Source organism: Plectropomus leopardus, chromosome 22 (assembly GCF_026936395.1).
Source record: "Plectropomus leopardus strain MGB_pleo_1.0 chromosome 22, ASM2693639v1, whole genome shotgun sequence".
Taxonomy (NCBI): Eukaryota; Metazoa; Chordata; class Actinopteri; order Perciformes; family Serranidae; genus Plectropomus; species Plectropomus leopardus.
Window position 1 is genome coordinate 24,247,286 of NC_142197.1, and position 72,089 is coordinate 24,319,374.

General features: G+C 39.0%; 3 protein-coding genes across 7 annotated transcripts in view; 1 reads left to right on the forward strand and 2 right to left on the reverse strand.

Moving 5' to 3' along the window:
• Positions 1–7,840: 7,840 nt before the first annotated feature.
• Positions 7,841–38,597, reverse strand: braf (B-Raf proto-oncogene, serine/threonine kinase). 4 transcript variants are annotated; one of them, XM_042511092.2, is made up of 21 exons: positions 38,421–38,597; positions 31,615–31,716; positions 31,214–31,501; positions 31,024–31,127; positions 30,258–30,338; positions 29,823–29,925; positions 29,565–29,713; positions 27,641–27,760; positions 27,309–27,468; positions 25,961–26,000; positions 23,862–23,981; positions 21,452–21,588; positions 21,252–21,369; positions 19,723–19,807; positions 19,439–19,615; positions 19,303–19,349; positions 18,526–18,644; positions 18,305–18,436; positions 17,477–17,611; positions 15,337–15,490; positions 7,841–14,041 (listed from the first exon to the last, which is right to left on the reverse strand). In XM_042511092.2, exons 1-21 carry the CDS (start codon positions 38,574–38,576, stop codon positions 14,019–14,021), a joined length of 2,550 nt encoding a protein of 849 aa, XP_042367026.2. In that variant the 5' UTR covers positions 38,577–38,597; the 3' UTR covers positions 7,841–14,018. The 4 variants fall into 4 exon arrangements, with proteins under 4 accessions (XP_042367026.2, XP_042367027.1, XP_042367028.2 ...); XM_042511093.2 differs by lacking the exon at positions 30,258–30,338 and having other exon boundaries at positions 38,421–38,596; XM_042511094.2 differs by lacking the exon at positions 23,862–23,981 and having other exon boundaries at positions 38,421–38,596.
• Positions 38,598–41,100: 2,503 nt separating this feature from the next.
• Positions 41,101–45,322, reverse strand: mrps33 (mitochondrial ribosomal protein S33). The gene is made up of 3 exons (XM_042511652.2): positions 45,163–45,322; positions 43,761–43,977; positions 41,101–41,531 (listed from the first exon to the last, which is right to left on the reverse strand). The coding sequence occupies exons 2-3, from the start codon at positions 43,973–43,975 to the stop codon at positions 41,426–41,428; spliced, it is 321 nt and encodes a 106-aa protein (XP_042367586.2). The 5' UTR covers positions 43,976–43,977; positions 45,163–45,322; the 3' UTR covers positions 41,101–41,425.
• Positions 45,323–45,534: 212 nt separating this feature from the next.
• tmem178bb (transmembrane protein 178Bb) overlaps positions 45,535–72,089 on the forward strand; it is a 153,926-nt gene continuing 127,371 nt past the window's right edge. Inside the window, exons 1-3 of one of the 2 annotated variants that reach the window (XM_088072543.1) lie at positions 45,535–45,655; positions 53,000–53,148; positions 53,321–53,988. In XM_088072543.1, coding sequence (XP_087928669.1) covers positions 53,604–53,988 — 385 coding nt within the window. In that variant the 5' untranslated portion in view covers positions 45,535–45,655; positions 53,000–53,148; positions 53,321–53,603. Of the gene's footprint in view, positions 45,656–52,775; positions 53,149–53,320; positions 53,989–72,089 lie in introns of those variants that run through there. The other variant, XM_042511304.2, reaches the window with a different exon arrangement.

The following is a 72,089-nucleotide window of genomic DNA, read 5'->3' on the forward strand; positions in this document are numbered from 1 at the left end:
AAAAATCTTCTTTTTGTGATACAAATTGTACGCATGATTATGCCAAACTCAGTCACCACTGAATTGTGCGTACATGAACAACTTTGATTTCCTTTTCCACAGTGATATAAAGTAAGTGGATTGGGAAACGTCCTTAAAGGATAGGTTCACAATTTTTGAGTCTGTCTTAAAGCACTACTCCTAATGGACCATTTATACGCCCCTTCCTAATGCAAATTAATCTTCCAAAGTTACAAGTACAGTCATTACAAAATTCCATTTTTGTGTGACTATCCTTCCACTGCAGGAATTATTGTCCAGGGAAACACAAGGAGATAATTTTAAATTAACTCTGGAATACATATTTGGAAGGTGACTTTGGATTTTGTCTTTTATCCCTTCCATTAAAAGTACATAAAAAAGGATAATTCAATATGTATGAACAGAAAGAATAATTAATATGAGCAAAATATATTAAACATTGTGAATCTATATCCTTTAATCACTTGTTTGCATATCAGTACAACATAGATTCACTGGTGGTGCCACATTAGCAAGGTTCTACAACAATGCCATGATACACAAGCATTATGCATAGATATGGCCATAGCAGTGGTATTGTTAATTTCTCACAAGTACCAGTCATATATTAATTACCACCATAAAATGTCAGAAATGTAATCAGTCATTGATATACTATAGCACTTACTGAAACAGACTTTAGATAGTGTTTCACTTGAACGATAAAATGAAAACTTCAGAGACAAAAGTTATGACATAGCACACGTCCTCCACACCGGAGCACCCCAGGGCAGTGTTTTAGGTCCCCTGCTGTACTCCGTGTAAACACACAGCTTTGCTCACACTCCAACACCAGCATCAAGTTTGCTGAGGACGCAGATAAGAATGAAAAGGCAAATCTGAAAGAAGTAGACATCCTGACCCGCTGGTTTCAGGACGACTAAGGAGATGATAGTGGACTTTGGGGAGAAGCAGCCGCAGGAACTATGCTCCAGCCCCTTCACACTCAGAACTTGTGAAATGGTGCAGCTCTGTCAGTGCTTTCAGTGTATGAGCGTGATGCCAAAAGCTACTTTCTCTGTCCAACCAGAACACAGCTGGATGGCATCAGATGAGAACAGACAGAACCTGGACAGAACCAGCGGCATTGTTATTATACACTGGTTGACGGCTGGAGGGCACCTGGCATGCCCACATACAATGCACAAGGGTGGCATCACTTTACAAAGCAGCCGGACGGAACTGGACCGCTTACCTGATGCTGTCCTTCAGCATTTCACATACCGGCATCCAACCGGTTTCGTACTCATTGCATGTGGACACAGACGCTGCCTTCCAGCCATCTGCCAGCGTACAATAACAATGCCACCAGCTCTGTTCGACCACATTATCATCTGACGTTGTCCATGCGCATTGCATGCGAACACTGAAGGTGGCTTTTAGCGTCACACTTGTACGCCAAAAGCACTAACAGAGCGGCGCTTTTTGATGTCCAACATTACACCCCCTCCATCAGTCCAACATTACACCACCTCCATCGGTCCAACATTACACCACCTCCATCGGTCCAACATTACACCCCCTCCATCAGTCCAACATTACACCACCTCCATCGGTCCAACATTACACCACCTCCATCACCCACCTCTTCCAGCATCATAGCCTCTCTGCCCCCCCTTCCAGACCAGCTGAGAGGAAGACAGAAGAAATCCTTCGTCGCCTTGATGACACGCTGGGCGGCAGGAGCAGGGAGCTGCTCGGCTTGATGATGAGGACATGAGATATGGACAGACTGTAGCTGATGCAATTAGAAAGTTTCCCAGAGCGGAAAAAATCTGCGGCCAGATTTAAAATCCACCAAGTCATGTTTGAGACTGAGCTGAGTGAAAAGCAGAGGGCGCCAGAAGGAAAGATGACTGCTGTGTCTGCTACAGAGTGGTTTCACACACGTACACACACACACACACACACACACACACACACACACACATACACACACGCACACGCACGGTCTGTGTATAAACATGTATGTTGTTCTCATGTGAAATAAATTATATATACACTTTTTTTAAGGTATGTGATCAGTTCTGCATCAGTTTTGCATGGACAGTTTTTAAATGAAATATTTAATACATTGATTTTATTGTTGTTTTGTCTCTGGGGCGGCAATTCATGTGATATCTAGTTATTTTTAGCAAAATTTATTTTTCATACTTTATTCATAGGTTTTTCATTAAATATACACTCAAACATTCAAGCAGACATACCCCAGTGTACCTGGTGGGTATTCCAGAAAGCCAGTTATGTGAAAACTCTGAGTATGTTAACCCTGAGATGAGGGAAACTCTGTGTTATCTGTTCCAGAAAGAGAGTTAAATCAAACTCTGAGTCAATCACCATGGTAACTGACTCTGTGAACATAACCTGCTCGCTGGCAGGTTTTTTATAAGAAACACTGAGTTTCTACCTGTCTCCTCCCACCTGAAGCAAGCTGTCAGACACAGATTGTCCATATTTTTGCAATCTGAAAAATATTGAATTAAAAACAATAAAATTAAACAAAATTCCAATAATACAGTAAATTCAATAATCAAATATCAGTTAACTAAATAAAAGTACCCAAATTTGTATGCATCATAATCTAATACACAATCATCATAGTAATTCTCAGTCCCATAAAGAAGGTTAATATTGTGTTCGTGGTGTGAGCTTTATATCAATATCAAATGTTAATTCACTCAGCAGGATATTAGGCGAGAGGAAATATAAGTGTTAAAACAGCATTCTGTTTGGGGTTTAAATGACTACATGTTTAAATAGCCACTGAATGAATATTTACTTTGTTTAACTTCAAATATGAATGAAACCAAAGTGAGGTCGGCCTACAGTCATGCCTGAGCGAAATATGCCTTACCTTTATGAATGATGCATTTATATTTCATTTTCTTCCAAGTGCATTTTTCCCTGTGGGATTGCACCTCAATGATAATCAAAATCTATTTAATTCATCACTTTTTCAGATGTATGCTACGATTCTTATAAAGTGCAGTTAATGTTTAGTTAATGGACACTTGCATTCAAACTTACGCACTGACACAAATGACACGGGCAGCGATTTTCTCCCATGATGCTTTTCTCTCCTTAGCTGCTGTAACGGGTTTCTTCCTAAATATAGGCTCATATTCGCCGCAGGCTGCATGAGGACCTCTAGGTCCAATGAGGTAAAGTAGCTTGGTTTCTGTTTCTCAGCGGTTGCCATGGTGAATTGAGGTATCGTGGCTCCACTGATGATGGCTTTTTATTGAGGTCGTGCACGTGCTGAACTCAGGGTGAAAATACTCAGAGTTGATTAATCTAATTCAGATCAGCTGTTCTGGAACAGAATACTCAGAGTTTCCCATGTCGGAGTACATCAACTCAGAGTTCAGGGTTAGACTCAGAGTTTGTTGAACCTCCTTTCTGGAATACCCCCCTGGACCTCCAAAAAGTACATAAATTGTGGGAAAATAAAATGAAAAATAGGTTAAAAAATATTAAATATAATAATGCTAAATAGCAAATTAAAAGATTAAAAGAATGCAAATACAAAAATGTGATAATGTTAACAACAGTGATAACAGTTTAAAAAAAAGAAAAGAAAAGAAAAGTAAATAAAAACAAAGGGTCATTGAATGAGTTGTACTGCATATACACATAGATATGCATATATATGTACACACAAAAACAGGCATAACACTTGTGAAAATATGTATATATCCACACTTACTATTTGAATACCAATGATTAGATGTGTTTATCATCTTTTAAGAAGATAAACACATCTTAGGAAACAACAGGCTCCTCGACACCTCACTTATTCCAGTCAAAATACCCTAAGTTACCTACTCAGCAAAATATTTGTTACTTAAAATATACTTCATGTTGCTAAAGAGAAAAAAAGCAGAATACACACAGATTAGCTTTAAAACTTTGGGCTGCTGTTAAGGTTGTTTAGATTTGGTTTCAATTGAGTTTTCCGACACTCTGTTGAGAAGCAGCTGAGGCGCGGACCGTGAAGCGTGACAGCTAACCTTTCTGCAACGCCAGCTTCAGCTCTGGGTGAGTCAGGAAAGGATGCAAACGATGCAACAAATCAACAAACCGGCTAACAGACATCCTGAAATACCTGGAGTGCATTTTCTCATTTGTTGTTCTCATTTGATGCACAAGAAGGCTGCACTCTCCCTCTGGTCTACTTGTTTTAAGATGCCACAATAACCACCGCCTCATTTAGTTCCCCTTTTTCTTCTTATCAAAGGAAAACTTCTCAGTTAAAATGACTATTTGTCTATCAGTTACTCATTTTATGTTACTTTGAATTTGTGAAGAAAACGTTTTCCTCGCATGCTTCCCAGTGAATGAAGAGTTTTTCATGGTAAATTGCCTTGAAAAAAAAGAGAAGAATGAGCAACAAAAGAAGAAATGACCCAAAAATTAGCAAGAACTTTGTAAAATGTACAAAAAAAGAACTTGAAAATGTGTAAAAACAAAAAACATAAATAAATACATAAAAATAAAAATAAAAATAAATAAAATAAAATCATTATAATAAATAAATAAATACAATTTAAAAAATACCTGGAAAAGTACTTAAAATTATTATTAAAATTATTCTAAAACATAATTTTTAAAAATGTAATTATGAGACTTATCTTTTTTCCTTTTCCTCTAGATTTTTTTTTTTATAAATAATTTTCTAAATCCACTAATTTCTTGTGAAACATTTATTACCAAATTGCTCATTGCCTTTTCCCCATGTTTTGAAAGAAATTGCACCCGTTTTCTTGTGGTTCAAATAATTAAATACTTGTTAAAGGCCTTCAAAAGCAGCATAATAAAACTGCTGTCGCTCCAGGCTACAAAGGGTTAACAACAGCAAACCTACATCAAAACATCAGATTACACTTTAAAGTTTAAAGTTTGTACTATTTTTATACCTTTTTTAATTGATTTTGTTGATATTTTTCTTGTTTTATTGTTCATCTATGAGCTGAGACCTTAATAAAGTTTTGACTTGAAATTTGAATTACAAACTCATGATTCTGGGTTGTTGTTAATATTCTGTTGTCTTTTGGATTTTGTTTGAGATGTGTTTCATGTTTTCATCACGGTCAGTCTGATTCATGATTTATTTTGGAGGTTTTCTCCTCGTGTCATGTCTTGTTTTACTTCCTGCATTTGTCTGGTTCCTGTTGTCTCTCACAGCTGTCCTACATCAGCCTCATTAGTTCTTCCTGCTCCTCGGTTTCTCTCAGCCGATCAGCTCTCTGCCTGTTCCTCTGCTTCATCATCTTCTTCCCCTCACCTGAACTTGTCCGCCCTTTTCCTCCACCTGCACTTCATCCCCTCGTCAGTCCAGTTTGTATTTAAGTCCTGCTTTTCACTTCAGTATCTGTTTTGGTCATGTGATGTTCGGTTACTTTTTTTTTTTTTTTTTTTTTTGGATCAAGCTACGATCTTTCAGAGTTTCTGCTGTTTACAGCATTTGGGTCCACCTGCTCCGCATTACACAACTGTCTCACACAACTTGTGCGCTATAATTTATCCAGTAATATGTTCAGTACGAATCACTGAATCACAGAATCGCCGAAAGCACATGCATTTTTGCCCACCAGTGCTCACTTCTTTTAATTTTTATTTTCAGTTTCCTTTTTTTTCTTATTCTGATTTCTAGAAAGACATAATAAGGATGTTTTGGGGGGTTTTTTTGTGTGTGTATTTGCATTTTTTTTGTCTCTTCCCATGAGACCTTACACATGAATTTGACTCTATGCAGCCATTAATCTTTGTAAAAATAAATTTCGACATTGACATAGACATTTCAAAGTTGTCTAGATCAGGCACAACATGTTTTGAATTTTGAATTTGCCTTGACACACAACTATTTGAATTTTTGACACTGGTTTGAACTCTGCTCTGACATGCAGCTGCAGGGATGGTTTAAGTCATAGAGTGAGGCCGATTCATTCATTCACAGTCCTTAATACTGTAATTATTTCGACATAACCTTAAGAAAAATCTATGAATAATTTTATTCTGGTTCCATATGACGTAACGAAAATGTAAATGTAATTTGTAAAAATTTTAACAAATTCTTGATGTTATGGGGGTTTTTGTATGGGTTTTTTTTTTTTTTGGGGGTTAATTGACTTTTCTATTTTTGTATTTTTTATTTTAAATTGTTTGTTTTGTTTTTTGGCTGGACATGTTTTGTTTGTTTTGGGACTATTTAGTCACCTTTTTTTTGAGCTATTATTTATCCAGAGGAATCCAGCTGAGCTTGGTGTCCTTCCTCCCGCTCTCTCGGCCCTCCTCTGAGAACTCCCCTCGTCCTCCTCAGTCTTGTGCTGCTGGCTGCTGAGCTGCTCCACTGGAGCTTCACTACTTTGTACAAGGGCACCTCCGCTGTAGATTGGGGAGGGCCAGGAGTGATTCATTCACCTCCCCCCTCCCGTGTTTCCCTGACAGATGTTTCATTCTGCAGCTCCGTGTGGGAGGATTAGCATCTAATAGCCTTCCATAGTGTCGTATAAATAAAGGTATCCATATTGTTAGCGCGTCAGTGATAAATTGGAAATATGAGACGAGAGACAGGCAGCCTCTGTGGTTTTATGAAGGGTTGTAAATATGTTTAATGGGGTGCATTATCATATTTCAGACGTGTAGACTGTCTGGAGGATCGAGATAGTTGGGTCACGAGGTGATGCTCCACTCTGCACCTTTATATCAGACGCTTCACTTCCACCTGTCCACACACACGCATACAGTCAACTGTATGTGTGTGTGTGTGTGTGTGACGTGATCTGAGCACAGCCACTGAAGAACTCACTTACACACTCTCCTAAGTAATAACTTCTGTTTGACAACTATTTAATACAGATGAATGAATGTGACTTGACGTGAAATTAATTTCTCCTGGATCGTATCTCCAGTCCTACGCCAAGTCTCCAAGTCATCTGATCTGTATTTATGGGAGTGCGTCTTTGTGTGTGTGTGTGTAGACTTCTGTCACTGATGGTGTGCTGCAGCTCCTTGGTGACTCCTGCAGCATCAGTGGAGAAATACCTCCAGACAATCGCTGTAGAGATCTACAAACAGCACCTCATAACGATTTTGCAGAGAAAATGTTACCTGATTTTACTTGATCAAACTTTTTTTTCCGTTAGTAGAAGTCCACTTGTCCATCTGTCCATCCATCTATCCATCACCCCCTGAACTCTTCTTTTAGTGTCACTGTCAGGCCAAATATTTTTTTTGAGTGGTCAGAGTTCATTTATTTTTATTTCTTAACTTTTATTGGTTTTATTTTATTTCTGCTTATTTGTAGTTTTATTGCTTTTGGTATTTTTGTTGTATTTTATATTGAGACTTTGTGTGCTCCGTTTTGCAACTGTCTTTTACTTTTGTCCTAACTACCCTAGTTTTGTCTTGCTTGTGTTCAGCAGGAATGTTTGGCTTTCTGTTGTGGTGTTGCCTTCTATGCTTTTTATTTCTGCTTGTGCTTTGCTGGTCAAAGCACTTTGTAAACTCCGTTTTTAAATGTTCTATATAAATGCAGTTACTATTATCCTCCAAAGTCAGTGACATCATGGCAGTTATAGAGGACTTAATCCTCCTGAAACACTAATATTTGCGGATATCTGATTCCAGTTGTATTGTTTCAGTGTTTGCTGCTCATCTCCTTCCAGCAGCAGAAGTTTGTAGGCATATTGCAGTGTTACATGCTGCCACCATGTGGACACGAAACATTTCCAAGTCTGTGTCACATCACACCAAAAAAAAACCTGCACATAAACCAAACTACAGTTTTCATGCACTTCTTTAATATATCAGTTTTTCATATTCACAACAAATACATTAAGCTCTTTCTCCTTATGATACAGCCTTAAATATTTTTACACTCAACCGTTGTTTCTCAGAAGTCTGCCTATCAAAATGTCTTTTAATCTTTGTCTCTTCATTTTTCAACATTTTATAATTTGTTACATTTGTAGTCTCCATGCCTCCTAGCAAACTGACAGTATTTCCTTTGTACAACTATTTACAGGTGAAAACAAACAACAAAACACAAAACAAAGCAAATCTCCTCAAAGTTTCTCATGATAGTTCTCAGTCGAGAGGAATCGATGGGTTTAAGGTGCAGGCAAGGAGGAGAGGGAGGGAATGTTTCAGAAGAAAAATGAAAATCGAGAAGTTGTGGATGGAGAGGAGGCGGAGGGTGTGCGAAAGCAGAGCCTCGGTGTTTACTCCCACAGATTCTATGAAGATTCAGCAGATACTCATCTGTGATCATATTCTCAGAGAAAATAAAGATCCCTACGGAAAATAAATACAGTGCTCAAGGTCCCGTCAGGTAAATCGGAAAAAATGTGCAACAGCGGACCCCAGTCCAGCAGACAAGCTTCCTGAAGGACGATACCGATGCCGGTGGAAAAGGACGAAGGCCATGTGCTACTTCAAGTGAGGCTGAAAGTTTGTTTTTTTGACTTTGGAAACAGTGGTTTGCTGAGATCAAAAGCTCCAAAACAAGCAAAGAAATCTCGAGTTGATCTTGTTTCGTTACCGGCTTCTTCCAGGGTCAAGAATGCTCAATATTTAAGCCCCTAAGGACAGGAAGTTCTTAGAGTGCTTACTAACTCTAAAAGTAAATCTGCTAAAGCTGTTCTGACATCAGTCTGACCTTAGATAAAACAAGAAATCAAATCTAGCCTCGAGTCGGAATGCAAAGAAATAAAAGCCAAAACTAAGAAATTTCGTCACAATTTGAACTCCGTTCGAGTCAATGATTAAAGTCAAAACTTGAAATTTAGTTTCCCTTTAAACACCATTGCAATATTTTGTACTGATGACAGAGCGTCTTCATTATCTTCAAAACTCAAGAACTTCTCGACCATGCTATTCAAAGTCTTTGTCCCAGTCTGAACCTTAACCCTAATCTCAAATCTTACAGGCCTTTGAAAAGACTCTTTATGATCGTGTGCCCATGCCTTCGGAGCACTCTTCTAGAATGCTGTGGTTTTACCTTTACCAAACCCTAATCTCAAATCTTCAAGTTGGTTATGATCTTCTAAAGAGCTCAACATGCCAGCTCAGGTTTGCTCAGACATGAACCTCCATCGCATCAGAGATGTTTCATGACTGGACGATATGTAATATTTCATAAAAGGCCTACGCTGTCTTCATACATCAGTCTATCCTGCATATTATACTTGAGTCAAGTACAAGTAACAACAGATAATAGCCGAGGAGTACAAACCAAACTCTGTGAAGCGCTTTCTCTCCAAAACTACGACTGAAGCAGGTACTAGGGTCTGCTATCGGCTGGTATTTAAACCCAACGGATATTGTGTGGCTGGCGGAGGTTCGGTTCAAAGAAAATAGCTCCTACATGAAACTGCTCACAACAAGGTCTGTGGATTATCTTAAGTAATCGAGTCATGATTTCTGTTGAGTTTTTCAGATGTTTGATATTTTTTTGGCGCTTTGAGAACTACAAAACAAGTGTCATTTAGTTCAATAATACTGGAGAGAAGGCAGACATCTCTAACACTCTGTGGCTCACACCAAATCTATCTAGACTGATAAACAGCACTACAGGTCAAAGGAAAAATATGTAGTTTGGGGTGACTTTGATGATATGTCAGTGTTTTGGTTAGAACATGTGTCTGCTGCCCCCCAAAAAATGAGTTACTACCAGTTTCACCCTTTGAAAATGGGGCAAATTGGCTTGATGTCTTTCAAAAACATGGTAAGAAGGCAATGAGCAATGTAAGAAAAAAAGACCCAGAAATGAACAAGAAATTAGTAAAAACGGAAGAAAAATACCAGAGAATTAAGAAAAAAACAAAAACAAAAACAAAAACATGAAAGCAAAAACCAAACCAAACCAAACCAAAAAATAAATAAATAAATAAATAATGGAAATGACTGCTTAAAAAAATAATTATTCTGTAAAATGATTTTAAATAGACAATTCTAATAATTCGAAATATAATTCTCTGGATATACTTTGCTAGCTTGCTAGCAAGTTTTTTGTTGTTTTTTTTAATTCTAAATCTACTATTTTCTTGCAATTTTTGGACATTTTTGCTAATTTGCTCATTGCCTTTTGTCCCACATTGCCTTTTTGAAAATAATAATAATAATAATAATAATAAACCAACTTTCTCAGGGTTAAAAGTTCTAAATACTCATCCAGGTTTCAAAGGGTCATAGCCGCATTCATTTTTTTTGGCCACTTGGGGGCAGAACATCTCTTTAACAAGCTGAAACCACAACATTTGTCTTGACAAATCGACAAAACAACTTTAAATGACGCATTTAGTGTTAAAATTCATTTGCAGTTGTGGTTTTGGTCAACAGAAGACCGTCAAGCTAAATATTCAGCCTCCTTTTAGTTCTGTTTTGGTCTCCACCAATTCTTGAGAAAAATGTTAGATTCTTTTGAGCTTTCAAGACGAATGTTGACCAAGACTATTAAAACAAGACCAAAGTTGTAATAAGCCTTGCAAATCCCTTGCACAAGCCAATACGTGGCACACAGCCAGACCTTCAGATTAACACCGCTTGAGACCAAAGACCACCCAATAGCAGCTGGACATTTAGTACCTTGCTTTCACCTGTAGATATCAGGCTTTACACAGAGTTAGGTTTGGTTAATCTTCAAATATTAATCACAGTTTGGGACATGCTTTTGTCTGCTGTCTAACCTGGGTTATGACATTAACATACATTTAATCTTTGTGCATCCAGTTCAGAGATACTTTAGCTAGACTAATAAATGATCACTTGCAATGTCTCAAGATGTTACAGATGATCTCCTGAAACATTTCAGTCACTGAGCAGCTCATAAAATTTGCAATAAGCAAAATGTTAGAAATACAAACTCACTGGATGGACATCAATCTTCTTAGCTATTTCTGAGGTGCAAAAAAAAGGAGCCTTGTTCACAGCAAAATATGATGGCAATGTACGTTTCTACAAACCACGGATATGATAAATTTGTACGTTTTTTAAGTGACTATTAGGCACCAAATATGCGTGTGTTAATGACTTGTCACTGTATTTCCACTGGGGATAGCACCACAAAAAGTAGGTGTTTTGTACAGAGACATCGCTGTGTTTCAAGCAGGTACAGTGCCATGAAAAGTGGCTGTTATTTAACAAGACTGCTGCATTTCCAACCAGAATAGTGCCTCCAAAAGCAGTTGTTTTTTACTGAGACATCCCTGTATTTGCAGCGTGGCTAGTGCCATAAAAAGCAGTAGTTTATTTTACAAGACACCGCTGCATTTCCAGCCAAGAGTGCCACTGAAAATGGTTATTTTTTTACAAAGACATCACTGCGTTTCTAGCTGGGACAGTGGCACAAAAGTAGTTGATTTTACCAATACACTGTTGCATTTCCAGCTCGTATAAAGCCACAAAAGTAGCTGTTTTTTTTATCAAGACATCTATGGCTTCTCCAGCTGTAACTGTGCCAACACAAACATGATCTTCTACTTAACCTTGTGGTTTTTGTGCCTGAACCCAAGCACACGAACAACATTTTTAACATATCCCCTGCATAATAACACAAACGTAATGTATTTGTGGTTTGCAGAATTGCACAATGCTAACATTTTAGATAGAGCAGAACTATTGTCTTGGAAAAGACCTTTGTGTAGTTTATCCACCTCAGAAGTTGCTACGAACATTTTCTGCCAGTCTGCATTTCCAACATGCTTCTTTTAGAAGTTGCACAGTGACATATTTCAGTGCTCAGACTGTCCTGGATCAGGGCTCACACTGCTTCCAGACTTCATGCTAAGCTCGGCTAAACTCAATGCAGCCCTGTACGACAGAAAAAGAAGATGACAAATAGTGTATTTCCTAACATGCTTTGTAAAAAGGAGGCAACGAAATGTGTCATAGCATTGCCGTGGGGGTTATATAATGATAGAACGACATAAATGATCCTTGATGAATGAGAAGAAGCAGTCTGTCATTGTCTGGATAGATGCTTCAACTGTGTGCTCTACTTTCACAACATCCCTTTACCAGCCCAGCTCCCATCACTGTAGCTGTGGTGACACACTCAGCTGCTGGAGGCCTGATTGGAGACAGTCCTTGGATGACAACTGAGCCTTCCCGGCAAAAATTCACAGTTCAGCCCCTGCACATGGCTCATGCACTGGAAATTGAATTTTGGGTCATCAGCTCTGAATGTCACAATTTATTCTTCATTAAAGAAAGAAAAAAGAAAAAAAAAATAAGAAAAGGCAAGTCGCTCATTTGCTTGGATCCATCTTTACAAAGTGCAAGTACACAGTCACAGAGACCAAAACAAGCGTCAAAAAAAGAAAAGACCGATAGCTTCAAATAAAGAAATTCATAAACCAAAACATAAATAAGTAAATATCTGCAGGCCTGCCTGTACAGAAAAAGGCAAACATCGACGAAATAAAAAGAACCTGTGATAACACCTACAACCCTCAACACACGCTGGAATGAGAAAAAAGTACAGGTGCATGTGTGTAGAGAAAGTAAAAAGGTGATTGAAATGAACTCTCCGGAGGATCGCCGGTCCTTTCAGCAGGTAGTGCTGCAACGTTAGCAGCGCAACAAGTAAGGTCCCCGTTTGAAGCTGAGTGCAATATTAAAGCCACATGGTTGGGAAAAAAAAGGGATATGACACGACATGCACAAAAAAGAAAAAAAAAAAGTCTGAGGTTGTGGAAAAAAAAGAAGCAAAGGAAAAGCTCTAAAGATGCTGTGTAACAACTTACTGTACACACTCCTCAGCTCAGTGTAAATGCTGGTCACTAGCTTACACCAGGCTCTTTAAACAGTAGAAGAAAACGCTCTAGTGCAGCCAAACAAATTAGCAGTTTTCCTCCCTGTGAATAGCTCCACACCAGACTTTTCCACTGGAAATCCTTCGAAAACGTAGAGCGTCACAGAGCAAAATCAACACCTCTAAAGCTCGCCGAGGCCTTTTAAATGAAGCAATAAATCCCTCTCGTGTTGCTTTCATCAGCAAATGAGCATTTTCCCTCTAAAGAACAGCTCCTCTTGTTGGCAGACTTTTCCAATGGAAATCTATGGAAAGAACTTCTTCTCTCAAGCTTTTATTTTGAAAATTTTCAGCAAAATCCGTCTGTAGATTAAGAGCTGCTGCAGTTTCCTCACTGGTGTTGAATTTGGTGGCCACCAAAAAAAGGCAAAATACAGTATTTTGCAGGATCAGGTCAGCAACGAGCCCACAAAGGAAAAAAGCAAAGGGCCTAAGCTGCGTGACCGGAAGGAAAGCTTTCTCCTAAATTAGCTACCATCTCTTCAAAAGTAACAAAAAAAAAAAGCTCAGCATTCCTAGCTAATATCGGAAACATGAGAAATTGAAAAATAAAAATAGATCTATCTTTCAAGTCCTTCGGGGGTTTAACCCTGCTGAGTAACCTCCAGCTCCTCTCGGGATTGGCTGGCGAACGCCCGGCCTTCTGTCTCAGCCGACTGACGGGAGGCCTCTTCTCCTTCCCTGTTTCTCTGCCGGCACTCACAGAGCAGTTCAGCGGCCCAGCTGATGAACTCTATCCTCACCAAGAAATGATGGGACGCCCTAAGCCCAGACTTCCTCCTGACGTTTCCCCTTCGACTCTCCATCCTTTTTGCCTTTTCCCTCCAGCAGGCAAGTCGATCCTCGAAACCGTTTTGGTATGGATATTTGTGTCTTTTTTTCGTGTGATTCAAGTTTTTTTTTTGTTTTCTTTTTAAATTTTTTTCCTAATTCAGTTTTGTCTGTCGCGGTGGCTGTTTGCCTGCTGGACAGCGTTTTGTTGGAAGGACTCCGGTGAGGCCGCCTTCATCAGGTGGACAGAGGAAGAAAAAAGCACATTCTTTGAGACATTTTTTTCAGTTTTTTCAGTAATGGATGAATCCACCGCATGGACACGAGACTTTTGAGAAGTGACGAGGGGATGGACTGGTGGGATCTGCAGCACTTACTTAAATGCCGAAAATTCCCCTGAAAAGGACGAAAGATAAAGAGAGGATTAGTGTGGAAGCACCACTGCAGCAGCCATAACAATGTCAGCTCAGGCCAAGCTGTGGGTACACCTGTAAGGATAACTACTTTTATTGGACAATATATTATCCGAGAAATCTCTGTGAACTAGAAATCCCACTTTATGGCTGTACGCCTTGAACATTTGTCATCATTTGTGAAATAATTCTCGAGTTTTGGCCAAAAACCTTTTATGTGATTTCAAAGTGACCTTTAGCCACCAAAATCTAACTGGTTCATCCTTGAGTGAATGTTTGTGCCAAATTAATTCTGTTACGGACTTCTTGAGCTACTACGTTCACAAGAATGGCACGGATGCAAGCTTGCAGTGACTTTCACCTTTGACCATCAAAGTCTAATCAGTTCATTCTTGAGTTCAAGCGGATGTATGTGCCAAATTAGAAGAAATTCCCTGAAGGCCATCTTGAGATGTCATGTTTACAAGAATGATGTGGGGTTGCAGTAACCTTGATCTTTGACCATCAAAGTCTAATCACTTCATTCTTGAGTTCAAGTTGATGTTTGTGCCAAATTAGCAGAAATTCTCTAAAGGCTATCTTGAGATATCATGTTTACAAGAATGACTCGGATGCAAGGTCACAATAACCTTGACCTTTGACCATGCTTATCAGGTCAGTTCATCATTGATTCCAAGAGGATCTTTGTGCCAAATTTAAAGAAAATGTCTCAAGGGGTTCTTGAGATATCGCATTCGCAAGAATGAGACAAAAGTTAATACATGGTGACCTTGACCAGCAAAATCTAAGCCATTCATTCTTGAGTACAAGTGGATGTTTGTGCTAAAGTTGAAGAAATTCCCTCAAGAGGCCCCTGAGATATTGCGTTCGCTAGAGTGGGATGTAAATACGTATGGACAAACGTACCATGGACAGACGAGCCGACTACATAATCCCTCCGGTCACAGCTATCGCCAGCAGGGAGCCATACAAAACTATAAGTCATCTGGGGACCAATAGCTGCCACTCCACTGATATAATGATAATATTATAGCATAATAATGCGAGTGTACCCTCTCAAAGAGCTATGAATGTTAAATTATTAAAAATATTCAAATACTGGAACCGGAATATGAGAAAAAAACATATTTAAAAATGTAATTAACACCTTTTTATATATAAGTTATTCTTTTCTATTTGAAAGCAGTTGTGAGAACCTCTCTCTCTCTCTCTGTGTGTGTGTGTGTGTGTGTGTGTGTGTGTGTGTGTGTGTGTGTGTGTGTGTGTGTGTGAGCTCACCATAGCCCCCAGCCTGGATGGGGGTTTTGGGAGAGGCGCAGGCGTACAAGCTGAAGTCCTCCGTCTGAAAGCCGGCTCGGTTTAGCGAAGGCTCTGAGGCGCTGCGGTGGATTTTGGGTAATGAGCGAGCCAGCAGCTCAATGGACGCCAAGATCTAACAGAATACACACACAAACACACACACGCGGCCGCAGGCTCATCAGTCACAATGAGTGTGAGCACCATTCACAACTAATCCAAACACTTAAAAATATACTGTGCACAATGCTGTGTTTGGAGCTGAGAGCAATGCTTCAGTTCAGCTGCTTTCCTTCATCTCGTGAACCTCTGAGGCCATCTGCTGGCTACACAAGTAACTCACCTCTGCAGATCAGTGAGGTTTTTTGACAGAGTGAAAATTATTCACAGAAAACAGGCAAAAATTAGGGACGTGATTGGCTGAAGACAAGAAAAAAAGGTACATACAGACTACCAGACTCCCTTAAAGTTTAGTGAGTTGTTGAGTTAGTTGTCCACCTTTATAAAGTTTGAGAAACGTCCACAATAAACTCTTCATTATTTGTCTCCTTTCATAAATTCAGCAAATATATTCCTTTCTTTCTATAAAAGGGACTTTGTGTCAGTTTGCCACAATGTGCCTTCCGGATGAAGTTTCACATAAAAATCCCTCCAGGACTATGCCATTCTAGCTGCTGCCAGCTTTTAACCCTGAAAAAATAGGCTTTAATTAAAAAAAAAAAATTAAAAATCATGGAATGACAGTGACAAGCAACTTTACAAGAAATGGCCCAAAAATTTGCAAGAAATTAGTAAAAAGTTTCAACAAAATGACATAAAAATAAGCTAAAAAAAAAAGAGCAAAAAGGCAAAAACAAGCAACAATATGACCTTAAGAAATCGTTAAAAATGTACTTTTTTTTAATAGCATAATTGTAAATGTATAATTTACGAGTAATTAATGTAGTTTTCTGGACATTTTTCCTGTCATTTGGGGGGTTAATATCTCAAAATCCCTCCCATCTAACTGTCAGGTCATGTCCTTGTCATCTTTTCCTTGTTTTTTTTTAAATTTATTTATTTATTACCCAAAAGAGAATCCAAAATAAGCTGAATGCTTGAACTGACTGTTTTAAATCATAAGATTTTAGGTGAAAATGTGATGAGTTGTGATTAAATGATTAACAGAAATGGTCATTTTTGGGAGAAGTATCCCTTTGAGAATGAAGGTTTGTCTCTAATGCCAGCCTGTTTTTAACCCTTTGAAACCTGAAATTGGCTTGAAGAGCGATGAGCAACTTCAAGAGAAATGTCCCAAGAATTAGTAAGAAATCTGTAAAAAGTTACAAGAAAATTACCTAAAAATAAGCACAAAATAAAACTAAAATTTAAAAAATTAGACTAAAAAAACTTAAAAAAAGAAAAAAATATTAAATACAAACAAACCCACAAATAACCTCAAGCACCATATTTTTAATTATAGAATTAGGAGAATTATAAATAGAGTTTCTGGACATTTCCCCTTGTGTTTTGATGATATCTAATAATCCCCCCCAGCTAAATTTCAGACCAAATCCTTATCACCTTTTACTAATGTTTTGCAGTTTATCGCACTTGTCTCTCACAGTTGCTCATTTTGTTTTTATCATGTTTTTAAAAGAAATCAAACTCATTTTCTCAGGTTATAATACCCGTGACAGGTGTCTGAACACAGCACAAGAAAACTGATCTTGATCCAGGTGTTAAAGGGTTAAAGAGGTATCTATTTTTGTGCAAAACTGAGGTAAAAAAAATCTGTATTCATTCAGCATTCTATGGCATTAATGTAGCAAATCTTATGCAGCTGTCTCCATCCATCCATCCATTTTCTTCTTCTTATCCAGAGTCGGGTCGCAGGGGCAGCAGCCTAAGCAGGGAAGCCCAGACTTCCCTCTCCCCAGCCACTTCGTCCAGCTCTTCCCGGGGGATCCCGAGGCGTTCCCAGGCCAGCTGTGAGACATAGTCTCTCCAGCGTGTCCTGGGTCTTCCCCCGGGGCCTCCTACCGGTGGGACGTGCCCTGAACACCTCACCAGGGAGGCGTCTGGGAGGCATCCTAATAAGATGCCAGTAAAATGTAAAAGCATTATTGTTTATCTCTCTCACCTGAGGGAAGAGAGGTCGCTCCTCTCTCTTCTTCTTCAGGCAGTCGGCCATCAGTCTCTTCATGGCCTTTGGACAGTTGCTGCGCACCTTGCTGAGATCAGGAGACAGGTAACCTCGACCCACCATAAAGATGATCTGTGGAAAGAAAACAAACCAGTCATTAGAATATTTGTTTGCGGCTGCAGCTTCCTTTGGTTGTTGCTTTGTGCGACCCAGTGTCTTTAAGAACTAGCCTCAGAGCTAATGTTTTTAGCCTGTGTGGAGAGATTTTCTTACACTGTTGCTCAATGTTTAAACTAGAATCACCGCACTGTTGTTGTATGCTTCCGCGCTCCAGTCAAGTTTGTCTTACAGTCCTTCTTAAGATATTGAAATTATGAGAATGAGATATAATGTCACACTGACCTTGACCTTTGACCAACAAAATATATTCAGTTCATTGTTGAGTCCAAGTGAATGTTTGTGCCAAATTTAAAGAAGTTCCCACAAGGCGTTTTTTGAGATATCACATTCGCAAGAATGACATGGATGCAAGGTCAAGGTGACCTTGATCTTTGACCACCAAAATCTAATCAGTTCATCCTTGAGTCCACACGTGGATGTTTATGCCAAATTTGAAGAAATTCTCTCAAGGTGTTCTGGAGATGTCGTGTTCATGAGAATAGGCCAGATGGACGGACAACTCAAAAACCCGAAAACAGAATGGTCTACCCAGGGCTATCGCCAGCATGGAGGCCAAATAAAACATACCGTACAAACGTTTAAGATGAAGCCATGTCTTGGATTATGCAAACATCAGTGTCAGTGTGATATACTGAGTCCTCCCACCTGGTCTCTGTTGTTGATGTTGGAGTAGGGCAGCGCTCCTGACATCAGCTCGTACAGCACGATGCCAAACGCGTACACGTCTGACTGGAAGCTGTAGGGGTTCTTATCCTGCAGCCGGATTACCTCTGGAGCCTGACAGAGCACAAGTCACACTGTCAAATGACTGCCAGCACACACCTACTCATCCTGTATCTTTGCATAACAAAAAAATGAGCACTGACCATCCACAGAATAGAGCCAGACAGCTGCTCAAACTGGTGCGAGCCACTCCAGCGGGACTTGACCGTAGCCAGACCAAAGTCCCCGATCTTCACCGTCAAATCCTCGTGGAGGAAAATATCTGGAGGAGATGAAGTCAAGGGAACACTCTTCTTCTACCTCTACGCTCTTAACCGGGTAAGAGTTGTGCACTTTACAGGGTTCATACACATTTTACAGATAAATTTCAATGAGTTTTCCATGAAGCAAACTTTAAAGCAGATACATTATGTAAAACGACCATCGATACACATTACGGATTCTTAAATTTTTTTTGAGAATTTTAAAGAAAAAAAGTTTAGCAATTTGTTTATTTGGCAATTTCTTTTCTTGAAAATGGATTTTTTTCCCCTTTAAAAAAAAAATAATCAAAAATTACACTATTTATCACTGCCAGAATCTGAAAAACAGAAACAGAAATTATTCTATGATTATTATTTTCAAATTTCCAAAAGTCCTTACCTAAACTATTATCCAGGTTTGGGCATCAAAATTCCATGACTTTTCCAAAACTTATGAGTTATATTTAATTTTCCAAAACTCTTTCAGGCCTAAGAATTGCTATCAGCAAATTCCATGACTTTTCCAGGTTTTTTATGACCGTATGAACCCTGATTCTAAAGATGGGGGTGATATTTTTATCCCTACTTGTGTGTTAGCAAATTAAATCCAAGCTTCATCAACAGCTGTGAATTTCATATGGACCTCAGCCTAAAGATAAGCAGGTGTCAGAAGGATACTGTTGCTCTTCAGATCTCTGTGGATGATTGATTTGGCATGCAGGTAACTGAGGGGGAAAACAGAGTTATTAAAACAAAGTTATTAGACCAGTTACACACACGGAGCAACTGCTGCTGTGTGTGTCGGGGAACTCACTCCATGCCCTGAGCGGTCTGCCGGGCGATGTCGATCAGCTTGATCATCTCAAACTTGGTCTCGATGATGTGCAGGTGGTGGTACAGACTGGAGCCTTCACACCACTGGGTCACGATGGCCAGCTGAGGCTTGGTGGTGTAGCCCATGAACAGCAGGATGTTCACATGACGCGTTTTCCTGGTGCAAACACACACAGCAGGTTAATAAAATACACAACTCCAGCAGTTTTGTACTGCTTTGTTAAAGGACAACACTTCAGTACAATATCAGGTGTCACAAGTTACCTGAGGACTCCCACTTCATTCTTAAAGGCCTGAAGCTGTTGAGGTGTGGGAGCAGTGACGTTCAACATCTTCACTGCCACGTCCCCTGGGAGGAGAAGGAGGACATGTCAGTCCACTGAGCTGCTAGATGTGCTAATGTCAATTTAACTACCTGTTAAAACACATTTTATATATATTCATATGACAGCCAATTCCCAATAATGTGATGGAAAAAGATCCTGTTAAGTCATAGAGGCTAAAATGTAAAAACTGCATTTTATGGACTGAATTGCCCCTTTGAAAGTATTTCATCAACTGGTGGAGATATGATCTGTCACATCTAACTGTCATGAATGTAATCAAGTCATTCTGAGGCAAAAAAACCCTTTCAGCTTTAAGAGCTAAAATCACTTTTTGGCAAGCGTAAAACTGTGTTTTAATAGTTTAAAAGTCCCTTTAACGGTATTTTAACTGGTAAAAAGGACCAGGTGAACCATAATCTGTCACATCTAACTATCATGATTGAAATTAAACCATTTTAAGGCAAAAAGGAAGTGACAAGACAGGAGCTGAAATTACTTTTTGGCAGGTGTAAAACTGCATTTTAATTGTTGAATTCCCCCTTTAACCCTTTGAAACCTGGATCAGCATCAGTTTTCTTGTAGTGCGTCGAGTTGCCTTTCGCAAGCTATTTGACCCTTGGAAACCTGAGCAAACTGGCTTGATTTGGAAATCATGAGAAACACATAATATGTGTGGGAATATCTACATGAGTATGTGTGTTTTGTTGCGTACGTATATGTGGGGGTGGGAGGGTCAGGCTGTCTGTATTTTTCTTGATTTTCTTTGATGTTTTTCATTTCTGTTATTGTTTTTAATCTCTGTGAGGCACTTTGTGTTACTCTTTGTATGAAAAGTGCCATACAAATAAAGATTTGATTGATTGATTGATTGATGCAACGAGCATGAAATGTCCAACAAAGTGCAAGATACTAGCAAACGGTGACAAGGAATTACCGGCAATTTTTTTTATTATTATTTTTTTTAATTAAAAAAGGGGGGAGGTTTATTAGAAAACTGTCAACAACAAAAGTTAAAAATGTCTAGAAAACGACTTTCATAATTATTACAATTTTACATTAAAAATGTACTTTTTTGTAGGAAAAATAAGATAAATAACGTTCAGATATCATTTTATTTTCAGCGTTTTTTTTATTTATTCTTTTAGGTAATTTCTTATTTTTCTTTTTTACACTTCTAACACTTGTCAATTGTAAGAATTCTAAAAATATATATATGTTTTTAATTACTTAACTCAAAATAATGAGCTAATATCTAAAATCAGGGGAGGGAACAAAAAAAGTATCAAAAAGTACCAACATTTCGGTGCACTGTGCAACACCAATACTTGTTGAGTCAAAATAAAGCGCGTGTGTGTGTGTTCATGGTAATGAAGAATCATGTCACCTTGTGTTTTAAATAAAAAACAAAAAAACCTCAAAGAGTTATCTCTATGAAAGATAAGTTGATGAGTAGAGCACTGGTCTTACCATGCCACTTTCCCTTGAAGACGGTTCCAAAAGATCCAGAACCTATCCTCTGACCCAGAGTGATCTGACCCTCGGGGATTTCCCAGTCGTCACTGGAGTCCCTTCTCCCCAGGGTTTTCTGTTCCACAAGACACTGCATTAGCACGAGCACATAGGAAACCTACTCTAGAATAATCCCAACACCTGTTTTCATGTCTCACCATCTTATTGCGGTCCTCAGATGAGGACGAGGACTTGCGTTCCCTTTGCGGGCACGGCGACTTCTGAGGAACCTTGACGTTGGTCAGAGAGCCGGGTAAAGAGGCGGGAGGCGTGGCTGACAGCCCTGTGGTCGAGCCTGGAGGGGGGTACGGGAGGAAAAGAAGGGAAAGAATAAAAGAAGAGAGGTGAGGTGGAGAGGTAAAATAAGAAAGTGAGACAAAGCAGAAGAGTAAAGAAAGAAGAGATTTGGGCGAGGACAGGGATTGAGGCGTCTGTATCAGTTGTGTGTGTGTGTGAGTGTGTGTTTGATCACATGCAGAGAGGTGAGGGATGGCAGTCAATGGTTTAAACCGCTGGGGCCTGAGAAAATTGGTTTGATTTCTTTTGAAAAAACGGGGGAAAAGGCAATGAGCCAAGAAATATCCTGCAAATTGCAAAATAAATAAATTTTATAGGTGACAAGAAATTGACAGGAAAATTAGCTGCAGGGAGATGAAAAAAATGGAAAAATGTCAAGAACAGTATATTAATAATTTTTGTAATTATATATTTAAAACTTAAACAGAAAAAACTATTTTTTTGGCACTTTCTTGAGATAATTTTCTTGTTCATGATTTTTTAACTTTCCTTTTTGGGTTATTAATCTACTTTTCAAAAGGTCCATCACTCTTGTTAACCTCTTGTATCAGAATCACAAAGCATTTTCTGATGTGTATCAGAAAGATTTTAAACAGTAAGCTATGTAGGAATTATTTACAACCAAACCAAAAGACCAGACAAAAAATATATGCAATTAAAAATAAATATTAATGCATTAATGCTGACAGCCCTTGTTTTTTGTAAATATACACTTATTCTGGATGTGATGTCTGCAAGACGTTCTAAAAAAGTTGGGACAGGGCATGTTTACCTCTGTGTGACAAAATGTTTGTGTAAAAGTGAAATATCCTGTTCTTGCTTGATATACAGTTGATCAACAGTTTGGGGTCTTTGTTGTCACATTTTGAGCTTCATAATGTGCCACACATTTTCAGTGGGAGACAGGTCTGGACTCTAGGCAGGTCATTCTGATGCCTGCACTCTTTAACAGGAAAGCCACGCTGGTGGAACACATGTCTTGCTGGAATGAGCAGAGATGTCCCTGGAAAATATATGTCATATGGATGGCAGCATATGTTGCTCCAAAGCCTGTATGCACCTTTAAGCATTCATGGTGCCTTCACAGATGTGGAAGTTACCCATGGTGCTATGGGCACGAACACCACCCCATATCATCAAAGATGCTGGCTTTGAACTTTGAGCTTGTAACAATTTTGATGGTCCTTTTTTCTCCTTAGCCTGGAGGACAGGATGTCCATGATTTCCAAAATCAATCTGTGGACTTGTCAGACCACAGTACACTTTTCCACTTTGTGTCAGTCCATTTCAGATGAGTTCGGGTCCAGAGAAGTCTGGGGTGTCTTAACTATATTTGTAGATGCAGGGAGGATGATTCAGTCAGTTGATACCAATTAACCTGTTTATTTGTGGAGCGATCCAAACTTGTGTTTTTTGAGTATTCCACAACTTTCCTGGTGTTATGTTGCCCGTCTCACTTTTTTGGTGTGTTGCAGGCATCAAATTCAGAATGATTTTACAGAAAACAATTACATTTATCATTCTGAGCATTAAATATCTTGTCTTTATGCTGTATTCAATTGAATATAGCTTGAAACACTATTTGGAATCGGTAATGTAATACCATTTTAGACATCAATATTAATAGTAGCTAGTAATGAAGCCAATAATAAGCTAGTTAAAGTTGACTAACATTTTAATATTTTAAGGATATGGAATGTTCATTTAAGTTGAAGATGGTTATACTTAGGATATAAATATTTTCACACTTTTCAGTCATTAACACAGTAAGCCCCAGCTCACAGAGCACACCGTCACAAGTTTTCATTGAAACCGATTCTTAGGCACAAAGCAGATCCCCTGGTGAACTTACCCATTAAATACTTGATGTCACGTTGATTATGTTCTCTTTTAAATTAAGCAACCATCTAAATGAATGCAGTTATGTCTGTGCTTTCATTTTACTGCAATGTGACTAAAACCTGGGGTCTAAACAAGTGATGCTACTTAGATCGGAACAATTATTAATTATTCTATAGTTAACACTAGTTGATCAAAGGAGGATTTCAGCAATCAAGCCACCATCCACAGAGTGTGTGATTAGAGTAGTGGTGAGATCTGTGTGTGACCTGTGAGCTGTCGGGTGTGTTTGCCAGAGAGAGCATGTGAGGACATAGGGGAAAAAGAGAGAGAGGGGGACACACAGTGGATGGGACACAGGGCTGGGGGTGGTGTGTGGGGAGTGTGGGTGGAGAGGGTGAAGGACACAGGAACACACAGAGGCCTAACTACCTCGGAAAACAGGCTCGGGCTCAAAATCAAACACTATGTCATTGGGGTAGGAGTATAGGAGGGGGCTTGAGGTCCGTGTTCGGTGCTTCCTCAAGCAGCGGGCGGGGTGGGTCGGGGGGGCTGCAGGGCAAAGAGAAACAGACAGACCATCACTGCTACTCACCCTGCCCCTCTCACCTCCAACTCACTACTGTCCATGGCTACACCTGAGCTCCCGGGTGGAGTGTCCTCCTACAGCACTACATGTGTTCCTCAGAGTGCGAGCAGCGTTCACACTGCTAACTTTGATCTTTAATAAATACGTTGTAACAAATTTTATTGTAAACATTATGGGAAATACTCCTATTTTCGTTCTTTCCTGAAGTGAGATAAGAAGATGGATATTAACCCTTAGGGACTGTTTGGTGCATTTTACGCACTTTTCATTCATTTTTTGATCATTTGGCTGTTTCCATGCACACGGCATACATTTTGGCAAGATAGTGTATTTTCGTTTAATCTTTGATTTTACAATTCAGCTCCTACAATAAGTCTAAAATACACGGTGTTACTACTACTACACTACACTCATTACTACATTCAAAGAGCCGTACAATTTATTAGTTTTATTTCTATTCAATTGCTATCTTGGAAGTAGCCGGCTCGGTCAGAGGATGCCTCTAACCCTAACCTCCAACGCTTACTGACTCATTGTATCTTGTTTATCTACTCTGTACACAAACATACACTTAAAAACATTTTTTTGTATTTTTTTGTATTGCCGCCCATCAATTACAACTAAAATCACAAAAATCTTTGCAGCTAATGTGTTTACTAGTGATGTGTAATGTTGCCTGCTATTGTTTTTGTTTTTTAATAAACAGTATTTATTTAATCAATTTTTACTCAGTAAGTAAGAAACAGCCAGAATAAATTTACATTATAATATGGAAGCCCTCCCCAAGATTGTCCATCAGCATTTTCTTGAGTGAGTGGCTCAGAACTGCTGTGTGAAAGACAACTGGGTTCTCTTTTATCACCACTATGAAACAGGTTTTCCATAATTTCTGTTAGAGTTAGCAATCTCTGTGGACAACTTGCAAATGCACTTTTCCTGTGCATCCCTTTCAAAATGTTGAGAACCCCCAAATTAGATCTATGTAAAATAAACAACGTGCAATTATACCACAAGTTAGCAGCTAACACTGCAAGTTTTTTGTATACCCGGACATAACCACCCAACCTGCAGTGAGGGGTATGTATAAAAAGAAAGAATACCCATATACAGGTATTTCCCAAAATGTTTAACTCTTCCAATAAGTCTCTAGATCGAAACTAGAAAATTGTTACAATGAACTTAGTGAGAATTTGATATATTGAAATTGTTGGATTTATGACATAATATGGACTACAGACAATTGCATTTACAAACAATGGCTGTATCCAAATTTAGGAAATCGAGTGCAACAGTTCAGTGGCACTGTCAAACCTACTGTAAATATGCCATCGAAAAAAAAGCCTTTATCAAGGAAGTTTTCATACCTGTCTATTAGTTGTTTTTTTGGCAGGAACTCTGAAACTTGTGAGCAGACTTTGGCGTATTTTGACACGGATTCAGATGGAAACAATTCTGAACTCTTTTACACGACTAAATAACACATTTTAAGGATTGTGCGGCAGGACATCCACCCCAAGTCCTTAAAGTAATAGTTGATATTCTGTTTATGACTACAATTAGTTCTGTTTGTCAAAAGCATGTGACCTAATTAACTCCATTTAAGTCTTGAAAACTACAGCAGGCCCACTTTTAGTGGTTTTATTTTGTCACCAAACTTGTGTAAAGAGGTTGACTATAAGTCGTCCTACTGACTGTTCTGATGAGGAGCTGGGCCTGGCACAAAACTAGGTCTGCTGAAGTTAACCCTGACCCACAGATGTGAATTGACATGTGTGTCCTCAGCTTACTATTTTCAGTGACTGGCAGGGTGCAGGACTACACACAACTAACTCAAGCTCCTGGGTCTGAACTTCACACACACACAAAAGACCAGAGCACGCAGACGCGGGATGGTGGGAAAAAAAAGCCACGGAATGAGCCAGTCTCCTACTGTGATCCTTACCTCCATCTGACCTTGGCAAGCCCTGATCTCGAATCAGATCCTGTAAAAAAAGGGAGAAGGGAAATTAATATTATAGCCTGAACAATTTTCACACACGTAATTTACTGTTCTGCACAGTTTAAAGGACATAAATAGATTTAGTCTAAGTGGCGCAAAGTGAGGTGGCCCAACCCCATGTCCTATTTTTACCCCTACCCCTTGTTTCTAAGAGGCCCCACAGAACAGAGTTACAAGGTGTAGTGGTTTAAATGTTTATCAGGGTCTAAATGAAATTTAGGACCCTGATATGTCATCAGTAGTTGTCAATGGCGTTCCAAAAAACAAATAAGACTGCGGCAATAATGGTGTCATCACAATGACATTTGCCAATTATGTGAAGGAGATATAAGAGCATGGATGCTAAAGATCAGGCTATCAATCAATCAAACATTTCATCAAATAAAAAAGAACTGTGCTTCATTATCATGTGCAGCAACTTTACTGCTGGACTCAAGTTAAATTACGGGCATCATTTCTTATCACAGTTGGGAAATGTGACATGGAAATATGTCAAAATGCACAACTGTAACGTTAAGTAGCTAGCTAGTTAGCTAGCTAGTTAGCTACATAGCAAATAGGACATTGGCATGCTACTAGCAATGTTTTTGTTCTGCTTGTTATAAAGTAGAGGGTGGTAATACATTTGATATTTAACTAAGATGATACAGTGATTTTGTAATATTAAAGTTTTTTATTTGTTAGTTTCTTTTGATGCTCATACCAATAATTTCTCACTGAATGAGACTTCATTTTCCTCTGAAAAACCTTTTTTTGAAGGGCCATGTAGTCCTATCACTTTGCCCTGCCTTTCTATCCGACCAGGACACCCTACCCCTAGACATGAACACGCAAAACGCAGGGTTAGCGCTATGGGGGCAAGGGATGTATTAGGACGGAGCCTTAGTCTTGAACACATGCTGGTTTTAACAGGTTTCACCTGAAAGCAATATGTTGGAAATTATTATTCATTTGTTCTTTTAAGTATGTAAAACATTGTGAAAAAGAAGGTATTAGATATATACTGTCAGAAATATTTCTGACCTCTTGTTAGCATAGTTAGCATACATTTAGCTTGGAGGGTTAACTTGACTTGTGTAGTATATTCCACAACTGCTGCTGTCACTCTAAATGTCCTGCCAAACCCTGTTCAAACTCTAAAACTTTATACGGAAAATAAGGCACAAATAGCCAAATATTCATGCTGAACAGCACAATCCGATTTCACTGACATGATAGTGAGTCCTTATTCACGGTCAATGGTTGAGAGGCACACAGCTATCAGAGTCCAGCAAAGAGGGAGCAGACTCACATCAATGTTGACAGGCTCGATGGTATTGATATGGACGTTGGGGGCAGAGGATGAACGGTCCCGCTGGCCAAACTGGTTGCGGTGGTCCTCCTCGTTGGGCCGGAAACTGGGCGGGATGGGTATGGACTTGGACGGGGACACAGTGGTGTGGCATATAGACCTGGAGAGATGAAGTTTTGAAGTGAAAATTATATACTTTTTTAGGACTTCCAGGAGACATTTCTGCTCATTTTCAGAGTGATACAACAAAGATTTAAAGCACGAGCAGAACATTAAGAAGAGTTCGACTCCTGCTTGTGCTCCACTGAGGAGTGTGATAATGGAAGACTCACCCGGTGGAGTCAGATGGGGGAAGTGATGGACACGCCTCAGACACAGGGGTGGTTCCCTCTGAGGAGACCTCCTCCTGGGTAAATGGGTGATGCTCGAAGAACTTGGACACTAGCAACAAGCTGAAGAAGACAAACCATTGAGGTGACAAATTTAATATTCTGTCAGTCATTCTTCACACAACCTGGCTCTGGCCTGGAGTCTGACATACCCACAATTCAATCACGAGATACTAGATGGAAATAAATAATTAAGTAATGTGACACACAGCAGTACAGCACAGAGCTTGGTGAAGAACGTGACGAACTAGTTTCATGTTAAAGCATAGCATTGCATATGCCCTCTACTGCATCCTCCCTCTAACCAGAAATTAAGGGTAGAATCAGTCTTGTTACTAGGTTTCTCAGTCTAAGATTTAGATGGGTTATCAACCTTTATTTTGCAAGTTGGCCAAACTACAAAATGAAACTTGGCTGTTCCCTGGAAAACACCACAAGCCAGCATCTGTACACTCAGCCAAGACCGTTATTAAGGAGTGAAATATCAGAAAAGTTAGCCAGTAGACCAATAGCTCTAGACCAGACTCATCACTCAATAGCAAGATAGCAATTCAGTACACACCGGCAACCAACTCAAGCAGCCTTTTAAGAGAACTTAACTGACTATGCATCACATGGCAATAATATTTTTGGACTCCAAATGAACAGTTAAAAGACTTGAATTGCCACTGCCCAGCTGTATGCCTTTCCCCGCCAGCTCTGAAGATCTTTACAATCAGCACAGTTTCAAGGTGGACACCCAAAATTAGTTTCACCAGCTCAGTATCTGACCAAATGTCAATCACGCCAGTGACACTGAATAATGTCCAGAAATGTTTGCAGTACATTATGATGTCACAGTGAAGCTGACCTTTAAACTCTTGGATTTAAAATGTCATCCCTTTGTTTTTTAATTCAATTAAATAGTTGTGGGAAATTTTGTCACAATTAGCAAAAGAATTCTTGGCCAAAAACATGTTCTGTGTGGTCACTGTGATCTTGACTTTAACCACCAAAAACTAATTGGTTTATTCTCAGGTCCAAATGGACATTTGTGCTAAATTTGAAAAAGAATCCCTCATTGGGCTCTTAAGATGATGTGTTCAAGGGAATGAGACAGACGAGGACTCAGTGACATTGACCTGTGGCCACAAAATTCTAAACATTTCATTGTTGAGTCCAAGTGAAGGTTTGTGCCAAATTTGAAAAAAACAACTACACTTCAGTTTATAATCATAGCACACATTGTTCAACTAAATATGGTTAAAACAAGTTAAATAACTGGGGGGGACAAGTGATGCTATCAATGCATGTCAGACCAACGTGTAGCAACAGTAACAAAAACTACCACAGGTAGCCCATGCAAAAAAAAAAGAAATCTTATTTTTTTTTTTACACACATTCTTTCACCTTCTCAAATCTTTGCACCTACATTACCCACAATGCAACTTGACAGTTTAATAAGATATTCATGTGTGTCATGCTAGTAACAGCTACTGTATCTTGGAGCCATGCAGCTTCATGCAGAGAAGAAAAGCACGCTACAAAGGTCTGGTCTGCTCACTAATTTCTGACTCCTCCACCTCCAGATTTTTATCATTTTCAAACTCTTCAGCCCCAACACGCTGACTCAAGTGACATCACTTGAGGACGTTTATCACTCTTCTTCTGGATACACTAAAGGCATTTTAATACTTATTTTTACCCATGCAGTAGTGCTGCCCAGCAGCTAGAGACTCAGCTTGATGTGAAAAAACTGTAGAGTTGCCCTTTGAAAATAAAGAGCAGTTGTGGAGAAATGAGGTAGCAAGACGTCAGTGTGAAGATATGTATTTTAAGCCCAGTTTGGGCACACTGTGGACGAGACAGTCCCACAAAAGTGACTTACTCTAGCTGGTCGTAGTTGACGCACATGAGAGGAACCTCGGTGCTGCAGCGCTGGTGGAACTTGTAGCCACAGGTCTGGCAGCGGAACCCCTGGAACAGCAGCTTTCTGCAGAAGTCGCAGAAGGCCAGAGTGAAGAAGGTCTTCCTCACCTGCCAAACACAAACACACAATCAGGAACAAGTGACACTGAGCAAAATAATTATTGTAACATGTTTATTGTCGTTGGAGTTGTGTGTGATATTCTCTGATAGTTCTTACAAAGTTGTGTGTGGTGAGCGGAACATTCTCCAACACTTCTACATGTAGCTCCTCTCCTGTCAGCCAGGAGATATCTGTGTCCCAGCCGATCGGCTTCTTCTCTCTGAAACAGGAAGCGGAAAGTTAAGGGAAAGATCTACAACTCCCACTGCTACTGCTCCAACAAACACATCAAAAACTTTTCAAAAGTAACAGCAGCAGCAACAACATCCGATCCCATTTATTTATAGAGCAAAAAAAAAAACAACTGTAAGCACAAAATGCTTTAAAGTCAAAAAGAAAAAAAACCCAGAAACAACACAGAAGCTAACAGTTTAAAAGTCAAAAGGACAACAAAATAATGAAAGCAATGAGAACTATCATACTGTATTAAAAGTCAATGAATAAGAATGTGCTTTAAGATGGGATTTTAAAATAGGCAGTGTATCGGCCAACCTAATGTGTCGAGGCAGCTCATTCCAAAGTTTGGGGGATACAACTGAAGAGGCACAATCTTCCCCATGCTTAACTTTGATCCTGGCAGACACATACACACATATACACAAACTAACTATTTAATTTGAATAAATATTTATATGAAATAAAAGAAAAGAAGCTGATATATGATTTAAAAAGGTAAATGTTTCCATAATTATTAGAAGTAGTTCTACTGTGCATTATTGTAATTTTACAGTGGTGGAAGTGTGGATAAAGGACAAATACACCAAATGGTGAAAAAAATGGTGCAGGTGAAAAAGACAGTGCATGTAAAAAATAGTGAAGGTTAAAAAATGCAGCAGGTAAAAAAAATAGTGCAGGTAAAAGAAGGTGCAGGTAAGAAAAAAAAGTGGTGCAGGTAAGAAAAAAAAGTGGTGCAGGTAAGAAACCCATACAGGTAACAAAATGTTGCTGGTGAATGCTGCGAGAAAAAATGTGGAGGTGAAAAAAAAAATGGTGCATGGAAAGAATAGTGCAGGTAAAAAAAATGGTGCAGGTAAAAAATAGTAAGGGTAAATAATGGTGCATAAAAAATATAGAGCATGGAAAAAAAATGTGCATGGAAAAAATAGTGAGGTTTAAAAAAATGGTGCAGCAAAAAAGTGCAAGTAAAAAATGGTGCAGATTAAAAACAAAACCCAACTTGATGCATGTCATTTTTAAGTTGGTATATGTGCACTGGTGTATGGATGACTGCAGTACAGTACGTCTGTCAGAGGCTTACCCGTCCTGTATCCTGTAGACTGCACAGCACTCTGGAATGAGGCCTCGCATCATAAGAGCTTTCTTCAACGAGTCTCTCACAGTCATCCCACAGCGGGCTGGGACCTGAACACAACACAACAGCACTCACTCAGCTGCCATGGTGGAGCACAGTAGGTCAATGTTAAAAAAGGATCATACATAAGACGTACCACTGTTCTCTGTTTGTTGGGCAAGAAGACCCTGACAATGGGCTTCTGGGGGGATCGAGGGTTGGCCCGGCTGGCGTCGGTGGGGGTCTGCAGCACAGCCAAGGTGTTGGGCGCTGATGGAAAAGCCTGAGCCCCCCCTCCAACCCCACAGCCTCCCATCTTGACCTCCAGCAGGGCCGGCATGGGAGAAGGAGAGCAGGAGAAGTCCGTACCGTTGCCCATGGCCTCCAGCAGCTGCTGCTCCCTCTGCTGCAGGGCATCCAGTTTGCTGGTGTACTCCTCATAGGCCTGACAGAGACAACACACCACAGAGCACTGACTCAACAGCTCCCATACCGCAAGTGACACACAAAGGATTTATGTTTCTGCGAATGGATTCATTTAAGCCAAACCCATCTTACCTCTAGATATATGGACGGAGGATTGTGCTCTCCTCCAAACTTGTCCAGAAGGGCCTCTAAGTGTTCTTGTGTCAACTTTATCATCTGTTTGATATTCCAGATCTGTGGGGAAACAAAGTAAACAATGTAAACAGACTGATAGCCTTCAGTAGATGATCAACAAACAGAGTTAGAGGCCTCTAGAGTCTATCTGCCTGACTGAGGTGCGTATTTAGTGTCACAGAAGATCACAGGCGGGGTGGCCGAGCTAGCTCCACAGCTAGCGAGCTTATCTGCTGTCATATTTACCGCCAGTTTACCTCTGTCGGCTGTTTGAGTATAGTAGGTTTGACCTAAGCGGCACCCACCAGGGCCAAAAAACTGAAGCCAATGCGCAAGTGCCAAAAAACTGCAGTTCCTCTAATTGCCACTAGAGACTGGCTCCAAAAGTCAGTCTCTATAGACCCCTATATTAAAATGTCTAACTTTAGAGCAAAAAATCATATGTTTACAGCCTGGTAAAGCAATGGTTTTGGTCTCAAAACATGGCAATAAAGTTGATTTGATTGATCTGGTCTCATAATAACAAGGAGATTACTGACCAAGCAGCAATCTCTGGGGCTGAAAAATAAAGCCAACGCTGAAGTGTCAAAAACTGCAGTTCCTCTAATGGTCACTTAAGGCTGGCTCCAAAAGCAAGTCAATGTCAGAGAACCTCAAGTTAAAATGCTCAACTTTAAAGCAGAAATAAGCATGTTTACAACCTGGAACATAACAACTTTTTGTCTCAATAGCATATTAGTCCACTGACAAGTCGCTATCGTGTTTACGTCACGTAACCATAGAATAACAACCGGATTCACAAAGTTACCATAGCTGTCACGATTTCAGTGTGTTCTCAGTTCATGACAGTTAATTGTAATGTTTTAGTCCCCTACAAGAAAGTCTTGTAAGTGTTTTGTTGTACTAAAAGACCCTGTAAGGCAGCTACATCCATGTCCTCGACTTGACTTTAAAATTATTCATATATATACAAAATTAATATACATAATATTGGTTAATCAAGCAAGTTTTCCTATATTTTTATTCACCTCACGGTGGCAGAACAATCATACAGTTTGTAGACATGCACCATGTAGGAACTACATTAGTGAACATAATGTGTTTTGATAAATCGACGGTAAACAAGCTAGATGACAGAAAGGGCTAATGCTTTCAGGAGCAGTGGAAACTTGAATACTTTATCATTCAAAGATGAATCAGTTATGTTTCATTTGCATTGCTTTTTTTCATTCAATAACCCATATGACACAAATAATAATTTTAGAGTCCCCAATGATGTGTTCAAGCACCGTCAAAAATCCAATAATTATTTCTGTTTTTTTTGGGGGGGTTAAGATAAAAACAAAAGAACAGCCATTTAAAGTTGGATGCCCCTACCCTACTCTGGGCCAAAAGTGCTTAAAAATGAATTTGACATGGCTTGTAGGCATACAAAAAGGGAGGGATGGAGAGCAGGGAGAAACTCTCCTGATGAACAAATAAACAAAAACATTACCAAAGCCAATTGACCACAATTGTGCCATCTGAAAGCGGTGGTATTATACATTTCGTGGTGTCACAGGTGGCCTAACTGGTGTGTGCTTCCCCTCATAGATGGAGCCGCTTACCCTGATTGAGGGAAACCCATAAAGAGCAGGGCAGGAAGATCAGATCAGCTGGTAGTCCTGTTTTCGTTGCTTTGTTTCTGACAGGTTTAGTTTTTTTGGTGTTTTAGGTTAGAGGGTAGAGTCCAGATCCTACGACCCTTTGTGGGTTGCTCTGGGTGTCTTCACTTCTTTTTTATTTGGTTCTTTTTGACCGGCCCACCAGCCTTTTGATGGTAGCTTTTGGTGGATGTAGCTTGTATTTTTTTTTGTAAATAAACCAATGTTGATTTCATCTCCTCCTGAATCCTCTTATTATGTTTAGACCTCTTATCATGAGCCTGTCTGGGGGTCCTAACAGTACTGCAGAAGAGACAAAGACAGGGACAAAGTCTAACCACGCTCTCTGCCACTCTCTCAGATCAGAGCCAGGGTTCCTTCAGCTTCAAGCAAGTTAACAATTTTTAAATTCCACTCAATTAAATTTACAACCAATTTTACAGTTACCAAAACTGGAAAAAAAATTAACACCAATTACTTAAGAGTTATGGACAATTTTGCCCAAATGATTTATTCAATATAAAACTTTTTTCATTCACATTAAAAAGTTGGTGACTTTTCAGTATGGAGCACATAAAATATATATATATATATATATATATATATATATATATATATATATATATATATATATATATATATATATATATATATATATATGTGTGTGTGTGTGTGTGTGTGTGTGTGTGTGTTATAAAGGTATCAATTCCTTGAAAAAAGCTTCGTCATTTTTTATTTCACTGGATGTTGTAAATGTATGTGAGTGTTGCTGATATACTTGATGTTAAAATTCTGTACATTATTTAAAAAACAGATACTACCAATTATTTTGAGATGCAATGTCAGAAAAAATGGTTCATAATATCCTATTTCCCATTGTTGAGCATTTTTAAGACTTAAGATTGCAAATCTGCAAACATTTTTTTAGAAAAAGCAATAAAAACACAAAATGAATTCATGATGAGATATGAATAACTTAATGCTAAAGTAAAATTGACTGATTTATAATGTAATAATTTACATGGTATTTATACCATGTATAACTTTATAATTGAAGGTATGGACTTCTCTTTGCAGTGTCTATCAAAATCAGGGATTTGAATCACTGGATGGATGAATGAATGAATAATGTAATGAATAATGGATTTAGAACAATCATATTAGCGAGAAAAGGGTAGGGATTTGTGCAAAAGTTTTCCCAAAACGGTTTTAAGTTAATCGACAGCCAATGGAAGGCACCGTCTCCACATTTAAGAGGAGACTTAAGACTTTCCTCTTTGATAAAGCTTATAGTTAGGGCTGGCTCAGGCTAGTTAGGCTGATATAGGCCTAGTCTGCCTGAAAGAGGGATCCCTCTTCAGTTGCTCTTCGTGAGGTTTCTGCCTGAGGCAAATTATAATTTGTGATGATGGAGTCTAAATAAAATTGACTTGACAATTTTAAAATCTATCTAGATTTCCAGCATAGTAAATATTTAGTCTTGGTGACTATCAGTGATTTTCTAGCAAAGAAATTCTTCCAAGAACTTCTTTTAGGAACTCTGTAACTTAATCTGAATTTGAATTTGAGTTCCTACCCTCAAACAAGTCCCTGCTCAGGAGGTTGTACTGTCCAGCGGTGCAAGAACTGTTTGGGGTAAGTCTGTGCACAAAAATCAACAACTGACATTTTGAAAAACTCACAACAGCAACAAAGGATATACACTGCAGAAAACAAGGCCCTGAGAGGAAATTTGCAATAGTTCCTGGACTTCCGAGCTGCAATGATTAGTTGAGTAATCAGTTAGTCAATGCACAAAAAAATGAATCAGCAACCATTTTGATTGACTTATCTTCTAAATCAAAAACACCAAAAAATGTCTGTTGCTAGCTTGTCTAATATTAAAATGTAAATGTAAAATTTACAAATTTTCCCAGTTTATGTTTCAGTAAGCTGTAGCTCTTTGGGTAATGGATGCTGTTAGACAACACCTGAGGAGTCCCACTGAGTTCTAGGAAATTATACCAGGTATTTTTCACTGTTTACAACAGATTCATTGCTTGCATGAAGAAAACAACCTGCAAATCAATCAAAATGAATAGCTGTTGAGTTCAGACCTTACTGAAGTTACTGGGACTAAAGCTTTTAGGAAATAGTTGAAAGGGTTTTACATATTCAGTGTGATGGACCATCCATCTGCAGCAAGTTTCAATATTTTCATATCTATCTCCAATGAGCTGAAACCAATGGCTGTCTGGAAGGACAGAAGTCAAGTTAAAAGTGATGCTTTTGAAAATGGCCAGTGGTGAGGTATTATTATTCAAACAAGCAAACCCACTGGTTCCAATTTATGTCAAAGAACCGAGCAATGTGTATGTCAAAGAACAAAACGGTTTTCTTATGGTACAATATAACCTCCAGTAGATATTAGTTGACGGAGATGACACCATAGTTTTGGAAAAGTTTCTCCCACCATCCATCATCAACTATCGATAATAGACTGAAAACAGCTGAAGCTATGGTTTGATTTAATAACTTAAGTTTACTGATTTCTAGTCTAATCATAGGTTCTTCCTAAAAGAGAAGACATGGTGCACTGGACCCCTCTGAAAACTCAAAATTACAACATCTGTATGAGGTTACACTCTTGATGTGCAGACATGGTACCAATAGAGTGTTATAATATCTATTTTATGCATTAGTGAGTGAAAAGTAAATCAATAGGGAAGCCCAACCATTTCACACTTACACAAGTTTACTCCTTAACATTGCGTTACTGTAAAAACAGTCATCTCTCAGCTCTGTTGGGGCTTTGACAAGTCTGAGAAAATAACCCTGATTATGTCACAGTGATGTCATCAGGGTTACCTCAGGTTTAAAGGAAAAGGAAATGCCTCTTATTTTTCTTAACCTCTAACTATCCAGTTTTTGATGGGTTTATGCTCTATGTAAAGAAAAAAGAAACCTTAAAGGAAACCCCTACTGCATATGAATTCAGATCAATTAAACTTTTTTTTTAAAAAAAGCTAAATGGTCATCAAATGATAGTTGATGGGTTGTGATGGTACATCTGCCAGTGCGTAACGTCTCTACCACTCAATACTACTCAGACTTCAAACAGAAACCAGAATGCTTCCGATGCCAAAATCTTGTCCAGTTGTCTACAGACTCTACATACATATGCAAGTTAACTGAATAACAGTTGATCATTGACATCTCTAATAAACAAATATCAGTTTATAGAGATAAGCTAAAATGACTGGAGCACAAAAGAGGAAGTTTGGGCCCAGACATTGGGGGGCTACACCACCACCACTCAGGTACTGTCTGCTGCTCCCAGAAGCTTCTCATCATCAGACTGACAACTGATGGGTTCAAACTCGCCTCAAGTCGGACTTGGACACCACAAACTGTCGGCTGAAGGTAAATGTGGTGGTTGACCAGGTAAGAAGGCTCTCCAAGCAGAAGTGGCTGTTTTGCAAGAACAGTTTTTGGAGCTCGGCCCATACTTGGGATTAAAGAACACGTCAACCTCTACAACACAGACATAAACAATTTTTTTTATAGAGATCAACAGATTATTGGCCTGGACATTATTATGGTCGATAGTGGAAATCTTGCAGATTATCTGAAAAACATTCAATAAAATTGATACATTAAAAAAAATTTCAATTCATTTTTTTTTTAAATGAATACATTATTAAGTGTAAAGAAAGTGGGAGAAACTTCAGGGAGCTCTTTTTATTTTCTCATTTTTGATTTAAATTTTACTTGACTATAAAAAAGTTGCTGGGAACTTGCTGTATATGATGCTGAATGTTTCAGTTTCAGTTGAAACATTTGCTTAAGGCATTTAAATCAAGTTTTATGTCGCAGTTTGTTATACTCCAAATCCTAAATATTGACAGAAAGATTTTCTTTCTTTTATTTTAATTTAGCGATCTCATTGACTACTAATAAGCGGTATTGATATCGGCCCTGAAAAAAATATTTGGCAACCCCTAATCTGACTTTTGTCCTCCAACTCTATGGATATGCCATAAAAATCACAGTATACTAGCACGACTATATTATCCCTCTGGAGCTCTCATGCTCCCGAAAATAGACTATTAAACTATGCCACTGTCAAAGTGACATGTCCGCAAGAAAACTAATAAGGACATGAGAAATACAGGAGCCTAAAAACGAGGCCAGGGGCCACATAAGTGAAAGGGACAGGTCACAGAATGGGACATATGTCATTTTATGTTTGGAACACCATCGCCTGTGTTTGAATGATATATTTATAGTGATATTGTGGATGAAAAACTTAAAAAAATGAATGTGATGTAGCAGTGAGGCCTCTGACCTGCAGACTGGAGACAGATTTCCAGGCTCGGATACATGGTCACTGTGTATTAAATGATGAGGTCACAGCCTGACTGATGCTTCAGTGTGAGTGTGTGAGTGTGTGAGTGTGTGTGTGTGTGTGTGTGTGTGTGTGTGTGTGGACGTGGGGGCGGTGATTGTAAAGCCTGTAATCTAAATAAAAGTGTAGCTCAATCACACCTCAAAAAAAAAAGAAGAAGAAAAAAAAAACACAAGCACGACTTGAGTTAGCCTCCACCTCCATCATCACCATCATCACCACCACCACCATCCTCCTCCTCCTCATCATCATCCTCATCCCTTTGAGGTATCAGCGGATTGGTGAAAATGAAACTTTGGCCGCATTACAATCCGCTGTTGTGCGTTCGAAAAGCGCTGTAATTGCGTGTGTTTGTTGCGTCAACAGCGGTGTGTGTGTGTGCTGTGTTGGCGCACCAGGCTACAGCTGCAGTGAGCCTGGAAGACGAAGCCAGGAGCAAATGGAACAGAGCAGGCCCGAAATAAACACAGGCTCCGCCGAATAAAACCTTCCCCTCCTGCTCGCCTTCATCTGTCGCATTTTTCCCGTCCGGCGGAAGAAGCGGCTCGCGGACAGCCCGCCGTTAGCACCAAACCTCCCGCACCGTCCGCCGTCTCGCCCCCTGCACCGCATCCCCCGCGACCCGTCTCCCAGCCGGTGTTTCCTGAACATTTACATCCAATTACCTCCGCTCCGAGCCCGTGTCCCCTGCGCGAGCTCCCAGCCCGCTGCCCCCCCGCCGCCGTGCCGCTTACCTCCTCATCCTGCGGACCTCCGGGGATCCCCGACGTGCAGGAGGAGTCCAGGCCGGCTCCCAGCTCCTCCAGGCCCCGCTCCCTGCCCGGCTCCCGCTCCACGGTGTCTCCGTTAAAGACGGGCGGTGGGGACTCGGCGCTGCTCAACGCCGCCATTTTAAACTGCAAGAAACTGAGTGGAAAATAATAGAGGGAAACGCAGGCTGGTGCTGAGGACAGGAGGGGGAGACAGAGACACAGAGACACAGGACGGGGCTCGCGACCAAGCTGTGGACTGGCACACAAGCACGCTATTACTACTGTTAACACGGCACAAAAATACTTATCAGTAACAATAATAATAATAATAATAATAATAATAATAATAATAATAATAATAATAATAATAATAATAATAATGTGTTAATTGTACCAGTAACACATTATTATTATTATTATTATTATTATTATTATTATTATTACATTATCAGTGGTAGGGAGTAATTAGTTACATGCAATTGGCAAATTAATTCATTTTTTTAATCATAGGGACTGTTCGTTATTGATGAGGGGGTGGCGCGGGAGTGAAGGACAGAGACAGGACGAGGCTCCCAGCCAAGCTGTGGACTGGCATGCAGGCACACTATAACTACTGTTAAGAAGGCACACACTTATTTATAGCAGTAATTATACTGACATTATTATTATTGTCATTATTAGTTTTATCAGTGGTGGAGAGTAACCCATTAACTAGTTTTAAATAAGCAATGTCTATTCTACAGTTTCTGCCTAGAGTAAATGGTGTGAATTTGTATCTATTTAAAGTAAACGTGCCTTTTAAACATTGCAGGATTTAAAATTATTATTTACCATCTATTGCACGTCTGTCTGTCCTGGAAGAGGGATCTCTCTTCAGTCGCTCTGTCCTGAGGTTTCTTCCATTTTTCCCCCAGTTACAGTTTTTTTGGGGGGGAGTTTTTCCTTAGTTGATGTGGGGGTCAAAGGTCAGAGGGATGTCGTATGCTATAAAGCACTCTGAGGCACACTGTGATGTGTGATAATGGGCTTTACAAATACATTTGACTTGACTTGATTGACTTAAAATAAACACAAAGCACAACATTTTTAAGTTGAATGTCCCTCCCCTAAGCTAAATTAAAATCAAATGTAAAACTCTCCCTGATGCTCAAAAATAATTTGAATTGCCTTACCCATTTTGCACCATTCCCACAAATAACAAACAGTCCCTTAGCCAAAGGTTATCCAAAAATAAAAAGCTCCAGTGCGTAGGGTTTGTGGCCAATGAAGACGTAATATTCAAGACTATGATTTCATTAGTGTATAATTACCTAAAAATAAATAAATAAATTAGTTTCCGTTACCTTAGAATGAACCATTTGACTACATAGGGAGGGGGTCCTGCTTTACACAGTTTACACAGGTTTCTGCTTATTACTAAGAAAACAGTGAAGCTTATCTGTAATTAAAAAAAAAAAAACATATCTCCCTAGTACTGGCAAATATTATATTGGGTGAGGATGAAGGCAGTGAGGAGTACGCAAAGCCACACAACAAGCTTTGCAGAGATTAGGGAAGCATTGATTCCATCCTGCAGGCTGCGAGTCTCCAACCCTCCTGTAGGTGGAGATGGTGCTTTATCACTTATAATTTCATTCTGCCGATTTTATGACAATAGATATGATTGAAACTATTATTTTAACCATCAATGCATGAGACAGGACCTAGACACCAGCTGATAATGCAGGGCTCTTCTTGGTTTTTATTGTAGTGTAGTGGTGATATATATATATATATATATATGACAAATTTATGAGAAATTAATCACAAGCTGTGCTCGACAGGTAGTGTGACCTCTGAGGCCTGTCGGGGCCTAGAGCAGTTGTTCATCCAAGCTTTTATTCACACTGTAAGCTGTGAAATTGACCACCAAAAGTCTATTTTTTTACAAAGTTTGATAAAACCATATGAAATATACAAGTCATTACCAACACGTGTGCACTGTGTTTTTGTTTTACTGCAGCGTTTCTGGATAGCAGGAAGAAAAAGCAATGTGGCATTCCTCATTTTAGGTTTACTTTGAATATTCTGAATATGTCTGGCTCTCCAAATTATTTTTTCCACAATTCAGGTTAACCCTTTGAAAGCTGAGCAAAATTGGCTTGGTGTCTTTCAAAATCACAGGATGAAGCAACAAGAAATGGCCCAAACATCAGCAAGAAAAGGTTACAAAGAAATTATTTTTAAAAAAGCAAAAAATTAATAAAAAAAAAAGCAACAAAAAAAGATCTTAAGAAAGTGCCAATTAAGATACATCTCTATCAATCTCTCTATCTATCTGTCCATATGTTTTACACAAATTTAAACATGCAATTGTAGGAATTATAAATATGATTTTCTGGGAATTTTCCCTCTCTATTTTTCCTAATAATTTCTCCACAGCTAATTTAACACTTTTTCTTTTCTTTTTTTAAATTTGCCGGACATTTCTTAGCAAGTTGCTCATTGCCTTTTTCACGTTTTTAAAAGAAATTAAACCAATCTGTCTTGATTCCAGATGTTTACATGCTTGTGAAAGGTGTCTGAAAGCAGCACAGCAAAACTGATGACAATCCAGGTTTTAAAGAGTTAAACCGAAACCAGCGGACACTCGCAGAGTTGACATGAGGCGCAGTACACCTGCCATAGACCAACATTTTTTATTTAGCCATGAGTATTGAAAAGAAATTATATTACATAGTATTTGACGTGCTGTATGGTCTCTGTACAGTTTCACATTCTGTAACTTAAAAACAAGAGATTGAACAACATTCCCTCAAAAAAAAGGAATTCACATCAATACACCCAACTCAGGACGTTTCATGTGTGATGCTGATGAAGGTAATATTGCTGCCAACAAAGAAAATCCTCTGATGAAGCAGCAGGACGGTCGTGGCTAAGCCAGAACTGTCCCAGTATCAGCAGTCAGTGATGGTGCGCACAGTCCAGAAAAAGAAACACAAAGCAACTCATTTCTTCTTGGTGGCTCTCTTCCCCTCTCCTTTCTTTGGTTTCCCTTTCCCTCTCAGCCTCCTCAGCCGACTCATCTCATCCTTAAAGTCTTCATGCTCGTCTCTGAAACAGAAGGGAAAATATTTTATTCAAACTTTAATGCCGTTACTGAGTCCACACCAAAGCTCCAATTTTGTCTTTTTCACTAAAATACCACTTTTATTTAAAAATGAATTCTACATTTTTGTTTTTAATTCATCCTTAAGCCACTGCTAATGAAACCCTAGACTTCCTGCAGAGATGTTTCACATTAAAATGCTTCCAGCAGCTCAAAAGGGCAAAATACATCGTTGTAATAGATGTAAGTTTCTTTTAATTTTGCTTTTGAAAGCCTGAAACTTATTAATCTGTAAAATCTGATCTTTTTTTTTTGGGTCATCAGTTTTTTATTTCATTTTGTGCAAAGTATAATAACAAATAATAATAAATATTATGACAACATATTGTATATACACAGTCATATCTCATCCATATATATTTCCATTGACACCCCAAAAGAAAATTTAACCCTCAACAGCTGAATCTATCTGCCTCTGTCTTGTCTGTTTGGTCCCGTTTTATTTGTCTTGTTCGTCTGGTCTCGTACAGTCTGTCTTGTCCACTTGGTCTTATCTTGTCTTGTTTGTATGTCAAATGCATTTAATCATCTTGTGAAAATAGGTTATGTATTGTGTATTTACACTTCGAACCCTCCCCTCCCCACGCCAGGTGGCTTAGAATGACCTGTGATGTCGCATAATTTCAAATTAATTAATTGATTAATTTAAGAAAGAATGCAAAAAAAGAAAAAAACAACACAGAAATAAATAATGACAAAAATGAATTACTAAAAAAAACACATCTTATCTAGATAATAACAGTAATAGAAATATTACTAATAAATGCACTGCTTGTACACATATACCAGAAAAACGCAGTCATTTTATTTTTTATTGATTATTTTGTGGATTAATCAATTCATCTATTGATTATATTTTTAATTGATCTAACTATTATTTTTTTATTGCTCAATAAATATAACAACAAATTTACTGAAAATAACATTTTAAAACTCATCATACGCTGCAGGGCATTATTCCCCAACAAAAAATAGCCCAGTCTTAACTGGTATCTGTGTTACAGTCTGATATAAAGTCTCTCCAAAATAAAACCAAAGCAAGAGCTTGTTCCACTCAAGTAAAAGGAATGTAGTGCAATCTACATTTACCAATCCAACAGCAAAATAAATAAATGTAAAATTCAAGTCACTTAACAAAACAGTTACTCTTTGTTACAGTAACAAACATCAAATCTAGCAGTGCAACAAAACATCTTTACAGTAAAATTAGTGCAATTTGAATAACACTAACTTTTCTCTAACAGAAATAATTATAACTAGTACAATCTTTCTGCATCAGAATAGTCCAGCCTTAACTTCCTTCAGGCATACCGCTGCCTGCTGATATGAGTGCTGTTTTTATAAGCACATTTTCCACTAATTTATGAAGTTATACAAGCTCCTGCAGAGCTGACAACCCGGTCCTGTAAATGTTTCAAAATAAAATGCATTGTATCAGCAACTGATGGCAGTCTGTCAGACAGTAAGATAGCTTTTGTTTTGAAAGGGAAGCAAGTAAGTTAAGGCAAAACAAACATCTTTGTATTTCCTCACCTCTGTGACAGAGACAGACTTTAAACTGCAGTATAAAGTGGTATAGAGTCAAAAAACGTGAAAAAATGATGAACCCCAGTTTCTCTAGATGTGCTGCAGCTGAGACGCAGCTCAGACGCGCCTGACAAGCACTGCTCGGGCGAGCAGTGTGCACGCTCTAACTTCATACACAAGCGCCGAAACAAAAACAACACACCCGGCACTGCTCACACTCTCATTATGCGCGCTGTGTAAAACGGTGCGACAGGCCGACGCACGTTACGTGGATTGATGTATCACATAATCGATTACGTTGATTACGGCGACGCGTTGCCCCAGCCCTAGTGGAGACCATGGTGGAGACATGATGCACTGTTGCTTTAAGCACCACTAGCCATGGTGACACTGCTGACGGTGTACTCAGAGAGAGAGAGAGTTTCATAGATCGACAGACAGATAGAGAGTTTCATAGATCGACAGACAGATAGATAGATAGATAGATAGAGAGTTTCATAGACAGACAGATAGATAGATAGATAGATAGATAGATAGACAGAGAGTTTCATAGACAGACAGATAGATAGATAGATAGATAGATAGATAGACAGAGAGTTTCATAGACAGACAGATAGATAGATACAATAGTTTGGGCACATCAGTACCTGAAGAGTCCCATGAAGCGGAGCTTCTGCATCATGGCATAGTAAATCTTGTGCTGTGGGTACCAGTCATACACCTCCTTCCTCTTGGCCAGTGGAGTCTCCTTGAACAGCTGCACCACCTTCATTGACTTGGAGTCTGTCGGACGCACCACGCCCCCGAAAATCTGTGCGCTCAGTCTGGCCATGCGCATGGCGTAGCTGGACAGGCCGGCCATGACTGCAGAACAGAGCACAGAGAGGAGTGAAAAATTGAGACATAAACTCTATTTATCACATGCGTGGGACACTGACAACAACAACAATCACAATTTGGGTTTGCGATATTAACCCTTTAACACCTGGACCGTCATCAGTTTTCTTGTGCTGCATTAAGGTGCTTTTTACAAGCATTTTAACCTTTGAAACTGAGAAAATTGGGTTGATGTTTTTCAAAATACAGGATAAACATAATGAGCAACTTCGCAAGAAATATGCCGCCAACTGCAAAAAAAAATAAAATCAAATAATGATAAAAAAAAATAAATAAATAAAAGGTGACATGGAAATAATACAAATGAGAGAAACGTGTACAGAAAGCTATATTTACAATTCTCTTAATAATATATTTAAACTTATGGTTAAGAAAATAATTTAAATAAGAAAGAAGATATGTGTTGGCACTTTCTTGTGGTTATTTTATTGTTTTGTAAATGTTTGTTTTTTTACTTTACTTTTTTCTTTTTCCAGTAGTTTTCTTGTTATGTCTTTTTGCTCGCTGCCTGGTTTTTGAAAGAAACCAACCATATATATATATATATATATATATATATATATATATATATATATATATAGATAGATAGATAGATAGATATATAGATATACCGTACACATGTGTGCGCGTGTATACATATACATATATATATATTTCTTTCTTTATTTATTTATTTTTAACTGATGAAGTGCACAAGTACAAATTCTATATACATTGAAAAGCATTGTTTTTCATTCATGTCTCTATCTGCTGGTGAGCCATCACGATAAGAGTATGCACAAAATGATATTCATTTTACAACAGAAAAAACTTGATCACTAAAATTAGGTGAGGAACAAAGTGGACAATAACGACATCGGTTATTAGCTTCATGAGTTGTTATATATCGGCATACCGGATATCGGCTAAAAACAAAACAAACGAACAAAAAACAATGTTGTGCTTCCCTTGTCCCCATTTGTCAACTTTCACGCTGACGTAGTGTTCACCCTGTGAGTCGAAAATATGAACATGTGTGTTTTTAATTTTTCAGTCGTCATATTAAAGCCAGACTTTGAGGTTTTAATTCTCCTAAACCTCGATGAACCCCTCACGCGACCACATGATGTAAACCAGCCTTCATGTGTAAACAGTAACAACATGGCGTCTTACCTGAGACTGCAGGAAACACACGCCGCTGTTTACTGAAACCCTCTAAATGAGATTTAAACGCTGTTTTAGTTAAATGAATTAAACTGTAAGAACGTTTTAACTAACAGTAACCTTCACACACACCGCCATCACAAACTCTACTGCGCATGACACATTTTCCGTGAAGCTGATTGGTCAGTTGCTTTCACTTCCTGTTACACGGCGGAGTGGTATTTTATTTTTAATACTATAACTGGTTTATAAATTACACAGAAATTTAATAATTTTTGTAATTATTAATTAACCCCTGTCATTAAAAAATTGTCTAAGGTATCTTTTTTCTGTATTAATCGCTTGCCGGAAGTCTGTCGCTTTTAAGAGTTCCGGAGCGCTCGACATGTTTTCCACAAAGTTCCGGCTGTCAGCCGGCTGTTATAAGTTTATTTGTTTGTGTTTATTTGGCTGTTTATTTGATGACATCTTCCCCGCTTAACACGAGGCCACAATAAAATGGGTAAGATAGCTCAAAGCAATTTCCAATGTCACCAGATTTCAATATAGAGGTCATTTATTCATCATCACACCCTCCTGCTCTTTACGGCCAGCCCGTCTGTTGCAGATGAATCAATAAAAAAAAAAAAAAAAAAAAGTTTCTGACAAAACTAGTTTTATGAATTTTGTTCTTGGACAGTGTATTATAGTGAAATTGGTCACTCTACTTCCACTATAAGGTTTACATGTTGTTTGTTTGTTTGTAGGCTACGCTCAGAGGCCAAGTTGTGTTGGTAACATCAGTAGAGTCATGGCAGGCAGTATGGAGCTCTCTAAAAGCACACTGCAGCTTCTTTCTATCTGTACAGCCATGTCAAACATCAAAATGTTTGCTTTGTTGACCTGCACTCATCTACTATGTTGACGCCACAAAGTTTTTTGGTGAGGGTAACTTTTCAGTTTTTAAATATCAAAGGTAGAAAAGTTGTCTGTGGAAGTCAACTACCAACATTGCAAGAAATGGCCCACAAACTGCAAGTAATTACCTGATTACCTGAAATTACCCGAAAAGTACTTTTAAAAAGGGGAAGGTTTTTAAAAAATGAATGAAAAAACTTTTTCTTTTTTTTAATAGCGTATTTTCAGGCAATAATCTTGTACTTTTTTTTCTTAGTTCTTGCTAAATTTTAGGCTATGTCTTATCAAGTTGCCCTCTCGCCGTGTTTTTGAGAGAAATCATATCAATTTGCTCACGTTTCAAAGGGTTAATTAATGTATTTGATAGGAGGAACACTGAATATTTTATTATGACAAAGAAACTATATTTAATTTAGATAATAAAAATAATAATAATAATAATAATAATAATAATAATAATAGTAATAATAATAATGAGGAACTTCATTTGGAGAGCACTTTTCAAGCAAAAGCACAAAGTGCTGTCCAAGATGAGAATCCAAAACCAGAAGCAGTAATAATAAAACCTCTGCATATACATACACCTACTTACACACATAAAGACATACATACAATATATGTGTGGATACTTACATATAAATATAACTGCCAATGCATAACCACAACACACAAAATAACTCAATTAGAAGAAATAATAGCAATAATAATAAAAATGATGATGATAATAATAATAATCATAATAACGACAATAATAATAAGTATTGTTATTATTATTATTATTATAAATAAGTAAGTGAAATAGAATAGTAAAATATCACTAACTGTCTTTTCCACCATGTATTTGTTCATGTTTCAAAGGGTTACAAGCGCTTTAAAATAGATTCTAAAAGAGACAGAAGCCAGTGCAGTGAAGCCAAAGTTGATGTTATGTGCGGAGATTGTTTTGTTTTGGTTATCAGTCAACACCTGCTCTGCTTATAAACCCCTTGAAACCAGGATTTGTTTTGTGCTGCATTCAGACACCTGTCACAGGTATTTAAACCTTCGAAATGTGTGAAAATTAGTTTAATTTCTTTCAAGAACATGGAAAAAAGGCAATCAGTAACGGCATGAATTGTCCTGCAAATTGCAAAAAAATAGAATTAAAAATTGAAAAAATAGTAGAATAGTATTTAAAAAAAATAAGTAATAGTAATAGAGAGAGGAGATGGGATAATTAAAATTAACATAAATATTATGATTATATATTTAAATTTTGGTTAAAGGGAAAAATGGTAATTTTTATATGAATTATTTTTATTATATTTTGGCACATTACAGGTCATTTCCCATTTTGTTATGTTACCTCTTTGGATCATTTCTGTTCATTTTCTTGTCAATTTTTTGTTCATTTTTGGTCATTTTCTTAAGTTGCCCATTTCCCTTTCTCCCATGTTTTTGAAAGAAATCAAGTCAAATCATGCTCAGGTTTTAAATGGGTTAATCAGGCTATTTAGTGTCTTTACAATTTATTAACAGCAGAGGGAGCCAGATGAGAGGAAATAGAAAAGTGCAGCCACAGATTCTTCTGGACCCTTTTACAGCTTCAGCTGCACAGCAGATTTATATATTTATGGAATGACATAATTATTTTTTGGCCACTCGGGGGCAGCGGAACAAGAGGAGAAGACAACACTAATTTAATTTCCCCATATCCTCCTTAAACAAAGTCGCACATATGCTGAAGTTCTGTGGTTTTATAGAGTGGTGAGGTAATAAGTCCTTACATGCAGAAGTCTGTTAGCTTTTTTGCACATCCAGTTCCCCCGTCTTAAAGTCTTTGGGTTTTTTGAATGGATTTTCAGTAAAATGCCTTAAATAAGGTCTGTGGTTAACACAGGCTAAATATATTCAGACGTTTTGTTCTGCTACATAGAAAGCGTCCATACAAAAGTACATAATATCACTCAATGGAAATGCAGTCATCTCGCAATTGTGTTTTATTGAAATGTAGAAAATATTGCTTAAGTTTTGCACAAATCTGTGATTGAATCCCACCTTGTGTCTGTCTGCTGTTCAGTGTGGAGCAGGCAGTGCACAGTGGGTTAATACTCAGCTGTCGGCTGCAGCTGGAAAGCAAGTTGATGAAAACTGTGACACTGAACTGCAAAAAGTAAAGTTATGGGCTGCTGTACCAAAACAATGAGCTGAAAATACATGTTGACATTCTGAATCACGGTGATTTTGTGTCATCACTGAAAGTGCAGTGTGATTATAAAATGTGATACATTGCATTGTTGGATTGTACCTTTTTTTAAAATTCCATTTGAATTTCTGGAGCAGGAGTCAGAATAAATATTACAGGAGCAAACAGGGAGTGATTTTGTTCTTCCACAGGTAAAATCACAGCATTACCTCCAGCTTCCCAGCATCTTTATTTTCTCACCCCTAGGAGTAAAAAGCATTATTATGAGAGTGGAAAGAAGCATCTACAGTGTGATAAAAATAATTGGATGAAGTGGGAAAATACTAGAAATAACCTTAAAGGCCCTGAAAACATATTTTCTCAATCAGCTCTGCACAGTTTTCTCTCAATGTTAGAACTCGTTTGGTTAATTAACAGAACAGATTTCTGTATTTCTATTTTTCAGCGTGATTCTTGCTAATTAGAAGTGACTGAGGCTCGGTTAGAAAAAGATGATGCCCCATGATATCGTACACCAGAAAGAGAGTTTTGCAAAATTTGAATCAGAAACTGCAGACAGGTGATGGGCTGTTTAGTCACTGTCAGTCAAATGTGATCAAACTGCACTCTGTTCTGATGGATAAGCTGATTTTTTTCAAGTGTTCTGAATTCCTAATAATGATACCATAAATGATTTTTTAAATTTGCTTATTAGCCCGTTGAAACCTAAGAAAATTAGACTGATGTCTTTCAAAAACATGGGAAGAAGGCAGTGAGCAACAAAAGAATGTGAATTGCAACTGTGAATGTGAATGAAATGACCCAACACTTAGCAAGAAATTAGTAAAAAAAAATACAAGAAACTTGAAAATTAATCCTGAAAATTAAAAATAAATAAAATAAAATAAAATAAAATAAAAGGTAATAAAACAAGGCAAACAAGTCATGGTGAAAAGTCCTTATAATATTATATAACTCTGTAACATATTTTAAATGTGTAATTATGATAATTATGTTGTTTTTTTTCCTACACATTTTCATTTTCATTTTCCCCTAGCTTTTTTGTTTTTTTAATTTGTAAATCTAATAATTTCTTGCAGTTTTTGGAACATTTCTTACCAAAGTTGCTCACTGTTCTTTTCCCATGTTTTTGAAAGGAATCCCACGAATTTACTCGGGGTTCAAAGGTTTAAATATGTAACATGAGAAAGGCATCACAAGATAAGTGATATTGCTCAAGGTTTGAAAGGGTTATTGTGTGGCACATGGTGTGGTAGTCTAAAAGGTTTAGAAATGATAGTAATTATAGTAATAGTAAAGTAGAAAATTATCAAGGGTAGGTGTGTACACTATAAAATAAAACATATTAACAGTATCAGTCTTCCGCAAAGAGCCCTGAAAACTGGAGGCAGCACTCTTCCAGTGGGCCCCTACTGACCCCAACAACCAATATTTGTATATTAGGTGTATTCATAATTGAAGTCACAGAATTGAAGTCTGACTGTGCACAAGTTTATTTGGTATAATGTACCTGCACAATAAATGGCCTTCTGAAAGAAAAGACTTAAAGGGACAGTTCACCCAAAAATCTAAAAAACATATTTTTGCTCTTACCTTCAGTGATCCTAAAGGCTTCTCTAAAAGATCAGCACATGTGCTGCTTCATCATTGCAATTTCGACACTGTGATTCGGCATTGACTATAATGTTGGGATGGGATTTGGCGGTCCTCTGGCAAAAATATTTGTGCATCAAACAATTAATGTCCTGCATTCTGGTGATTTCATCTGCACCAATCTGTGTCCCTGTATAAGTTTTAGGGATGCACAATACTGGATTTTTTTCTGATATTTGATATGCTGATATTCTAACTCATTTTATTCAACTGACACATCACTAAGCCCCTTGAATGCCACGAGCCAATCACATTTCGTGCAGCTACACCATGCACTTGGACATCCTGCTCGAAGACCTCCACAGAAAAGTATTAGAAATTTTGATTTTCCTGTGGTTTTATTTAAATGTATGTAGTTATTATTTAAAAAGTGGTCAAATCATGTGCATGGGGTAAATGCAACACTGATACGAAGTATCCTGGAAGGCCAGAGAATGGAGTCTATTTTCTCCCGTTCCTTAAACCTCACATAAACAGAGCTAAGTGTCTCCTTTGGATTCAGCTATGTAGCAGACCACACAGTCAGTTCAGATGTCTACATCTGTTCTAAGGTAAGCGACACAGTGTTAGCAAATTTTGCTGCAAAGTCAAAAATAAATATAACCTTATACATTATGTTAGCATCATGTAACTTCACCTTGCAGCAAACTCTGCTAGGTAACATTAGCTCAAGTTAGCTAATAGCCGCTAACGTTATGGCCACCTTTTGTTTCATAATATTAAGCTCATCGTGTTATCTGTTCAACTTAGTATATTTGTTCTTTGATAAGCGTACATTAGTGTTAACTGTAGGAAAAGTTCGTAGTTAAAGCCCACCTAACTGAAAAATGTTAATGTTAGCTTAGCTGTAACGTTACAAAGAAAGCAAAGGCTGGCTAACGCTAACACCACAGCATAGTGAAGACACTTTTGATGGCTTCTGTGTGAAATAATGAATTTCTGTCCCCAAAACTTTTGTCTTGGACACCTACAGCTACCATTGTTAGTTCTGGCAGCGCACCGACTGAGTGCGAGAGCCCTAAGGCGGCGGGGGTTAGCGATAGGTCATTTAGCCACTTGTTAGCAACTGTCTTTTTTAACTCACATAAAAACTTCAAAGTTTGTGAGTAGGGTATTTGACATAGAACAAAATGTGAATGCCTTTTCAGCTAGTGTCAACCACGGACCTTATTTCAGGCCAAAAACCCATTGACTTTGAGACAAAGGATCTGGAAGAGCAAACATGCTAACTCAGTTCTGGGTTTTACTAATTCCTTTGGCTCTCCCAAAAGTAGCTAGATGACGTAATCAACTAATGTGCATGATAAGAAATTCTGAGAGAGGCAAAATTAATAGAAAAGGCTGACCAGGTAGTTTACAAACTTACTATTTATGTATTTACAAGTTTGTTTTTGTTGCCATATAACTATAATGTTAGCTTTTTTCTTTTCTTTTTTAGTGACCTAATGAATGTAGAGCAAAACAAAAACGTGGTCTTGTAGCTTATATTTGGCCAGAGGAACAAGGTCAAGAAGGTGACTGAGTGACACTGACTGAGACAGAGTGAACCATGTGAGGGATTTTGGGAGGTGAAACTAAAAAAGAGTGAATATTTAAACAAAAACGTAACGTCTCTGCTGCAACTATACAAAATCATCATCTGTGATTGGTCGTAAGCTGCACACGTGTGATTTATCTGCAGGGCCGACAGCTCTCAGGGTGGTCACAGAGTCCACTGCAGGTTGGGCCTGAGGCGCTGCTGGTCAGACTGACCGCATGAGTGATGAGGAGGAGGAGACAGCAGCCGACCTAGCTGTACTCGGCTCTCGTGAGCGCAGCTGTAACGTGAACAGCAGAGCAGGATATGTTAGATGCTTTTTTCAGAGCATTGTCAGCACAATCATTCCCCAAATGACCAGAAAAAGTCGCTAGATTTGCAGCTGGTCGCTTTTTACTAATTAAGTCGCCACGGGGGTCTGAAAAGTCCCAAAAAAGTTGTTACTTTTATTGTTTCTGATGATTCTATTAGCCTACTAGTACTATTACTGCTTCTGCTACTGTTAATACTATTACTGATCCTGCTAATGCGACGACTGGTCTGCTAACATTGCTATACAGGTGCATCTAAAAAAACCAGAATATTGTAAAAAAAATAATAATTTTTCTTATCAGTTATTTACAAAAGTAAAAATGTAATATATTCTAGACTCATTACATATTTGTTTCAAGTATTTCCCTAATTTGATTTTGACAATTATAGCCTACAGCCAAAAGCAAACAAACAAAAAACAAACATTCTTCAAAATTTTAGATAGAAACATGCTACCCAAAAAAATACAGACGAGCTGAAGGCTGCTTATCAAAGTAACCTGCATTAATTTGGTAGTTAAGGAGCCCAAACCATTTATTGAGTATATAAACATACTTTTCAGAAGTTGAACATTTCTGTACTGTAAATATTTTTGGAATGTTCTTAAGAAATAGCCTATTGTAATAATTTGAGATACTGGATCTCTGATTTTCATGAGCCATAAGCTGTAATCATCAAAATTAAAACAAAAAAGGCTTGAATTATTTAAATGCATGTCTACTGAATATACAGTATATGAAAGCTAACCATTTTGAATGAAATAAATCAGATAAATGAACTTTTTCATGGTATTCAAAATTTTTGAGATGTACCTGTAAAGTTTGTGAGGGGAGTATTTGACGTAATTTATGCCATAGAACAAAAAGTGAATGTCTGAGGGAACGAGACGAGGCAAATGGAGGTGCTATAAAACAGTCATTTCCGGGTTTTAGGACTTATTACTGGGGTACACTATTCTATCAAAAACAACAACAACAAAACAATCATGTGCAACTCTGGATTTTTTTAAAAACTTTTTTTTGGCTGGGGGCAAATGCACATTTTCTAAATATTGGTGGGGATGTGTCCCCCTGTGACCCCCCGGAAATCTACACCCCTGGCAGGCCTTAGGAACGCACAGGATTTGAGTGCATGCAAAAAAAATGGCAGTTGCAAAGGTCATACACAGTAGAAGTAGTAACAGAAGCGGGATTACTTTATGTTTGTTCAATCAAATCTCATGTAGCCTGCAAGCTAACACGCTGCTCCCCCCGGTCAGACAGGCTGCTGGTGATTGGTCCAGGATCAGGCCTGCTCTGTAGCAGCTGCCGTCATCCTATCAAACGTGCTGGGGATGCTGACTGTGGCTGATCCCTCCGTCCTCTGCTGCTGCTTGACTGCGGGCTGCACGGACTCTGCTCGGACACATCAGGTAAACCCATTTAAGTCGCTTTTTTGGTGCAAACAGGCTAAGTGAACTAATCTTTGCAGCTGTTTCCGCTGCCTTCTTTGTCCATGCTTTAGTGCAGCGGTGATGTACAATGTAGCATGTGCATGACTAAAGAATGCTGTGCTGATGTGCATGTTGGTGTCGCCCTGCTCAGACGGATGGATGCTGAGGATCGGCGCCTGAGATGAGATAAGCATCCTCCGCCGTACTGCTGCAACGCCGAGGAGGAAAACACTCTGGAATACAAGGATTTAACATTTTAATTTTGTGATCTGTGCAACTGGAAATCCTTCTTTTTGCGCACAACAACCACTTCTATAATAATGCTCCTGATGGTGCTCTCCAGAGGTGATGTGAGCTGAACTCGCGGAGGGGGGAAGCCGCAGAGGAGCTGTCCGTCTGTCGAGGTGCGGATGCGGCTTTGATAAGCAGCGAGCATGGCCGCCGGGAAGTTACTGCTCTACGCCGGGCTCTCTCTTTCTCTCTGCGCCCTGGGCATGCTGGCCGTGGCGATGTGCTCCGACCACTGGTACGAGACCGACGCCAGGAGGTACAGGGAGCGCTGCCGAAGCTTCTCCAGCCGCCGCAAGGACCCGGGCTTCATCTACATCCCCAACAACAGCCTGCCGCTGCGGGCCAGCCGGAGCAGCAGCGCGCCCCGCTGGGAGGAGAAGCTGCTTCTGGCCCGGAACCGGCGGCAGCTGTTCGCCATGAGCGCCGCGGATGAGTGCAGCAGGCAGTATAACTCCACCAACATGGGGCTGTGGAGGAAATGCCATCGGCTGGGCTTCGATCAAGAAATCGAGGACCTCATCCGGAAAGGTAAGAATGAAATCCACACCTAAAGGAAGCTAAAGTTGCATGCATGTGACATTTATCCAAATTCAACTTGCTTTGTGGTGATTGTGCATTTGACTAAAAGGGCGAACAAGGGCATCGAGCTATTTTTCTCGCGTTTTTGGAAGCAGATCCAACGGCCTGTGGCTACAGACTGCTTGTTGTCATGCTATTTTGCAGAACAGGGGCGCATGTTAATTATGACGCCGAACAGCAGTACGTGCGTGCTGTCCCTGCGCTGTTCTCAGGTCTGAGATGGTAGTTTGAGTGGTGCTCGGCTGACCCTGCAGCTGCAAATAATGACATAATCATTTCATGGGCTTGTCAGTACACTGTAAAATCTCACAAGTTGATTTTACTTCAGAAAAGATCTATTAAAAATGATTGCCTTGAAAAATGCAAGTAAATGTAACGATTACTCTTAGTTTATGTTTACTCTAAGTTTACTCAACATTTAGTTATATTTTATTTAATTTTGCAGAGTTGTTGCAACTTTAAAATGACAACTTTGATTAAATCAATCTTTCTAAGTTTTAGCAACTTCAATAAACCAGTGCTTATTATAGAGTGCCCCAGTGATGACGTTTTTTTGTAGGCCAACTCAAAAGCTAGCGTTGCCCTGGTTCCCTCGTCAAAAAGCCCATGGGATCTTCCCATTGGATTTTGGATTATTGCAGAAAATAAGCTTCGTGACAAACAAACGTTTATGATATAATATGCATGTTTTGCTAACACAAATTAACACACTTTAAGGATTTTTGGAGCTTAAAAGTAATCAGCAGAGAAGAAAAATATAACAAACTACACTACGGTCGCGTTGCCACCACTTCGAGGCTGTAAAGCCGCCTTCGGCACAGTTTGGTGTGATGTCGTTCTGTAGTCTCATTTGGCCACTTGTTAGCAGCAGCTCGTTTTTAAGACACACAAAAGCTTCATAGTTCACAGTGGGTTATTTACTGACATGTTTTAAGCTGTAGAAAAAAAACGTGGAATTAACTATTAAGGCCTCTAACCAAAAACCCTTTCAAACAATAGAAGTTGGAGTGGTGAATGCCTGACTGCTGCAAATTATGACATTATTTCATGGGCTTGTCAGTGCATTAGAAAATCTGACAAGTTAATTTTCTTTTACAAAAATCTAGGAAACCAGTTGCCTTGAAAATTGGAGTAAATATAACTATAAGGGATCAAGTTTTTTTGCCCCTGATCCAGTGCAAGTCATTTGATATTGAGTGTCTGCCAATGCAGAGTCCAGATACAGCTACACAATGCACACTTCAAAGGGGTTATTAAGTTATTAAAATCAATCCAGTGTATATGCTTGACAGTTTAATAGCTCTGCAATGCAATACAAGAAAAACGTCTGCATCCAAACAGTTCCTAAGGGTTTTTCGTTTTTATTTATTTATTTATTTACAAAATAACAAAGTAAACAGACTAGAAATATTTGTATATGGCCCATATCACACTGCCACGTGCAGCATTTAAAAGAAAAAAAATCAAATAACCAAGCAAACAACCTATATATGTCTTCAGAGATTGCTCTCAAATCCACTTAGTGTAACATTATAATAAAGGTACAGAACACTATAAATGAGTAATATAATCACAATTCCACTTCAGAGTAGTGTTCTGAATTAACTTTAACATTCTCACAACAAATAGAAATCGGTCACAATCAGCTCATAACAGATATGTAGTAAAATAAGATCACTCAAAATGAACAAAAATGTTTAAATTCCACTTAAAGAAGTGTAGCGGCTTCAGCTAAACATGAAAAAAAAAATCAGTTCCTACTTATTGGAGTAGCAGCATTACAGTAAAACTGTATATGTCTGCAGCAAATTGTGCTCTTGGTTTATGACACCTGTGTGATGGATGGTGGATGTAAACAAAGGATGGGGCGGGGCGCAGGCTCATTTATGTTGGCTTCATATCTATTTTTTAAGTTTACCTCAAATGTATTTATATTTACTCAATTTTGTGAAGTTTTTACAACTAAAAAACAAGACGTTTAATTAAATCAGACTTTTTACGTTTCAGCAACTTGAGTAAACATTGTTTACACGTACTTCAGTCTAACTTGTCATGATCAAGTTAAGTCAGTCTAACTTGTCATGATCAAGTTAAGTCAGACTAACTTGTCATGATTAAGTTAAGTCAGACTAACTTGTCATGATTAAGTTAGGTCAGTTAAGTCAAACTGACTTGGTTTACTGAAGTTGCTAACACTTAGACAACACAACATAATTCCACTTGTCATTTTTAACTAGCAACAACATTACAAAATTAAGTAAATGCAGCTGAATTTTTTATTGAACTTAACAATTTGATACAAAGTAAATGTAACCGGTTTCCAAGATTATTTTAAGATCAACTTGTCAGATTTTACAGTGTAAGCACTCAGCATGAGACAGGAAGAGGTAGAGGGGGGCACTCAGAGCTTTTTCTTTGAGCTCTTATATCTTCCATCTAGGGCTCATTTATTGCTTTGTTCCACAGAGGAAGCCTTTACTCACTTTCCAGGGACCCATCACTTAGGTTTGCATCTGGTATATAGGCCTAATGTGCATGGCTGGATGCACCTGCTAAAATGCAAAAATGAGCTCCTATTCTTTCCACACTCTGCGTGTATAGTCTTCATTTAAAGACATCATGAAATCAAAGAAATTATGTTTAAAGGGATGGTTCACCTCAATGTCAAAAGTGCATATTTTTCATCTTACCTGTAGTGCTGTTTTTCAGTCTAGATAGTTTTGATGTGAGTTGCAGAGAGTTGGAGATATCGATATATGTCTGCCTTTTCTCCAGTATAATGAAAGTAAATGGCACTTGGCTTGTGGTGCTCAAAGCACCATATAACCTTAACCTTTAACCTTAACAGAAATATTTCTTTTCAGAAATCATGATCTTGTTATTCAAGATAATCCACAGACCTTGTTGTGAGCAATTTTATATAGGAACTATTTTCTGTCTAGCCGCCAACTGTATCCAAGTACAGAAGGAGGCGTGCATCTACTGCTAGTTCACCTTGCCCCACTGAGTTAGCTAATGTTACAGCTCAGCAGAGGATGACACTATTAATGTACATCTCAAGCTGTCTCGAACACATGCCCTCTTGTCCATTAGTAGATGCACGCTTCCTTCTGCGCAGTTATACAGTTGGCAGGTGTAGTTTGGTTGAAAGAAAATACTTTCTACGTGAAACTGCTCACAAGAAGGTCTGTGGATTATCCAACGTACTTGGGTCTTGATTTCTGGAAAGAGACACTGCTGTTGCTCTTTTGTTGCTTTTTGGCTGACATACTGATATACATTGATACTGACATATCCTTGTAGTTTGATATTGGCAGATATATCTTCTGGCTTATATATCAGTCCGGTTTTAATGTTTTGGCTGATTGTCGAACAATATTAGCAGGATATAGACAAAACAACGTCATTGGTTTTGAACATCTTCTAGAATACAGTGAACATTTAATCAAGTTGTTGCCAACATTTCCATGAAACATGATGGAATATTATTACAACTCAAAATCAAAATGAATGATAAAATCAGCTTCGGGCATATCAAACACAAGCGTCTACTTCAGGTGACACTACACAGGGATGTTGTGTGTTAAAGAGACAGGGAGGCTGATGTTTCTGATGGAGGCCACTGGTCTGAGTCCAAGCTGGAAGAGGAGAGGGTGTGTGTACTCTCTGAATGCTGTGTGTGTGTGTGTGTGTGTGTGTGTGTGTGTGTGTGTGTGTGTATGCGTGTGTGTGTGTGTGTGTGCTGCAGCTGTGCCTTCCTTTGAGGATGCCTCAATGGCCTTGATGGCCTACCATCTGCAGTAATGGGCAGCCCACAGTCAGTGTGCTCAGTGATCAGATGAATGCCTCCATAGAGGGCTCTGATCCATTCCAGCTCTCTGCTCCATCAGCATGGAAAAGTACACCGCGGTTTGTCGCCGTGATGCATTCCACAATAACTTCACATTGATGGGTCAATAAGGACACAACTGTGCAGATTAACACAGTTTATCTCCGTGTGTTCTACACGTGCAATAATGGGATCCACTTGCTCTTAAAGCTCACTTTCAGCCACTGGATAGTGATATAGTGCGGTCCAGCAGCCAACCACCACACTCACCAACAACTACTAGTAACACTGCTGCTACTATAACTAAAGCAACCACTGCTGCTTATTCCTACTGCTACAGCTCCTCCACTACTGCTGACGCTTATGCTACTATTGGTACTAACACTGACCCTGCTACAGTTGCTACTACTACAGTTGCTAATGCTGATGTTTTTCTTCGGGCTGACACGGAAGCTTGCGTTGCCCTGGCTCCCTCATTAAAAAAAGCCCACAGGATTTTTCCAGTGGATTTTGGATTACAGCAGAAAATATACTCTGTGGCAAACAAACATTTATAATACTTGCATGTTTGGTGTTTTGGATCTGATTCATTGAGTAGAGTTTTTTGTTAGTTGTGCAGTTCTTTTACAGTAAAAAGCCAGTAGATGGCCAACTTGATGTTGAAGATAACACATTTCCATTCCCTACTGCTACTACTAGTTGTTAATACTACTTATACTGCTATTGTCACAACTAATTCTGCCATTACCACCATGGCTGCTGCTGCATTTTCTGTTGATGCTACTACTTTCCTGCTGCTGTTGCTACATTTACCGTTAACAACTCTACCAGCCTAATTTTGCTAGTTCTGCAAGTTACTTCTGATGCAACAACTGCTATTGCTACTCCTACTATGGCCTACTTCTGCCATGACTGCCACTGTTGCTTCTTCTACTGCAACTTAATAAAAAAATCTTAAAATTGAAATAATTGTAGAGATGTTGCTTTTGTGTCTGGTTGGGGGTGCACTGGGGGACCTTAGGCTGGAGACCTTAGAATTTCTAAAACCCTGGTTACAGCCCTGTAAGTTGACAGGTCATGTTTATTGTAAATCCAGTTAGTCAATGTATTCATACTATCTAAGCATTTGATAGCACATCACTACTCTGAATTTACAGTAGCCTTCACCGACAAATAATATGAGGCTCTGTGCCCTGTCTGCTGTTAACATATGCAGTAGAAAGAGCATAATTCAGATTTTTTATATTCTGCAGGGTCATATGTCAGAGCAAAGCACTATAAAACCTTCCCTCCATATGCTGTTTCACTTTTATTCTATTTTAATCTTCACAGTCAAATCACAGGTATACATCCTGAATGATTTCCATATTTTCATCTAATAACTGACCTCACGCTGTTTCATAATGACTCCACATTCTCCTGTGTATTCTTAAGTGAAATGACAGGAAACATTCATGCAATTATTAGCCCCATATAAAAGCCCCGATGAGTAATTTCCTGTCCATTTGAATGTTGTTTTTATATAAACATGCTAATTGTTGTTATATGTCAGGAGTGAATCATAAACTAAAAGCACTTATTATACCTCAGATCAATCCTGATTCAAATTTAGGTTTATATTTAACAGTTCTGAAACTTCAATCTCTCCATGCTGTGTCTGGCATGGGATGATTTATAGAAGCAGGAGTGTTTCCATTTTCAGTTATGGTATGAGAGTAATTGTGTGTGTTTGTGACTATATATGTGAGTGTAGGTTAGTGTCAACATTGTCACATTGTATCTAACAAATATTGTGCATCAAAGCTTGATGCATCTTGTTCCTCTGTGCCACAGAGCTCCATCATTGTTCAAAAACTATTAAAAACACAACAGTGAGCCATAGTGTTGCACTGGGTGACATGTTCCTTCATTACAATGAACACACACACTGTAATTCATTTTGACTCAATTATGATTCAATTATGAGGCGAGATTTATCTCCTCAGTAGGAGCCAGTGGGCTGAGAGCCTCAGACATGGTAGGGAAGAAGTATTGAGAGATGGACTAACACACAGTTGGTTTCAATCTTCTTGTGGAATTTATTGACAGTAACGGTCTTATTGGATGAAATTTACACTTCCTGTTCACTCTAAAGTCAAAGAGAAGCTATTTCACTCTGACCCCAAAGCTTCCAGCCAGAATGATAGTCTCACACATATTTGAATATTGTAGGGCAAGGGGGAAAAAAACCCCAGAAAACCATCAAAGAAAACCTGTAGTGTAAGTTATATTTTCACTGAAGACAGTTATTCTTTTTCTGTTGTAATTAACATTAAACATTCAACACTGGGCTAACTGTAGCCTTAGTATGTGTATGTGCAAGTTTCTGAGCTTTGAAGAAAGCTCAGTGTTGAAACTCGTCCATTTTTTGGCTGTTGCGTGTGAATAAACATTATTTAATGCTTATCAGTGAGTGCTGATGACTTCGTTTTACTGTTGTGATTTTTGAGTTGGCACCCAGAACACAAAAGAGTTTTTTGTCTGCATGGGAGGAACTTTTGCTTTGTTAAACGTCAGGAAGGTATTTTTATTTATTCATTTTTAATTTAAATTTGTGACTTCAAAGAAAAAATAAGTAGCTTGGAACTTGCTGTATATTTGCTGTATTTATTTGTTGAATGTTTCAGTTTTGATTAAACATTTGCGTGTTGGAGTTGGTTATATACATCTCAAATTCTAATTCTAAGTTATCAGTTTCATTAACTACTAATAATCAATAGTGGCCCTGAAAAAACAATATCGGTCAATCCCCAATACAAATGTAAGGAATTTGCGATTTGCAGAAAGGTACAATGCCAACATTTTCTTATAGCGACTGGGCTGCATGTATGTGTACAATAAGTACAGACCATGTGTAAACATATTTAATAATAATAACAATAACTATGATAATAATGATGATAATAATAAAGCTACTGCGTGAAAAAATGCAAAAGAACATCAGAATACAGAAAGGCATCAGGACATGTACTGAGTTGACCTGTAAGTGTTTTATTGTAGTCATCCTTTCTCTAACTAGGTCACTGCCACACCAGCTTTTAATTGTTACCGTTCATTCGCCATAATACTCATGTTGATAATCCCAACAGTTGGCATATGTTAGCTTGGTCTCCGATGCCGTGACAGGGCGCGATATGTGACCTCCTGCTGTGGGAGCAGCTCGCTGCCTCTCATTCTGTCTGTCACAAGGAAAACCTCCTGGAGAGAGAAAGGGAGAGATAAAACAGCAGCAGAGAGACATCAGGCTACAAAGTGGTTTGGGACAGAGGATGAGAGGAGAAGAGGGAGGAAAGCCAAGGATGGCTGCGGAGACGAGGATGTCAGAGAAGAGGATTACATAGAGAGAAGAGGGGGGTGGGGGCGGACGGGTGGGTGAGGCCTCCTCATCTCGCGCCATCTGTTGTCGCTCTGTGAGGAAAAGGCCTTTCAGGTCCTGATCAAGACATTCACAGCCCCGTCCAAGCAGAAAGAGCAGGGAGAGGCTCCGGATTGGATTACCTCGCTCCCTGGGGGCGCCGTATCATGGGGAGGGCTAAATTAGACACTACGGGAGTCTAAAGGTGCCTCATAGGTGCCCTGCCAATGAGCCTGCTGGCAAAGCTGCTCATTTAATAGACACGTGGAAGTGGTGAAGGGCAGGCGGGGCAGCTGCTTTCACTTGTACTTTGACTGGCTGGTGCTTGATTATTAGGGGAAGTAAGCCGAAAGCAGATCAGCCTTCCGTGTTTAATTATAGTGACAATGAAATGAAAGACACTTTCTGTGGTGTGTTGTGTAGAATAAATTATAGGCCATCGGGGTGTTTTTCAAAGTTGAATCCCTGCAGTTTTTTTTTAAATTAGGGCCCTGCACCAACCAGTGCAAGTGCCCTATTGTGATGCAAGGAATTATTATTATTTTTCAAATTAATCTTATTTTCGGAAGCTAAATATGCTCAAAAACTGTGAAACTGGTGAAAATTTGATGATTTATGGATTTAATTCTTGGGTGTGACAAAATAGCCCAATAGCCACACCCAGATTTTTTTTTTTTTTATCAAAGTAGCCATGGTGGTACATTTACAAAGATGTATGGAATTTGGTAAGCCCATGTAACATCCTGAGACATAAACAGAAAAGCCTCTTGGAGGTAGACCCTGAGAAAATTCGCAAATGTTTAAAGAGGGATGGGAATGGTTAGAGTAAGGGCAAGAATGTTGGGATAAGCCAATCCGATGTAGAGTATGGTAGAGCAAGGAAGGGCCAATACTTCGCCATCCTAGGAAAAGCAAATTCTCATACCCTGAACCCAACAGGAAGTAAGACATTTTGAATTTAACCTGCACTTTTAATGTATTTTTTGGCCATTTCCAGGCTCGGTTCTTTAACAAAGTCCTCTTAAGATCAACTTCAAATTTGGTCAGTAGAATATGAATAGCCCAATAGCCACACCCAGATTTTTTTTGTGGAGCAATGTTCCAAGTTTTGGCAATAGCAGTTAGACTGGTTAGGATAAGAATGTCAGGGTAAGCCAATCATTGGTAGAGTAAGGTGGGCCATTCCTTTGCTATTCTAAGTTTAGCAAATTTGCATACCGGTCATCAAATGTGGGTCTGTTGCTTGGGCAAAACCCACACATGACTGCTGGGGTGAAGATTCCCACTTTATTCATCTAACCCAGACTGCTGAAGCCTTGTATCAGCTCCTGCTGAGCTTCAGAATGAATTTTTAAGACAGAACGAGGACTGTGGATTGTGCCCTCAATCTCTTACTGTGAAGTTGCTCTCTGAAGGTATCACTTCACAGTAAGTATGTACAGTGACCCATAACTCATTCAGTATGCTTAGGGCATGTTTGTGTTGAATTGAGATATACTCTGTTCTTCAAACTGACTGACCCTGCAGCCAGGTTGTATTCAGGATAAGGCAGAGGTATCAGGGTGAGGTTATTCATGTGCGGCATGGTTTGTTGCGGCCTCAGTAGCAGACACGGGGGTTCTCTCGTCTTCCTGGAAACAGTTAAATTATTCAAACACATGTGGCAGCCCTCCTGATTAGTGCCCCTGTAGTCTGAAGCCCAGCCGAGGAGACTGACTGTGCCCGGTAGCTGCTGCTGGACTTGTTTGCACCTTGAGACATATGAAAAATAGACACATTGCATCCCAGACTTTGTTTTCAATGATGCCATCCACACAAATAGGACTGAAAACATTTGAAAGGAGTGACGCTAAGTGCACTTGAATATTTCATATCACATCATCTTAAGTCATCAGGTAGTTCGGCTTCCTGTCTCACAAGCTAATGTCCTGGTTCTTCAACACGGCTCAGACAGATCTGAAGATGACAACTGATGTACATCCTGATTAACTGGGGCAGCACATGGGACAAAAAAAAACTTACTGTAAGCTTCAGGCAACTCTTCACTACAGTATTACTCCAGTGGTTTTCAAGCCTTTTTAATACATGAGAGGTGCTTCACGATCAGAGGGTGGATCAGATTGTTCAGTGTGTACTTTCAGTGTTTGTGAGATTATCTTGATCACTACAAAGTGTTAGCATAATGTATGACAGCAAATGGCTTTATGTCTGTTGTCACTGGAGGTATTATTTTACATGTCTCAGTTTGGATTGATAATACTGATGAACACGCATGAAATTGCAGAAATTCCTGGGGAGATACAAAAAAAAAAAGAAAACGTTCTATAATCAGCTTTATAAGACCCACTTTTAGGTAGCACAGCTTGTTGCTTCAGTAATTATGAGGGGAGTAAAGAAAAGAGTGACAAAGTCCCTGCAGGGAGGAAGCCGAGGTGAATGGATCGGTCAAACAAGCACAGCACTCTCACCCAGGGGACGGGTGTTCGTGTCCCATGTGAAACCAAAAGTGGACTATGACTTATTTTAACTTAAGCATGAAAGTTAACTGACGTAAAGTACTTACATCACGTAAGTAACATGAGGTTATGTACATGTTGTTACGTAACTGAAGTAATTCTCAGGTTGTCAAATACTAACACTCATTGGCTTGTAGTATCAACACTAAAGGCACACTTTAGCAACTTTATTGGAAGCACCAAGATAACAGCTAAATGCACTGTAAATCTATCCGCAGTAAAACTTGATGCTTAGAGCAACATGACGTAGTATGAAGAACGAGAAAGTTCACGCATGGCGGGAGGGAGGGGAGGTGGCTAGGTCAACCGAAACAAGACTTTCCTCCAAGAGACCACAGCCGTGTCCCACGTGAAGCCAAAGATCAACGCTGTTTTAATGCAACATTAGCTAGCTCACATGCCTATGTCTCACGTAAAAACAAAAATGAGTTTTGTTTTAATGTAATGTTAGCTAAATGTTAGCTAACTTGCGTGCTGCCGCCTCGTGTTGAACCAGAAATCAGTGTTGTTTTAATGTAACATTAGCTAACTTGCATACCTATGTCTCATGTAAAGACAAAAACTTACTTGCCTACGTCTCATGTTAAACTAAAGTCGATGTCATTTTGATTATATGTTAGCTAATTTATGTACCTGCATCTCATGTTTAACCAAAAGCTAATGTTTCAGTGTAACAGCAGCTAACTTACATACCCACATCTCATGTAAATCCAACATTGTTTTTATGTAAAGTCAAACAATTTACGCACTGATGTCACTTAGGTGACATATTTATGTCACCATCATAGTTACGTAACAAACGTACTTATTTTAACCCAAAATGTTCTCTTTTCACAGTCTAACCTGAACCGTTTCACAAAGTTAATCACATTATAATATGATTCAGCTGTGCATCACATAGAGGCGCCAAAGGGTGCCCTGTGCGCTGCTATGAGCTATGACAAAGTATAATATTTGATGACCAGGGAATGAGAAGGGGTTGGCATGTTACCCGAAACATGATCTTTTCCAAATCCTAACCAAATAGTTTTCTTGGCCAAACCTAACCAAGGCTGTTTCACAACGTTAACACAGTCAATGGTCACGACCTATTCATAATTTAGCTAGGAGGACGTGTTGATCTTCCACCACTAGGGGCGCTAATTTTGGGAAACACTCCTGTGGGTTGGAGTTGGAGAACTTGGTGGCAGAGTATGGCGCATAACTTTCAATTTTAAAAGTTTACTACTTTCATTTAGAAATGAAATGAAAGTGCCATTTATCATCCAACTTCACATTTGTAAAACAGAAGTTGTGTTCTGGAATAATGGGGTGGGTGGTAGAATCTTTTTTTCAACAGCTTTTCTTTGCTAAATAGCTGTTACTTTCAATAGCTGCCATATTGGAAAGCTCCATGAGTTAATAATAGCTCTGAGATGGCTAAATCTTCCCTGAGAGTAGCTAAATCATCAGTATGCTGTTCACTCAGTCCAACACTTTTTCATTGTGTGATCCTTTGTTGTCTCTCAGTACATACAGTGTATTAGAGTATTAGTCTTTCAAAGGGAAATGAACAAACATGCATATGATGCGAGCAGCTTAACATGAAGTGAGTGCATTTGACTCCAGTTTAGATTTGACTGTGTGTCTGTTTGAAAAGGCCAGAGCCGGAGAGCAGCTCCGGCTGGGAGACTTACTCATCATGAAGTCAGTCTGACTCTTATAACCACGGGCAGAGTAGAGGGAGAGATGAGGAGGAAGAAGAAGCATGATGTGGTTTGTTTCCCCACAGCCATGCAGCCAACATCAATGTTTGATGACCTCATGCTCGCTCCCACAGACCGTCCATGGCGGTGCGGAGAAACACAGCTCCACACAGAGCATGTGCAGCCTCAGGACATTTGCTCCCTACAGTTAACACACATACACAATACACATGATACCCACTTTGATGGGTATACTGTACACATTGCACATGTACAAAGAACATGATTTAGCCAACATAAATAATGAATGATGTAGTCAATGCACTGTAATAAAGTCTGTGGATATGCTCTGTTCATGCATATGATGCACATACATACATGACAAAGGTGCTGCTGATTCTCTGCTCTTTCGTTTGTGTAAAGACGATGAAGCTTCAAAATACATTTTTTACGACTGGCTTGCTAGAAGGAAACGCAATATGTAAACTGAGCTTAAACTTCTATTATAGCTGTTCAGTAACTGATTTTTTTATATCAAAAGCATTGAACCCATATGTCACAAGATGTGTTTTCTGGACAAAGTTTCATGATGTTTTATCGTAGTCCTAGACATCTGAATTGCCAATAACTCCACGTTTCACTAATTAGGGTTCAAGCACTGATGGGGCAGAACCCTATTGAATTTGTGACGGTTGAATGTTTTGTCGTCTCATGCCATGGCTCAGACTGCCGTGAGCTGGAATAAGCTAGAAACAAGAAACTAGCCCAATGACTGGAAATGATTTGCAAATGCTTCCCAAGGAATGTGACCCCAATCAGCCAAAAATGATGGCGCCATAATTGGCGCTTTTAGTTAACAATTTTGTAAGGTTACGCCTCTCACAATGTAAATCAGACTGACTAAAAACGTAGCACGCATATGCAGTTCAGTGTGCTCATTTTTTGCTAAATTGCGTGATGTGAAAACAGTGATGTGACAACTACTTTTTAAATTTTGACACTGACATGGCATACGACCTTGTGGGACTGAGATACACAATTCTACGATAAATTAGTCAGTAAAAATGCGTGGTTGCTATAAGTCAAAAAGTAAATTGGTGGGAAATTATGTAGAATTTATCCACTCCTCATGAATTTTGGTTGGTATTGTTTTTACCTGGTGGGGAAAAAGCCTGTTAAAGCATTCCAATACTGACCCATAGGGGGCGCCACAAATGCCAAAATCCAGTATCTCAATAACTGTTGGAAAGAATTTGGTAGGCGTGCTCTCAGGGCAAGTGTTAACCATTATTTGAAGCATCATGAATCTTATATTATTCCTTTGCTCAGTTTGCAGTGTACTGGAACAAGCCAGAGAAATAAAACCTAAATTGAAATGATGTCCTAATACTTCACAGCAAATATGACCCCAATCAACCTGATGGTGGTGCTATAATTATCAACAGAAAAAGTAAAAAATATTGGCCTTAACTCTGAGACTCCCATGATTTCTCAGTCCAACTGTACTTTATGGACGTTTTTGCCAACCCTGATATGTCAAGACAAAAACCAGACAGAGCAAAAGTCCAGATTGGTCAGTTGAAAACTATACAGGAAAAGCGTAATTACTTTGTGAACTGTTCAAAGATAAATACTCTCATAGAACAGCTCATATGATATCCTACTAAAATGCTCACACAACAGTGTGTATGATATCAAATGAGTTAGTGCCTCAGGAAAGACAAATTATCCCTAACACAGTTACATAATTAATGTACAGTTACGTAATCAATGTGCAATTATGGAGGTTAGGTTTAGGCAAGTTAGACAAGTTACAAAAAAACATAGGTAGTTGTGTGTCTTTAGGCAAGTTAAGTAACTGTGGTTAGGTTTAGGGAAAAGAAACAAGGATGTGTCTTAAAGTAACTCAAAGTTTACATGGTTCCTACACCTTTCCCAGGGTAGAGTTCAGATTTTTGTTTTAAGTTACTCGGTCAGGTTCAGTAAAAGAAACATGATTGGATGTCTTTAGGTTTAGGCAAATAAAGTCATTATGGTCAGTAACTTGGTAAGTACATACCTTCAGATGACTCAAGTTCACATGGTTTCGACGTGCTCTCCGGGGGAAAGTTCAGACTTTTGTAACCCATCCAAACCAGTTCCCCCACAAGATTGGATCTGGATTGCCACCTTATATAATCAGCAAAATTAAAACAAAAAAAGGCTTGAAATATTTAAATGTACATGTAATGAATAATATATGGAAGTTAACCTTTTTTAATTAAATAACAAGGAAAAATGAACTTTTTCGTGATATTTTAATTCTTTGAGATGCAACTGCAGATACAAAGCAAGGGACAACGAGCAGAAACTAATATGACCAGGAAATCTACCTAGTACATTGTACCTTAAACGCTGACACAAATAAAAAAAAAAAAAAATGTAAGGATGTGTTTGGCAGATGAATATTTCAGAGTGCTGTGGTTTTTAATGAGTGTGGTTCACAGAAATGTCATGCGAGCTGTGGGTGGTGACACAGCATGGACTCACATCAACCCTTTAGCTTTAGCGAATTCACTCAGTGAATTTAACCCACACTGCCTGGCAGTGTCATGGCAGCGTGACATCTCCATGGAAACAAAAGGTGTCTTAGACATGTGATTGGCAGTTGGGAGGCTTTATGGAGATGAGTGGGCTGGAGCAGAAGGTCCTCCCCACTCACCAACATACACACTTCATACATTTACTGACGCTGTACTTGTGAATGACTTTTACTAACATACAGTCCCCAAGTTTGTTTTTTTCCCAACATTGTGAAGACCTTCCATTTGCCATATGGCTCTTTTGCCCGTGCTGGTGTGTTTTGGAGAATGTGAGTGGGTGTTGGCAACAGGTTAATACAGATTGAGTTGCAGTGTACAGTGTTAAATTTGATAACTTTCTTCATTAAATACTTGTCTTAAATTTGAGGTTATCCAATTTAGCCTGCCAGGCTACTGATCTGAAAGTTCTGCTAAGTTCTGTATACAAGCAATGTCCTGCTAAATTGTATAAACAAATAATGCCCTGCTAAACCTAAATACAAGCAATGTCCTGCAAACCATGTAAACAAGTAAGCATGTTTTCCAACTAGGCCCTGATGTTGCCATCATGTACTTTTCCCATCACTGTTTGACGCTGGCTGAGCTCCCACAGGGTAGGGAGGTAGCGTGCTGCTAGCCCCAGGCTATAGCACTGTTGGTAGTGCGCTGCTGGTATGCAAATACACGGGGAAAATGATTTTGTTGTCTCCTGTTTTTTTTGTCAACAAAAACAGAGGTTTTATTTGAAAATTGATATTGGTGTGAGGAATATTGGCCTCCTGATGCGAGTGAAGGGACAATTTGATGTTGTAGTATTGTGACTGGTATGATATTATACTATACTATATGGTCTCATCTTGTTTTTACTGAATGTTAGTTGTCAGTTTTTTCTCATCTTTATCATGCAATAAAAGGTAGTTGTTGACTTGTCAATATTTTTTGTTAACCCTTGGAAAGTATAAAATCTCTCAAATTTGGGTGAACCAGGACTTTATAGGAGTGTTAGCCAACCATTTTTGACCTATGACTTTAAACTATGAACAACAATGAGTTTTTTTATATTGACCAGTTACAAACCTCTTCTACCAAAAGAAGAGAATCTCTTTTTCCAAGTTTCATTTGAATCATTGTTTGGGGTTAAAATTATAATTTGGTGCAGCAGAAATTTATTTCCTGTTCATCTTCTCATGAGCCCTTAGATTTGTCTTGCTACCCCCTGCAGCGGCTCTCGTCCCCAGGTGGGGAAGCACACTTCATGTAAACAGATTCTAATCACTAAACATAGTATACTATCACACAAATCAAAGGGGTCTGTGCAGGTACAGTGCCGTTCAGACAGTCTCTGCACTGCTAAAACTTCCGGAAGCGTTTGGAACAAAAACCATGTTTTGATTTCACATCAGGGGGTATTTCCATTCTTTAAAAGGCAGCTCTCTCTCCCGTGGCACCTCTCCAGCCTCGTCTTCCTCTGGCCCGTTTAATCAACGGCTTATCAAGTCAAGAGAGCGCTGTGGGCCTGTATAGGAAGAGCCAGCATCAATCAGATCCTTATTCCGCCTGCCCAAAGACTGGCTGCCTGTGAGGAGCCGGAGCAGATGAGGGGAGCTCTATGGCCACAGCTGCCTTCCCTCACAAGAAAGGCCTTTTTACCGCTCAGGACCGGCGGACAATACAAGAATTATGTCCTATAAAAGGACCATTATTGTGCAAGTGGAGCATCCAGGCTGGATGTTAAGTGAAAAGCGGTAGTTATCTTAGCTTTGTGCTGCCCATAACATCGTCTCACACTCACTTCAAACCAGAGAGCGCTAATTCGCAGCCATCCATTAACACTTTGAGGGACTCAATGAGAGCATCATCATCATCTGCTTGCCAACAATGAAGAAACACCCCGCTCATCCCCTGCTTCGTGTTGTCATGGCAACACGCGCTGACTGTTTGACAGATGATATTCAGGCAGATTGAGCCGGCGGCTGAGCTGAGGTGAGAGGGGATCAGGATGAGTGTTTCTGTGAATGTCAGGAGGTTAGACAACAAAGCTTCCTGCTCCAGATGACGACAGGCGTGGAAAGAGACTGCGTTCCCACGGCGACACCTTCGCTGCTGTCTGATTGTGTTTGCTGTGTGTTTTGTCAGACGGAAGAAGAGAAGCGACGGGTGTCACAGAGGATGCTGGACTCAAAATGCCTTAAAACAATATTAACAGTTAGCTTGCTTGTTTACAGTGTTTCATTCAATTTGTGATAGCGACAGAGGAGAGGTCTGCTTTGTTTCATCACTAAATACATCGTTTTTAGTCTTTTCTTCAACATGTTGTCTGCACTTCATAATAACGAACTTGTTGAAGAAACTAATAGACTAAATAATAATAGACATAACCAGTGTGACATGACTCATTGGTTTGTGGACTCCTGTTTTGAAGCCTTTATTTTGGCAATTTGGATTTTGAATCTAAAGGTCAACATATTTGAACAAGAGAGTGGAGTTAACCCCTGAAACTAGTTGCTAGCTTGGTTAGCTCAGTACATTTACAGCTATGGTTATTTGTGTTTATGCTAATTATAATTTTTAGTGACAAAATAACACCTTAAAACCACTGAAACAACATGTTCTTATCGGAGAAGTGAACACCAGACTCCCTGGAGGATGTTTTAGTACAACCACACACTGAACAAGACTTTTTTTAGCCAACCAAACTGTTAGAATCAACCTTCATGAACTGGAAACACACCTCAATACTGACAGCTACGCCTATACTTTGCAAATTCATAGCTTCTGCCGTTGCTGTGTTTCTGACAAACTAACTAATTCACTGAGTCTGTAACTTCTACGCTGTATCTATGGACTTGTTCATCCTCTCCTGCGGCACATTAGAGGCCACAGTGACTCATCATTGCCTCTCAGGTCGGATGTATTATTACAAAAGGTGCAGCCCGTCTCTGGCTGCGTAGCAGTGGATATCTCTGCAATACAATATATTGGCATCTTGGACATAACGTCAAAGGTGTGACTTCTTCACACTCTGCTGATAGGGTTAGTTTATTCATTGAATGTATTAAACTAAAATTATGTCCACATCTTACATAATGCACCTTTAAATGTATTTTGGCTGTTGAATTTGGCATTTTAACATAGGGATCTATGGGGATTGACTCGCTTTTTGGAACCAGCCTCAAGTGGCCAATAAAGAATCTGCATTTTTTGGCACTTCTGCATTCAGTTACTTTCTCAGTCTCACAAGCAGCCAAAGCTGACCAATCACAGTTCTTGGTATTTCTGCAGCCTGTGGTGAAACACTTACACGTGATGTTTAATATATAATACATATAATGTTTGTAATGTGCACTGTCTCACTGTAGGGTGTTAGCATGCTAACATTTGCTAATTAGCACAGAACACAAGTGCATCAGAGGCTGAAGGGAATGCCATTTGTGTTGCAGGAATTTGGACATAAACATAAAAGTATTGGGCACATGTTGTCCTGATTATGGAGCTATATGAAAAGTCAGAGCATCACTTAAGTTTATCTATTCATTTTGAGGTAAACGTGAATGTCTGCACCAAATTTTAAGCCAATCCATCCAATAGAGCTACTCCTCCGAGGATGAACCTTTTCCATTTTGGACACACAGCAGCAACCTAAGAAATGTTAGCTTTTATTGAAAAGCTCACAAGCTTTGGAACTGCTACAAAATTAGTTTTACTTTATTGTTGTATTTTAATTGCTAACATGTAACCTCTATCATTGAGTGCACAACAGAGTCGAGCGTTGCCAAGCAGCCAATGATGTAGCCCACAGAGCCGGAGGGGATTGTCTGCTTCTCATCACTACAGAAGGCAGTGCAGAAATACCTTGGCCCGCCGTGACCCTGTTTAAACCTCCATAAGGGCTTCATCTCATTCTGCTTAACCGCTTGTCTCCTCGCATAATCATCAAGCCCTCGGTTCAGTCGTGCCTCTTTCATCTCCTTTTACCTTCTAATTTTTGCTGAGTTCATAATTACAACATGCGGAATGATGGGAGATGAAAAGAGGCCGAGGTGTACGAGTGTAGGTGGAGGATCT

Excerpts from the sequence above, each read along its gene's own strand:
- mrps33 (XM_042511652.2), bottom strand. The coding sequence starts at position 43,975 with ATGGCCGGCCTGTCCAGCTACGCCATGCGCATGGCCAGACTGAGCGCA. Across the intron at positions 41,532-43,760 it reads CGCTTCATGGGACTCTTCAG|AGACGAGCATGAAGACTTTA; the intron begins GTACTGATGTGC and ends CTTCTGTTTCAG.
- braf (XM_042511092.2), bottom strand. The coding sequence starts at position 38,576 with ATGGCGGCGTTGAGCAGCGCCGAGTCCCCACCGCCCGTCTTTAACGGA. Across the intron at positions 19,350-19,438 it reads CAGACCGCTCAGGGCATGGA|TTACCTGCATGCCAAATCAA; the intron begins GTGAGTTCCCCG and ends TTTCCCCCTCAG. Across the intron at positions 18,645-19,302 it reads CAGAGATCTGAAGAGCAACA|ATATTTTCCTCCACGAGGAT; the intron begins GTATCCTTCTGA and ends CATCTCCTCCAG.